The sequence below is a fragment of the Oculina patagonica genome, chromosome 4 (genome assembly GCF_052425735.1).
Source record: "Oculina patagonica isolate OP01 chromosome 4, crgOcupat, whole genome shotgun sequence".
In the NCBI taxonomy this organism is placed as follows: domain Eukaryota; kingdom Metazoa; phylum Cnidaria; class Anthozoa; order Scleractinia; family Oculinidae; genus Oculina; species Oculina patagonica.
Window position 1 is genome coordinate 22,142,800 of NC_135761.1, and position 68,685 is coordinate 22,211,484.

General features: G+C 37.9%; 2 protein-coding genes and 1 pseudogene across 2 annotated transcripts; all 3 read right to left on the reverse strand.

Annotated features, from left to right (window-relative positions):
* Window positions 1-28,996: 28,996 nt before the first annotated feature.
* LOC144648246 (uncharacterized) lies at window positions 28,997-30,883 on the reverse strand. The gene is made up of 4 exons (XM_078507865.1): window positions 30,852-30,883; window positions 29,691-29,782; window positions 29,147-29,446; window positions 28,997-29,004 (listed from the first exon to the last, which is right to left on the reverse strand). Exons 1-4 carry the CDS (start codon window positions 30,881-30,883, stop codon window positions 28,997-28,999), a joined length of 432 nt encoding a protein of 143 aa, XP_078363991.1.
* A 1,180-nt stretch (window positions 30,884-32,063) lies between these two features.
* LOC144648247 (uncharacterized) lies at window positions 32,064-34,940 on the reverse strand. The gene is made up of 2 exons (XM_078507866.1): window positions 33,265-34,940; window positions 32,064-33,153 (listed from the first exon to the last, which is right to left on the reverse strand). Exons 1-2 carry the CDS (start codon window positions 34,938-34,940, stop codon window positions 32,064-32,066), a joined length of 2,766 nt encoding a protein of 921 aa, XP_078363992.1.
* Window positions 34,941-46,677: 11,737 nt separating this feature from the next.
* On the reverse strand, window positions 46,678-60,663 carry LOC144648248 (uncharacterized; annotated as a pseudogene).
* Window positions 60,664-68,685: the final 8,022 nt, after the last annotated feature.

Consider the following 68,685-nt stretch of genomic DNA (forward strand, 5'->3'; position numbering starts at 1 on the left):
CCAGTATTCCTCAGAATACTGCGCGCGGATGATGTGACTGACTATCTTTTGGATAATAATAATAATAATAATAATAATAATAATAATAATACTGTCTTAAGTATTTTTTTTTGTTTGTTTTTGTTTTATATACTATAATTCACATAATTAGTTCTTATATCGTTTTAATACAATTTTATCTCGTTTTCATGTAAATATAAATTCTTAGATATTTTTTAAACTTTTACATCTGTAAATTTAGTTAGGATCGGGCAGGCGAAGAGCCACTCTGTGGATATACTGCCCGAAGTGCCATTATTATTATTATTATTATTATTATTATTATTATTATTATTATTATTATTATTATTATTATTATTAATCTCACCAACCAACTCTCACAATTCTGCAGTTGAGTCCCACAATATTTTATCTTTTCTCACAGCCTAGCGACAAGACCCTCAACATTTTTGGGAGGACTGGGAGAAGAAGAAGAAAGTACTTTGAAGCAAATTTCAAGTGCATGCTCACAAGAAGCTCTCGTTAAATTTTACGACTTTCTTGACGAAAGGTATGTAATTAGTTTTTACAGACATTAATTACATGGTACCTTCAAAATGACCAAGAACTCCCGAGTTCACCATATTTGATTAATTAAAATTGGTATTGCCATTGTCTAGATTAACTTGACCAAAAACCTTCACAATTCTGCAGTTGAGTCCAACGATATTTGCTCTTTTCTTACAGCCTAGCGACAAGACCCTCAACAGCTTTGGGAGGACTGGGATCATTTTAAAGTATTATCTTAAATTCAAAGAAGGAAAAAATCAATGGGAATGCTAGTGCCATGAAGTGTTCAGCTAATAAAGCAGGGAATGCTGCAGTACATTTGAATCCTGATAACTCAACCTTTCAAGGAAAATCGAGAAAGGTTCAACTTATTGGGTATAAAATTGGTAAGAAATTAAAACAACCTGGGGGGTACCAAAGAGCAATTGATTTTGCGGGAGATTTAAGTTATTTAATAACGGTTGGAATTACCAGCATTTTACTGTCCTTGCGTTAACCACTTTTTGACTATTTTGTGGACCTCTTCTTACTCATTCTGTTTAACTAAATGAAAATAACATTAAACCAAGATAAAAGATGTACTCTTTTATGATTGACTCAAATGTGGCCACGTTGTGCATATTAATCATTTTCTGTTTTACAGTTTAGTCAACAGCTGTAAAAAGATTGGCGAGGGTGCCTCGGGTGAGGATTTTTGAGGTGGAGTATAGAGATGGGCGCTGTGCCGTATTAAAGGGCATTCGTTTTAATTAATTTTTTTAAGAGGTTATACGTTGCTGTTCAAACAAGTGTGGTTTTGTTAATCATATTTTCTCAGAAACAAACAAAAATACAAATCGCATTGCGTTGACAAGTTACGTAGTCATTGCCCCCGCAGGGCTTTCGCCCAGAGGCGAAAGCCCGAGGAGGCATTCATAGTAGCTTGCGCGTATAATAGAAATGTACTTACAGTCAAAATATACAGTATGTATACCCGAAATAAATCTCCATTTGCTCGAAAAAAGGCCGCGAGGAATGTAGGGTAATGATGACATTTTGCCGCAAAGCATCCATGGGTAATGATGACGTATAAGCAGAAGATTCCCGAAGGAGTAATGGGTATTATGACGTCACAACAATAGGGGGGTAGCGGTATTGAAACCGTATAGAAAAAGCTGAAACGTGTTAGGCATTTGTCACACGTTGATTGCTTCGACATCAAACAGTTCGTCCTTCGGTTCGTTACGCGTGTTCACAGACTTCACAGATTGTTCGAGCGGTTTCACTTCTTCGGTTGTGTTTAGTGTTTAGTGATTTTTCAAGTAAAAGCAGTTATTTAGTTTAGGGCGTATTTTCGAGCGATTGGTTTCGTTATCTTGGCTACGTGTATTCCAAGAGCTGGTTCGAGTGTCAAGCGTGGCTGTGCAAGCTTATTCATTGGAAAAGCTTGGGAGTACTTGTGAAGGTAAGCAACTGAATTTTTCATTTTGATTTACATTCTAGCGGCGATCGATATAGACTACGTAACTTCTTGCGTTTTGCTTAATAGAAACGATTCAAGATAGTCGATCAAGTTCAAACAAATATTTCGACGTAAAACTGCAAGTCTCAGAGAACGATTTCAAGACAATTAAAGTTATGTACCAAAAAGAGCATGGGTCGAAGCGACAGATATTTCTTGACAAAAAAAAACATGCAGCAACCAATCAGGATGTACAACTTATCTGTTACTCCATCAGGAACAATTTTCTTCAACAATGGGGCGTCAATTCAAGATGTCCCAAGCCATTCAATGGCATTTCAATTTGTTCAAGACCAACTGTTGAAAACAACAACAGTTGCCAATTTAATGAAATCCTCATCTGGAACATTCAATGTCTGCGGCACAATCAAGTGGAAGGGAGATGCGCATGTGCCATCAGAGAAGACGAACAAGCAAGTCCGCGACGCCACACTAACAGACAGCACGGGAACAATACCCATGTAGATCTGGGGCGACCAAATTGCTGCAATTAAAGAGGAAGAGTTTTATACCTTCACTGAATGTCGACTGAGAAACTTTTATGGAAAGTGCCTGACCACAACTCCAGCAACGACTCTGTCTTCTGCAGAAAAGCAAGACATAAGTAAAGTAATGCAGCAAGATGCCCAGACATGGATTTGCTGCCCAGGCATTTTGAACGTTGCCGCAAATCCATTCCTAACATGCAACAATAACAACTGTAAAAAAAAAGATTGCTGCCACTCCTGGCTCCCAAATTGCAAAGTGCCACAATTGCACTAGGTCAATGCTCCTTAAAAACTGTTATGTGGACATGATTGTCAGCCTCACCTTGGAAAAAGATGGCAAAGAGTACCTGCTGATTGCTTTTTCCAAGGCCATCGTGACATTCCTAAACGAAGACATCTTCTCTTACAAAGACAATACAGAACCACTTGAAACCAAACTCCTTCTATTGGAAGGAGTTGACTTTCAATTATCGCAAAATGGGAAACTCGTTGTGTCAATAAAAAAGCACGAGTCCTAAAGTAGTACATATATAAAGTAGTTTTTAATTGTCAGCTTTCTATGTACTTTGAAAAATAACATAGTTTAAAAAAGTTCTTGTTCTCATATATAATTCACTAGATCAATCAGGCAGTTCATTCCTGAAGAGAATTTTTCCATATAATATCATTGTTGTTTTATATGCCTACCATTCAAAAGAAATAGAGTTTTGCTTTAAGTTCAGAAGCTCTTCTATCTCAGCATGGCATTATTTTCAAAAGAATGTATTTCTAAAGCAAAATGTTTTGCATTGTATATATGACATACAAAATAGTGAGCAGTCAATGCTTTGACATTAGGAGTAAGTTTCAGTTCATAAGCTCTTCTATAGCAGCAGAGAATAGTTTTCAAAAATGTATTTTGCAAGCAAAAACATTTGCAATATTTATTATATAATGATAAGCACTTGATGCTTTGAAATTAACAATAAGTTTCAGTTCATAAGCTCTTCTATAGCAGCAGAGAATAGTTTTCAAAAATGTATTTTGCAAGCAAAAACATTTGCAATATTTATTATATAATGATAAGCACTCGATGCTTTGAAATTCAAAAATTAAGTTTCAGTTCATAAGCTCTTCTATCTCAGCAGAGCATAATTTTCAAACAGTATTTTGCAAGCAAAAACATTTGCAATATTTATTATATAATGATAAGCACTCGATGCTTTGAAACTAACAATTTAAGTTTCAGTTCATAAGCTCTTCTATAGCAGCAGAGAATAGTTTTCAAAAATGTATTTTGCAAGCAAAAACATTGCAATATTTATAATATAGTGATAAGCACTCGATGCTTTGAAATTAAAAATTACATATGCAATGTATTATTTTAACAGATTGCATTTTTAAACATTTCAATTCATGACTTAGATATCAATTAATTTAACATCATTTCAATAAACCTTTACAATAAACAATTGAAGATTGTCCTTACTGGTCTTTATGCATGCATTGTCTACCGTAAAAAATTAAATTCCATCAAAAGTTAAACATGCCACATTTTCACAAATTTATTACATTCTTTCCAAAAAATGATTGATATTATAATCTTCAATATCACAACCATGTTACTTATTTACATGAAGTATCAACTCCTGTCAGTTCTCCCTGCTTATCTAAAATTTTGTTCACAATTACTCATGACAACTTCTACAACAATACTTCGCAATATAAAAGCATCAACACGCAGTTCCTTTGCAATTGACTACGTTTCGATTTTAGAACGGGGGCAGTTTTAGTGTCAACTATTCCTAGTTTATACTGTTGTCCAATAATTATGCTTAGCCTTTCAGTGTTTTGAAGTTTGTTTTGCAGTTTTTGTTTTTCAAAATGTGTTTTGTTGTAGCCCTGCAAGTTTGATCATGTGGGCAAGTCTCACCACGAAGTGACCTCATCCATGCGTCCGTATTCTAATGCCAGTTTAACATTTCTAACACGTACAAGGCCAAGTGGAATGGTGCATGTTGACGAAACTCTGTACGTGCTTGGTGGACGTTCGAGAACAATCGAATGCTACGACCATGAGAGAGATGAATGGAAGTGTAAGGCAATTGTTCGCCTAGTGAATGCGATGCCGATCGCACTCTTTAGATTCCAAGGATTATACTACAAATCTTGTTCACTTCGGGTTTTTAAACCCAGCGTAGGGCTTTCAACAAATTCCTTCCTTGAAAATTTTTGCGGGCAAAACTGATTTGAACCATGAACTCTAGTTACACCATGCAGTGACATCATTTGTTCCTTGAACCTGTGATCTCTGGGTCAGCCTGAACAAGTTCTTACTTTCCATAAACTTAGTGAGAAAAGTGCAAATCCACAGTATTTAATTGTCTAACATTCCGGAGGTTAATTGTTGAGAAAGAAGAGGAATTAAGCACAGAGGAAAGTCGTTCTGAATCAGAAAGTGACATATGTTCCATCTTTTTTCGAGTCTTTTTATGGCTGTCTAAGGCTATTTATCATTACACCATACACCACTACACAATAAACAATTTGGTCCATACAGTTGGTCTATTAAGTGGTTGCATGGCAAAAAACCCTTGACTTTCTTGATTATCTTGCAATGTGCTTGACAGAGAAAATGGACTCTAAATGAAACGTGTGTTGTCCAAAATATGTATCACACTATGTCTACACAATGTCTGAACAACAGAGAAAGAGCATTTGAAAAAAAATGCAACCCTCCAAGTTGCGACCATTTTAGTCGCCATGGCGCTGGCGACTAAATAAGAATACAAGTCGCCAGCTCGGCGACTAAATTTTACGTGAGGATCCGTGCTCTGGAACACGCTATCAACAAAACACAAAGATCGGGCTTATGTACCACGTCGAAAGGACCTTGTCCGAATGCTGAAAACTTCGGATGCTTTTATTGATTTCAATTTTAATGTTTTATCTGTATCAACCACGAACTTTAAACAAAAAGATTTTACCTACTTTTAGCGCTAGTTTTTAAATTAATTCAAATGTAAATAGTTTTATAAGTTTAAATATTTTTAACTTTTAATAATTTTAAAATCAAATACAAATGTAAATGGCCTAATTAATTGTAAGTAAATATTTTTAACTTTAAATACTTAATTTACACGACCCCACAAGCTGTAAGCTTTTATCCATATCGTGTTTTTAAATAAAGGCAACTACTACTACTAAACGTGAAAATCTTACCTTGAGGCGTGAGACAACGCACGCAATCTGAACATTTGCCTTCGGAAAGAAAAGGAAAAGCAAAAGCTTGGAAAGCTCGACAACAATATATTTAAGAAACATCCAGATGTATTGGAGAAACGTATTTTGTTAAAGCAAATGTAAGACAAGCACAGGAAATCTAATCAAAACATGCGCGGTAATATTTATTCTTTAAATAAAAAAACCGCGATGAAAAGCGGCTCGTAGTTCAAGTAAATAAATTTGACTTGTGTGAACGAACCTGGGTTAATTGTAGGATATTTCATCGATAAAAACTATAGTGAATGCCTTCAACCTTGTGAATTTTTTTTTTCGCATTCTGTTTTTGCATTCCATTCGCAAATTAAATTTACAAAGACAAACAAATTAAGCGTTATTTTTTCTGTCCATTTCAATACGCAGTCTTTTTAATTTCCAGATGAATGTTTATGTTGTTTGCTGACTTTGCTTATTCAAGCAGAAAACTTGGTTGAACATTTAAAATGATCATAAGCGATGTGATAAAAAATAGTTTTCACTTCACGGGCTTAGGAAAATAGGATAAACAACAGAAAACTTTCCGCCATTCAGCTGCAACTGAGGATATCTTTTATTTTAACTTGATATAATCTGGGTCGTTTGATATGTATTTATTTTGTGTGAATTACAAATTATATATAAAATATTTCTGTGCTTTGTGAAGTGACTTTTTTAATCTTAATTTTCATCAAATATTTTCGCGGGGAAAATGGCGGTAAAATGCACGTTTCATTCATACATGCTCACGCTTTTTGATGGGTTGATTTCACAACCAGCTTTGTGCGTCAGTGTTGAAGAGTCTGTCGACTAACAGGAGAGCTTGAGTTTACTCTTAGCAGTTGCTATGTCTACATTGAGCCACGGAATTAAGGAAGACCTAATTAATCTCCACAAAGAAATAACAGTTGGAGGCACAAGCCTGGCATTGCGAAAATATGTGGAAAACCTGCAATGAAGACCGTTTGAACCTTTGTTTTTTGATATTTGTGATGTAACTTGAATCTTGTAAATCAATGGAACTATTTGAAGGCATGTACATTTACATTGTTTAATTGTAAGAATTTATCGAAAGCAAAAGCCAATCAATTTAAAATGACTGAATGAGAACTGTGATCAACTCACAACACTGAGGCTAATATGTACTTTTTCATTATGATCAGAAGCTATTCTCATACGATGATCAACTGCTGCAATAAAAACATGTACTTGAATCAACATAAGGTACTTCTTTCACCTTACTCCTTCAATTTTTTAGATAATAATAAAATAATTATTAATTATTAATTAATGTGTTTATTAATTAATTAATTATTAATTAATGCATATATTTTGGCGACTAAATTTTTTTACTGGCGACCAAACCTGAACAGTCAGTGGCCAAATGGCCACTAAGGAAAAAAGTTAACTTGGAGGGTTGAAATGTGGTACGGCCTAGCCCATGTAGCTAAGTTTCTGAATTGGGTTGTGGATTGAAAACTGTGTGTCCTTTGGAGCTACAAAGAATAGGCCCTGATCTTTCATAGAGATGGCATACGACACCTAAGACAGGGTCACCTGAACATGATGACTTGTTGGATGTGCTACAATTTATAATGATAAAACTAATTTATTCAGTAGAACCCCGGTAACTCGAACACGGATAACTCGAACAACCCCGCAAACTTGAACAAACTATCATTTCCCTTAGATTTGACCTCATTTTTCAGTCATTTCTAATCGGGTAACTCGAACTCGGATAAATTTGAAAACCCCGATAACTCAAACTAAATTTTGTTTCCCTTTATCAAATTTTGGGTCAAATTTACCCCGATAACTTGAATTTCGGTTCTTGCAACCCGCACTTATGCCCATTGATTAGTGCAACGAACAGATCACGTATTTGACAGCCATTTTCCTCTTGTATCATAAGAATTTATGATTGCATTAGAGTTTCTGACGAGATAAGTTTAATTTGCACTTTTTATACTGAAGTTCTGAAAAATCAGTAACCTATCAATTATTAACTTGGCAAATTAACTATTCAATCGACCCCGATAACTCAAAACCCTGCTTACTCGAACTGTTTTTCGTTTCCCTTCAGAGTTCCGAGTTACCGGGGTTCTTCTTGCAACTCGCACTTATGCCCATTGATTAGTGCAACGAACAGATCACGTATTTGACAGCCATTTTCCTCTTGTATCATAAGAATTTATGATTGCGTTACAGTTTCTGACGAGATAAGTTTAATTTGCACTTTTTATACTGAAGTTCTGAAAAATCAGTAACCTATCAATTATTAACTTGGCAAATTAACGATTGAGTTATACAAAGATGAATAGACCATTTTACAGTTGTCTGCTTAGTGACCTGGCCTTTAAATGGAAGTGAGGCTGGAGGTGACCTTGTTTTGATACAAACCTCACTGCTTTTGTTTTGTAAATCATGTTGTTTTGATGCTAATAAGTTTACATTTACATGATAAAGCAGGGAGGTTTGTATCAATGCAAGGTCACCCTCAGCCTCACTACCATTCAAAGGCCAGGTCACTTGGCAGGAAACTGTAAAATGGACTATTGCCGCGAATATTATGCACTCCTATTCGAATAATAAATACAAATGCTGTTTAAGTTTACCAGTGCTGATAAATGTGTGAGATACAGCATAACTTTTGGTTATCTTCCACTACATGTGCACCAGTAAACAATATTGTATGAACATAGGTCGTGCGCGAAGAGGACAGCTGAATAAAATCACAAAGATGGTGTTATAACGTTTTGTGTGTCGCAGCTTGTTTATTGATCAAATTCAATAAGCGTTTTCTTCAGAATTTCCTTTAGTGTTTGTCACTTTTTTTATATTTCAGACCCTTTGTAACCCTTTGGCCAGAGACTGAGGCATTCAGAGAGGCGCTTTTGCTACCGCCGGAACCGAAGGGAGCGAATTGAGGAAAGGAACGTGGTTTTCGACCCAAATGTTTGCAGGAGTACACATGGGGTGGTCTTTTAAAGAAGGTTTATGGGGACAAAATGGAACACATATACCGTGTGCATAGGGACGAGGGACCAAATACCGTGCACCAGATGCTCTGATAGGAACTTTTGGTATGAGATTAATTTGTTATCCACTGCGTTAGGACACAGATTAGTTCCTTTCATTGCACCTGGCTGTGAGATAGGGCCTGATTATCGCACATGATTGGCATATGATTATTTGTTGAGACTGCTGGTTTCATTCTTCTCTCGCAAGCACCTTTGAAATCATTATGGAGCGTATCAGCAAAAATTATAAAAACACATAAAGGACTAGCAGCCGTTGCTTAATCTTTAAGATGGTCGTAGAATCCTTATTTTTCAATTTACTACCTTCTTTCCAAATTTCTACAAAACTGAATCACAAAAGACACGGTGTAAGAAATTCGTGAATTTTAAATTTTCCTCCAGACATCGAGTCGGCTGAACTTGGATGGATGCAAATGTGGTCGCTAAATAATATTTTTTACTTAAAGGAAAGTAACGAGTTGAGTCAGTTTGCTTAATATGTCCGCAAACAGTATTTGAAAGAAAAAAAGCATTTCATGGACTCATTTGTAATATTGTTAGACTATCAGACATTGTTGGAGGTTGGGGGTTGGGAGATTTATATTTTTTCTCCACGCCACTAAAGGGATTTGTGTTTGGTGGTCCCTAATTCAACTTCTCTACGTTGTTTTAATAGCTAACTGGCCACCCTCCTTTAATAATGGATTTAAATGAAGTTGCTGTTCGATTTACAACATTTGTTTCCTAATTTACAGTGTTCTCAATTAGCACAGTAGCTCTTAATACAGTGACGGTAAAATAAATGAAGTTTATTAATTATGTTATCATTATTATCATCATCATTATCATCATCATCATCATCATCATTATTATTATCATTATTATTTTTATTATTATTAGCAGAACAAGAAGAAGAAGAAGAAGAAAAACAACAAGAGAAAGAACAAGAAGAAGACAACACTTTGAAGAAAATATTACGTGCTTGCTCACAAGAATCGCCTGTTAAATTTTGCGACTTTCTTGACGAAAGGTATGTAATTAGTTTTTACAGACATTAATTACATGGTTATCCTTCAAAAGGACCAGGAACTCCCGAGTTCACCATTTTTGATTAATTAAAATTGGTATTGCCATTGTCTAGATTAACTTGGCCAACAACCTTCACAATTCTGCAGTTGAGTCCAACGATATTTGGTCTTTTCTTACAGCCTAGCGACAAGACCCTCAACAGCTTTGGGAGGACTGGAATCAATTATTGCCTCAAATTCAAAGAAGAAAAAAATCAATGGGAATGCTAGTGCCATGATGGGCTGAGCTAATAAAGCAGGGAATACTGCAGTTTAGTTGAATCCCGATAACTTGAGTTTTCAGGGAAAATCGAAAAAGGTTCAACTTATCGGGGATAAAATTGGTAAGAAATTAAAACAACCTGGAAGGGTACCAAAGAGGATTTGAGTTTGCGAGAGATTCGAGTTATTTAATAACAGTTCGAATTACTAGCATTTTACTGTCCTTGCATTAACCACTTTTTGACTATTTTGTGGACCTCTTCTTACTCATTCTGTTTAACCAAATGAAAATAACATTAATTACATGCTGTGTTTGGCCCATTAATCTCTACAAGTTCTTGACGTGGCAGAAAGCAATCTCCTGACTGCCCACCCCCCCCCCCCCACCCCAACAGAAAAAATGTTTGCTAAAACCAAGATAAAAGATGTACTCTTTCATGATTGACTCAAATGTGGCCACGTTGTGCATATTAATCATTTTCTGTTTTACAGTTTAGTCAACAGCTGTAAAAAGATTGGCGAGGGTGCCTCGGGTGAGGATTTTTGAGGTGGAGTATAGAGATGGGCGCTGTGCCGTATTAAAGGGCATTCGTTTTAATTAATTTTTTAAAGAGGTTATACGTTGCTGTTCAAACAAGTGTGGTTTTGTTTCTGAGAAAATATTATTTTCTCAGAAACAAACAAAAATACAAATCGCATTGCGTTGACAAGTTACGTAGTCATTTATACTGTTGTCCAATAATTATGCTTATGTTTTGAAGTTTGTTTTGCAGTTTTTGTTTTTCAAAATGTGTTTTGTTGTAGCCCTGCAAGCTTGATCATGTGGGCAAGTCTCACCACGAAGTGACCTCATCTATGCGTCCTTATTCTACTGCCAGTTTAACATTTCTAACACGTACAAGGCCAAGTGGAATGGTGCATGTTGACGAAACTCTGTACGTGCTTGGTGGACGTTCGAGAACAATCGAATGCTACAACCATGAGAGAGATGAATGGAAGTGTAAGGCAATTGTTCGCCTAGTGAATGCGATGCCGCTTGCACTCTTTAGATTCTAAGATTTTCTATTCTGCTCTATAAACCTTTTTCAAGAAAATTTGTTACTTAATTTTGAGGGTCACACTTAAAGTATAGAGTGCTTTGTTGATTTTAAAGCGTCTTTTGTATTTAATTGACAGTGATGACTGGGAACCATTTAATCCTTACACCAACGTAATATGGATCCACTACCTCGCCGACAAAATGATACGGGGGAAGACATATCCCCATAAAGAGAAAGAAGTAGTGGAAAAACTTAAAAGATTAAAACAAAAAGCAAGGCAACGTTCTTCCGCTGAGGAAATCGTCAATGACTTTTTAGACTAAGAACAACATAATGGTTGAGGTCACACTAGTGCTTTTTTTACTATAGTAAAGTCAAGTTTACTATAGTTAAGCCAATTTGTAGTGTGACCGGCTTTTTTCAGTTTACTATGGTAAATGTAATCGTAGTCTGTCGCGATAGCAACGGCGGCAGGATGAAAGCAAAGTTTACTATAGTAAAACGACCTGAAAAGGCATGGTTTATCGCGCGTTTATCTAAACTTTGTTTATTTAAGTGACAGCTTGTCTTCTTTTCGATATAAAGCATCCTTAGTTCCGGAAACTGTGTAGCACGTGTAATGAAATTGCGCCATTTCAATACTCGTGCTTTCTTGTTTAAGTCTAAAGATACAGTGCATTCGTGCAAAAGACTACGTACAAATATCAACAGAAATGGCGGAAAACAGCTTCAAATCAAAGTAAGAAAAACTCAGTTAATCAGTAGATAAAAACTTTGAGCTACAAAAGTTGAGATGTTTTTGAAACAAAATATATATATATCGTGCTTTTAACTTGCGACCTCATAACTTAAATCATAACTTAAATCATGGTTTTTAGCTTTCCACAACGACGCTTCATTATTCCACCGGCGGGTTTCACCGATGAACAACCATTGCAGCAAGGTCCCTTCCTTTTCGGAAGGCCAGACATGGCTTTTCCAGGATTCAACTTCAGCGGTGTTGAACCGCAGTTCCCGGTGAACTTTCCATTCAACGCTCAAGGTGAAGCTTCAGTTCATTCAGCGTTTCGGAGGAACACTCCAGTGGAGCAAGCCAGGGTACAAGCCAGGGAACAACCGCATCAGCCAAAGAAGTCAAGCCAAAAATCAGAGTCGACGCGTAATCGCTGGACCGAGGGAGAAGTAAAATTGCTTATTTCTATCTATGGCGAGGAGTATGGAAAACGTGACAAGGGGCGAAGCCTGGAGCTCATGTGGGAACGAATAGCGGCCAGACTTGTCACGGAAAGCAAGGAATTGAACGACCATGTTTGTGATAAGACGGCAAAGAACTGCCGTGATAAAATGAACAATCTTAACAAGAAATACAAGGCTGTTAAAGATAAGAGCAAACAAACAGGAGAGGGCAGCGAGGGGATTAAGTCTTTCCCTGAGTTCAACGACCTGGACGAAATTTGGGGGACAAGGGACTCTGTTAACCCCAAATATGTTATTGAGGCGGGAACATCATCAACATCATCAGCTGCTACTCCTGTTCCAAGCCCTAGTTTCTCCTTGGCGGATGAAAGCGCTGTTAATACCTCAAACAGCAGCATTGACGAGAGCGAACAAGAGATAGCTGAAGAAGCTCCTCTGGCCCAGGCACTTGGAAAGAAGGCGACTGAAAGCCTCAAAAAGAAAAAGGCAAAACGCGCTTTGGAAGATGCGGACGAAGCTGATGATGACTTGACAAATGAAGACGAGAGCCTGGCACAGTCTGAACGCCTGTTTTTTAAAGCAAAGAATCAGTCAAAGAAGGGAAAGTCGAAAGCTATTAAAAAGAAGAAGAAAGAAAGTTCCGATATCCAGAGTAAAGAAGACGAGCTCCTTAGCGAACTCATAAAATCTCAGGTGGAGGCTGCAAATAGGGCAGAAGAAGAGAAAAAGGAGCTTTTCGGATACCTTCGGGAATCTGATAACCGCACCCAAGAATTGGTCCTTGGTGCCATCAGAGAGTTGGGTGCAATTCTAAAAAAGTAACTGTGGCCGACGAAATGTTCTCAACTCACATTAAGCTGATTGTTTGTTTCAGTAACGTTTAATTTTTTACGGTACAATGATTACTTTATCACCCACCCCCCCCCCCCTTCTCAAACACCCCAAATAACATTTATCTCAATAATAAAATGAATTTTAATGAATATAAATCAAGAAGAACAAGTATAAAGTTTCTTTTTCAACTTTGTTCCAGTTTCAAATAGTGAAGTTATAAAAGATTATGGTAATTGTTTTATGATCTTTTACACGAACACTGAAAAACGCAAAGAATAAAGCAAACATTTACAGTGTCAATTAACAAGAACTGGTGATGTTTTGTAATTGCGAATTTTCTGAATAAAAAAGTTAATAATTTGAGTCATTCATGTTACTTGAGGCTAAGTTATGCTAATTTATATGGTCCTGGGATGGAAAATGTCCCCTTCAGTTAGCGAGATATGCAGTCAGTGCTTGCCTAACTGCCCGTCCCTGTCCTATTGCAGCAGGTTGGTCACTGTCTTCCTCGTCATCATCATCATCATAATCAGAGTAGTCGTCGTCTTCGAACTCGTCCCCTCTTAAAATGCAGATGTTGTGCAAAATACAACATGTCAGAATGGTGTGTGGAACTTTTGCGGTGCTTTCTTCAAGTGCCTTTAATAAGCATCTCCATCGACATTTCAACTTGCCGAATGCCCTTTCCACGATAACCCTGGTTTTGCTCAAAATTTTGTTAAACTTCACCTGATCTCGGCTTAGGTTACGTGAATGAGGATAAGGGCTCACTAACCAGGGTAGAGCGGGGTAAGCAGAATCACCAATCAGAAGGGGACGCACCATTACTCCATTTATAGGTTTTACCGGTTCATTCAAAATATCATTGTTTTCAGCTCTCAGGTGCAATGTGCTTAGTCGCAAAACTCTGGCATCATGAATACTACCGGGCCATCCAGTGCTCACATCTATAAGTTTTCCAGTAGCGTCTACCACACCTTGAAGATTAATAGAATAGTTTTGTTTTCTATTAAAATAGTCTTCATGGTTAACTTGAGGTGCTTTAATGGAGACATGGGAACCGTCTATTGCTCCGATTGCATTTGGAAAGCCAGCTATACTTTCCATTCTCCTCATCGCCAGTGCCACATCTGCGGGATCATCTGGAAATCGAATGAAATCGTTTTTGTGGCGTATCAATGCTTCCATGAAGTCTTCACAAATCTTGATGACCGTTGACTTCCCTTGTCCGAACGTTATTCCCGTCGTTCTGTACGAATTACCGGTTGCAATTCTCCATAAGGCAATCGCAATACGTTTATTTACAGGAACTGCATTTCGGAAGCGAGTATTTTGTCTTGAAAGATCTGGTCCAATTAACTGGCAGATATAATCAAAAGTCTCCTTTGATACTCGAAAATCGTTTTTCCACAGGGTCGAAAAGGCTGGATTTTGATAAATTTCTTCAAACCAACCTTGTGGTCTGGGATATACCCACGCTGCTCGTCTTGGCCGCTGCAAGGCTAGTCTCCTTCTCCTTCTCTGCAGAATCAGTCGTCCCAACAGGAGAGTAGTCATCCGCTCCTGCTGTCTTCTCTTACGAAGGAAATACATCTGCAATGCGATGAATCTAGATCTTCTTACTTTACGAATAGCGATTATTAAAACGAGAAGAGCAGCAATTGAAAGAATCACGCGCTCAGACTCCATGTTGAAAATATTTCCAGACGAGAGTCACGCAAGTACAAGTGGAATGTCTGGTGAATATTTGTTTTTGTCATCAAATTGCCATTTTGATTGACAGACCAAGACAAGAGGCCATCTGGCTAATGTCTAAGTCAACAAGCTCACTTTACTATAGTAAACTTTTGTTTGCTTTCTTTTACGATGGTAAAAACATTTAACTACGGTAAAAGCGTAAGTGTGACCTCAACCAATCTTGTACAAAATGGTGCACGGTACGTGTTTTTCCCTTGTGCCTACATCCACTGTATATGTGTTCCTGAGCCCTGTTTGCCGCAGCAGTAAAGTTTTTCCATTTTGCTCTATAAACCTTTTTCAAGATTTCACCCCAATTGTACTCCTTACACATATTTATTTAATTATTTTATTTATTTGTCTATTTATTAGTTTATTTATACATTTATTGTTTAAGGAAATATTGTAATATATAATAGTCACTTTAGATATATACTGGTATATTGTTAAATCTAGTAAAATAATTATTCATAAATTTATAAAGTAATTTAAACATAGGCAAATACTGTAATATATAGAGATCTATTTAGTTATTTATTGATAAATGTAGTTAAATATTGTTCGTTTAATATATTAATTTCAATATAGCCAAACAATGTAATATATAGTAATTTATTTAGCTATTTAGCAATAAATTAAGTTAAGTATAGTAAGTCAGTTATATAGTACCGTATTTATTCGATATTTATTTGTTCGTATTTAAATATAGGCAAATAATGTAATATATTGTAATATATCTAGTAAAATATTGTACATTTTATAAGAAAATATGGTAAACTAATAAAGAGATTAAACAGAAATCTGCAACCTGTTTTACTCTTTTTTTTTTAATTAGAACTGCTTTGGGCTCTACTTAACATTGTTTGACTAAGTCTAATGTCGGCAGGAATAATCATCTTGTGGCTGAACATTGAACACGATGGTGAGGAACAAATAAAACTTCTTGGCTTTGTTGGGTTGCCCTTGCTTGCCGGTACAGAGGTTAGTTTTATGATAAATAAGTTTCATTTACCTTTTCAAAGATATTGGCTATATTAAACTTCAGATCTTCCAATTAATAAATTTTTTTGTCATCATGAGTTGATTTCCTTGAGACGCGAGTTTATTTTCATTCCCGTGAGGTTAATACCTCGGTTGTTGTGGGTTTATTTTGTTTGGGCTTGAGTTTATTTTGCTGCGTAAGCTTTAAAGAAAATTTCACAGTTCAGAGCACTTGCAAGCTTTGACGTGGCCCACTCGATTTCTTCTGTAGTGTATTTCAGATATTGAGATCGGTTCATTTTTTTCCATTCTTGTCTATTTGCAGGTTTTAATTACTTAGTTGTGTTTTTCTATGGTATTACCTTGAGGTTTTCTCCAACTTGAAATTTATTTGAAAAAATATTAAACTTTATTGTTTTCAGCTTTGTGTCCCATGTGCTGGAACGTAACGTATTATCATTAGATTAAGAGTTTTTTAGGCCTGTTTACATGAAAGGCAGGTGCCCCAGCTAACCGAGTTACCCAGCCAACTGGAGTTACCCCGTCTGAGCGAACTTTTCATAAACGCATTGAAGAGTTTACAAGCTAGACAGAAACCCGCCTTGCCGGGGCACTTTGTCTACTTGCCTGGAGCTATTCCTGGACTAATGAAGACCAGAGACTATTGGCCCAGGAAGGTTAAGAAGACTAACGATTCCATGGTAGGTCAGCTTACAAAAACTTCAGGCATGAGGTGAAACCGAGATACGAATCGCTGAGCGGGAATTTGTTAACGACCAGATACAGAAAACTCAGAACAACACCAACAGCATCTGGAAGGCCATTCGCCTCTACCTTCCCAACAAATCAGCTTCTCTGAGAACTTTTAGCAGAAACGAAAAACTGTTGCCGACGAATTTAACAAATTCTTTGGTCAACATCCCGTAAGCAAAGTTAAATTGTTGACTGAGGAATGCCATTGTTGACAGAGATAGCTGGAAACCATTTAAAGCGTACACAAACGTACTATGGCTTCATTATCTTGCGAAAAAGATATTAGAAACAAAGAGATATAGAAGAAACAATAGAAATTTAAAAAAAAAATTGGAGGAGTTTAAATCAAGTGGCACGGATTTTACTTCTGCCATACAAGTTGTTGAACAGTTTTTCTCACTATGATTGGTCTAATTAGTGTTAGACGCATTGTCTTCTACAAAATGATGCACGTTATGTGTTTTTCCTTCGTGCCTATATATATATTCTTTGGTCAACATCCCGTAAGCAAAGTTAAATTGTTGACTGAGGAATGCCACATTGAACTCAATGCAAATAAGTTTACTCCGGGACAATAAACATTGTCCAAACAGTTTTTATTTTGTGTCACAGATAGCAAACATATAGCAGATATAATAATAACATCCACGCCATCTAAAAAAGCCCCTGGGACTGCCTCGCTCCAATTCTTCCTGTAATCACATCTATTGTTAACACATCTTTTGTTACTTCAACCTTCCGTTCTGGTTGGAAAGTAGGTGAAGTTACACCTATCCCTAAAGACGGAGATCACGAACAAGCAAATAATAACAGACCCATCTCCTTGTTATCTGATCTATCAAAAGTTTGTGAAAGGGTTTCTCACAATCAATTCATGTCGTATCTTCTCTCAAGGAAAGGCTAACAAAGAACCAGAGTTGAAATAAAAGATGGCACTCACCAAAAAAATCCGTAATTCAAATCACCGAGGCCATACTTAGTGCCATGGATAAAAAAGAGCTAATGGCTATGGAACTATTAGATATGAGCAAAGCCTTTGACAGCATCAGTCACGAAGTATGTCGTATCTCCATGTCATATCTTCTCTCAAGGAACGTAGGTTAAGAAACAGGAGACCGCAGATCCAAAGAAAAACTTCAGAGAGATTTTACCTGGAGTCCATCAAGTGTTTGGCTAAACTGAAATGCCCAAAAGATGTGTTGCTGCACGATGCAACAATAGAGCAGATCCTGAAAAAGGATGCACATGCACAAAATTTTCTTTTCTGATAATTTATTAATTGGTAATATTTTCAGAGACATATTTACATTTCATGTACATTACCGGTATGTACTGAACAGCCAAAAAACTGACTTTCTTTCCTCTTTTTGCATCTTATTGGCAGGATCCCCCTATCTAGATCATGATTTCAGAAGAGAACCCAAGTACATAGTGTTCCTGTCAAAACTGCTGCTGCTCTTTCAGTTCAACAAAAGAGACTGGAACTGCAGTTGTCATTAAAACTGTATGCACCAATTCCAGTTGCAGGAAGGAATTTACCTGGACCACTCAGCTTTTTTTACCAGGTACCAAGATGCTTGCCGGCAACTTCTTGATATCTATGGCTGTGCTATTTGCTGGTGGTTCTTTTACAAAATCAAGACAAATCTTCTTGCACATGGGTCTGGCCTGGACTTCATTGAGCACATTCTTCAGACACCAGCGGGTGCGTGATAGTTGTGATTTTTAGCAGAGACAGACAGTAAACAGTTGCATATCACATGAGCTGAAGGCAGCTTGAACAAGGCATTAGCTTAGTTAGAATCTGCTACTAGCTCTCTAACCAAGTCATTTATACAATTAAGTTGAAAAAGTATGGCTATGAAATAATTTACTTTCTGATTTAATTGGAATATGAAAATTTTATTGCACAACTAAATATACATTCACTTGATTTTTGTTTTAGACTATGCTGATTCCTACTGTACAGTTGTTTTGGAAAAAATACCAAACAAACCTGTTATCTCAGCTAAAGAATATGGAAGGGATTACACTATCAGGCGCCACAAAAGTATGGGTCATTGTGCAAAGTAGTGTGCTTACACAATCCATGTAAAGGTATCATTCATTTTGCACTTGTACAGGAATTTTGGCGATTTGGCCACTCTTCCGGGGGAACTTGTTGGTTTGTTCTTTAATTGGGTCGAGCCATCAGAATCATTTGACTTGGCTTGTCTGCCCTATATCAATGGCCTCACCGAACCAATGGAAAACAATGGAATTCGTGTCGTCACCAGACCCCACAGAACCCTTCACCAAGAGTTCCCTTCAACAAAATTCAGACCTCCCAGCCACCTTCAAACAAATGTGGTCTACAAGATTCCTTGTTATGACTGTAATTGGAGTTACATTGGAGAAACCAGCAGATGTCTACAGACGCGAAGAAAAGAACACATCAGAAACGTCAAACATTGTAACAAAGGATCGAACATTGCAAACCATGCATGGATGAATGACCATCAAATTGATTTCAAAAATGCAAGAGTCGTCGACAAAGGAGACTATCGCAAGCAAAAAACTCTTGAGTCATGGCACACTGCCATGACAACTGAAGCGGACAACAATGCTAGGTCATTACCTCCACAATATTCTATTCTTTTAAAATAGTTCCCTTTTATTATCACATTCTCCCTATTTTTCTTGTCACCTTTTTACGCATTTTTATTCTGTAATTTTTTTACACATTTTTACCCTATATATTTATTCATTCGCGCCATTTTTATCATTCGTTAAAGGCTGCAGTTTGGCAGCCGAAAGCTTATATTTTAACAAATTTTTAACCAGAGAACGTTTCAAAAACATTTTACTTAATTATTATTATTATTGGTGAGAGATTAAGAAGTGCAAGCCAATCCGTTTGAAAGTGATCATGGCAGTGAAGAGCCAGAGAGAGTGGAAGAGGAAGCAGAGGAAGCTATAGTTGAACAGAGTGTAGAGTGTGAAGAAGAAGCACCTGATGTGGTAGCAGAGCTGCACTAATTATTCATAGCCGAAAGTGCACTTGGACTTTCAAAGGGTGACTTTGATGCAGACTCAGATGACAGTGGCGTGGATTCTGATGGAGAACTGAGACTAATGCATGCAAAATACAATTTTATTTCTTTCTTTAATGCTGCTGTTTTAATGTAAACTGTAAACACGAAATCTTTTTTTTTTTTCAGTAGCTTAAAAAACTTCATTTCTCAACAAACAGCTTGCAATTCACTGCAAGGATCACTGGGGAGCAATGGTCGCATAAAGACGTCTTTTGTGAACGGACCCAAAACTCACATTTTTACCGGCTTTTTATAGCCGAAACTTGTTGGAAACTTATGGAAAAGAAAAGATTTATTTCCTCATCTTCAGAGGAATTGTCACCTCCACGCCTATCGCAAGAAACCAAGAAACCAAGAAAGGAGAACTTTTCATCTATTGTGTCAACCAACCATGAGGGTGAAGAGAAAAGGCTGTCAGTGTTCAAAATGTCTGAGACCTAAGACAGGAAGCTGCAAGCGATCCTGACTAAGCTTGAAAAGCTCGATGCGATAGAAAAGTCTGTAAAAATCCTCCAAGAAACGATTTCCATAATGGAAACACAAATCCAGTCACTAGAACTCGTGCAAGCCTCGGGGAACCAAGACATCAACAACCTCAAAGAAAGTTTGAATTCTGCGGAAGACCAATACAAAGAAAACCACTGAGAGCTTCATGGAGCACAAAGAGCAGACCAAAATCTTAAACAGATACTTAACCATAAAATTGGTTTGATTGCCTCACCATTATGTACATTTTGTGGATTAGAGAGCGAGTCCCTCGAGCATTTACTTATCACACGGTCGTTTACCAGTGATTTTTGGCTGGACTTCACTGACTGATGCAGAAATACAAACATTGTTTTGGAGGATTTTTCTGATATAGATAAGCTCTTTTGAGTTTGGAAAAGAAAAGAAGATTTCTTACTACTTAATCATCTTTTAATTCTAGCTAAACATCACATTTATGAATGCCGGAAGAACAACAACGGTCCATCTCTTCGAGTATTCATTAAAATTGTAACTATACATACCAACTGGAATTATATGCAATGAAATCAAAAAATCAGTAAGACAGCCAAAACCTTAATCTTAAATGGAAAAAATATACTGAGAGTTTATAAATTTCTTAATGGGTAACTCCTGTGTAGCCAAATAGTTATTCTTTAAAACAAAGTATATAAATTAAGCCATATAAATTGTTAGTAATGGTTATTTAATCCTGCGTGAATTGTATATTATTATCAGCAGCACAAAACGAAATCATATAGAAGTGGAAGTGACTGTAGACGTAGTTGTATTGTAAATGATGTAAGTAGCGATTTTAGTATTGTAATTTAAGTAAGGTAACTGTATTGTAGTGCACGTAGCTGTTGTATAAGTAGCATGTTGTAATGAACTGTATTTAGTCTCAGTGTTGTAAGCAGGGTTGGCAAATTCATTAAAAAACAAACAAACAAACAAAAAACAAAGAGCAGACCAGCTTAAAAGAAAGGTTAAAAGAAAGCTTAAAAGCTTAAATGAAGGCAGAAAGAAAGCGAGCTTATAGACAAAATTGCAGACCTGGAAAATAAGAACATTTATTTGGAAGCTTACTCCAGAAGAGAGAACATCAAGTTTGAAAATATCGAAGAGGACAAGAAGGAGACAAGAAGAAACAGTCGTTTGTAATATCCTCGAAGTAGAGCTCAGATACAAAGACGCCAAAGGGTAGAGATTCAGCGAGTTCACCGTCTTAACAGCAAGAAAGATGCAAAACCCAAACCAATTATTGCAAGCAAATAAAATCTTCCAACATATTTTCAAGAGGGACACAATACTTGAGAAAATTGCTGTTATTCATCTTAAAGGCAGAATTTTTTTCTGGTTTCTGTCTTTGCAATTTCTTCAATTGCAATTCACTGCAAGGACCATTTCTTCACTTTACATCTCAGCCACAGTTATATGAATTATTTCATGTACCGGTACTTAACATCACAGAAACATAAACCAGACTGATTTTTAGTCACCAAGCTAAGGATAAAATTTTGAGCAGATCAGTGACCAGTGAGTCACAATTTTGAGCCTTGTATTGGCTGCTTTATTGCCTGATATAAAACATTAATCTTAATGTTTACTAAAACATTACAGTGACTTTGTTTTCAGTTGGCTTATCAAAGCATGATATTTTCTACTTCTACAGAGAAAAGTAGCCAGCTACCCCACGCACCCAGCTGCTATTGAACCCTGTTGTGGAATACTTTCATATCCTATCTCAAATAAAATGAGCAAAGGTAAAAACCAATACTTCAACCTGCAAAACCATACAAGCAGCAAGGACTACTGGACCATCTGCTATACACCTACATGTAAGAAGCATCTGCTAATGAAGCCCAAATAGGAGTTGTCTTTACCAATTGCTGGGTTAACCAAGAGAATTCTCACATGTTGATTGGTCCAAAGTTAGTATGGTTAATGAGATACATTTGTACACCATGAAAGTGACATCAGATAACGTCAGGCACACATGCATGCTAGAAATGTATATGTTTGGTCTCCATGAATAAAAACAAATTTCATCATGCTTTGTTTGAATCAAGTACCAGTATGCATTTGTTTTTGGAAAACATCAGGATATATGTAGGACTTTTACTCAGATGATCTATCAAAAGAAAATTTACCAGGCTTTTGGAATTTTTGTGTAACTAAGAAGAGCAGTAGCAGCGAAGTGGTTGTGAACTCAACAGACTGCTGAGGTTCAGTGTATGAACAGTGACAAGATCTTCAGAAAGAAAACTCATCTTGCTCCCTTTTAGCAGAAGACAGTCACACTTGATGAGACAATAAAGTTGCAAGTGTCATTGTCAGAGTAAACCAGGCAATGCCAAAAGATGGGGGTCAGCCGATTTCCCTCATATTTTCAGCATTTAAAACCTATCAGATAAGATTAAGATTGGTGGCATTTAAATGATTTTCTGCCTTTTCAATCTTGAGATTGACCACCCCCTAGTTTTTGGCACAGAAAGTGCCAAAAATCCTCATAAAAAAGGCCAAATTCTCAGTACAGGAAACAGATCTTCCTTTTGCATTTCGTGCACAAAACTTTTTCTCAAGGTAAATTGACTGGTTGTTGATGTTTTACATGCTTAGAAACACCTTTCCAGTTGAACTGTAATTTTTACTATATTTTCTAAACTAGGTAGGTAGCTTGTGTCTTGCCACAGAGTGAATTTGGGGGATTTTCAAATTCAATTTTTTCAAAAGTGCGATAGTTTATTTTTTATTAAAAGCCATTTTATAACAGTCCATACCCTTCTTATTCAAAAACAAGAATTTATTGATTGGCACAATAAATTCTTTCTCCACGAATTTAGTTCAAAAATGGCTCTGATCGCTCTTATGGCTATTTTCCCGCCAAAATTAAATCACACTAAAATATCACATAACGTCTATACAATTATATTTTGAAATGAAATAGTTGTATTTTAATTCATTGAAAGGAGTAGAAACTTCAGTAAATGTTTTAATAACTGATTTCGAATTAACTATGTTAATTAACCCTCGGACGTACAAGGGGGGGAGGGTGGATGCCACCCCACATAAGGTTTTTTCTACATTTTGAAAAAACGATTTACTCTACAATGCTGAAACTTTCATTAGCTGTTCATTCATCCTTTGCGGAAATTTTGATATGTCAACGTGTGTCCGTGGTGTGTGACGTTGCCATGGCAACGTCATAAATACAAGCAGGTCTTGCGTCATTTTTACCATTTTTCTTAATTTTTTTCCAGTTTTTTAAAACAGAAGTGCAAGATGTGTTTATTTTTACATTCCGTAAGCATTCTGGCTTGATTTTGCATCAATTCCCGTTATTTTCTGACTTTCTAAGAAAATGTTGAAATCCAAGATGGCGGATCCAAGATGGCGGCTCTAATGACGTCACAGCCAATTAAAATTATGTCATCTTATAGAGTACGCTGAGGGCTTTCTTCCAAGTTCAAAATAATTTCGCTACGCCTTAATATAACGAAAACTCCATGGAAGGTTCCATCCACCCCCCCCCCCCCCTTGTACGATGGTGGGGGTGTGAGTTGGCTTGTACGTCCGAGGGTTAAAGTAATAGATACCGCAGTCCGTGCATAAATTCATGGTGTATTTCCTGCGAAAACTAAGTCGTATTACGTAAGCATTGCTTCGATTTTTATAGTTTAGTTTGGTATGTCTTAAAAGCGAGATTATAAATGTAATATATAAGGCGGTCTTTGTAGTAATGATCCAAGGTACCAAAGAAAGAAACCACGAGTCGAGACGTTATTTCTCACGTTTGACACGGAATTTTGTCAGTTTCAATTCATACTATCACGTTTCATTCGGGACAAACACTCTTATATAAAGTATGAATTGTTCGTTAGCTTCACAAGAATCACCTTGAAGTCTTCTCGAATATAGTACAACTGTTCTACCGTTAGATGCTTGTAAACAAGATGTTACAGTTCGCTTACTACTCTACTACTCGAGGTCTTGTTGTGAGTGGCAAGCGAGGATGGCGATCTCGAAGTTCAGAAATCACTGAGGGAGCTTTCTTCATTCAGTTCAGGTCACTTTGACTTATCCGTAGATAGAGTGGCAGGTATGAGCATCTGTCCAGAACACTAAAAGAGAAGTAACAGGCGACTGCATGCGACTGGCGACCTTGAAAAAATACCTGTTGTTATCACTGCACAAAGATCAATGCAAACAGATTAATGACCCACGCCGTGTTTGTATGACCTTTGTAATGTATGCAACACTGTCACGCTGGTTGTAATTCGAGCTCCTCTCTTTTTAAGTTAGTCTTTAGTTCTTTTCATACCAAAACAGACACAAACACGCATACAAGACCCAAGTAGACGTACACAGGTAGAAGTTTAGCTGAGCAATTTTTATGCTAGAATCGTTAGTAATAGGAAGCATTTTTTCCTTATACCATTGCTTATACAATCTGGCTATAGAGCAACTGTTATCGTAACACTCTTGATGAAATTGTGTGCTAATTATTTAATGTACTCTCATTTGACCAATAAATGCACAAATCTCTGTTTTGGATATATGTTGTTGAGGACTGTATTCTCGTTTTTATCACTTAAGACGACTGTAATCCCAACACCCATCTAAATTTGCACAGAAGCACAACGTTCAGCAATATGGCCCATAAAGTTCATAAATCTGAGCTTTCATTTCCTATAATAAAATAACAATCATAGATCATGGGGCACCTGTGGAGATAATGATGATAATGTTGTTGTTGTTGTTGATGATGATGATGATGATGATGATGATGATGATGATGATGATGATGATGGTGGTGGGGGTGGCGGTGGTGATGATGATGACGATGATGATTGCATTTTGAAGACGAAAAGCCTTGATTATTCAGTAAAAAGTCATATTTTTCTTCAATCATTTGGAGCTATATTGTTTTCCCACGCCGTGACACGCTTCAATGATGCTGTCTCATCTCGGGTAGAAGGGTTGTGAACGTGAGAAATAACGTCTCGACTCGTGGTTTCTTTCTTTGGTACCTTGGATCATTACTACAAAGACCGCCTTATATATTACGTTTATAATCTCGCTTTTAAGACATACCAAACTAAACTATGAAAATCGAAGCAATACTTACGTAATACGACTTAGTTTTCGCAGGAAATACACCATGAATTTATGCACGGACTGCGGTATCATTACTACAAGCCAACTCACACCCCCACCATCGTACAAGGGGGGGGGATGGAACCCCTCCACGGAGTTTTCGTTATATTAAGGCGTAGCGAAATTATTTTGAACTTGGAAGAAAGCCCTCAGCGTACTCTATAAGATGACATAATTTTAATTGGCTGTGACGTCATTAGAGCCGCCATCTTGGATCCGCCATCTTGGATTTCAACATTTTCTTAGAAAGTCAGAAAATAACGGGAATTGATGCAAAATCAAGCCAGAATGCTTACGGAATGTAAACATAAACACATCTTGCACTTCTGTTTTAAAAAACTGGAAAAAAATTAAGAAAAATGGTAAAAATGACGCAAGACCTGCTTGTATTTATGACGTTGCGTCACACACCACGGACACACGTTGACATATCAAAATTTCCGCAAAGGATGAATGAACAGCTAATGAAAGTTTAAGCATTGTAGAGTAAATCGTTTTTTCAAAATTTAGAAAAAACCTCATGGGGGGTGGCATCCACCCTCCCCCCCTTGTACGTCCGAGGGTTAATTAACATAGTTAATTCGAAATCGATTATTAACACATTTAATGAAGTTTCTACTCCTTTCAATGAATACAACTATTTGTGACCCTATTTGGGAAAAGGGGGTTTAAGGTGATAAAAACGAAAACGCGTTTTTTAGCGTTTTAAACGAAAACGAGTTTAAACACCGTTTAAACATCGTTTAAGTGCCGTTGAATTAATGTTTAAACGCCGTTTCAGTAATAATTTTAACACGTGGAAAACGCGTTTAATCCTTGAACAACCTTGAATAAGCTTCAATAGCAACGGTGTGATGAAAATGTTAATGTGAGCCTTGACGCGAAAGGGTGCGTGAATTCAAAATTTCACGCCGTGTTCTCGACTCTCTCTTTTTTGAAAAATTTTCACTCCAGGCAAAACTGAAGACCGTGAAAATTTAAAATCAAAATCGCGCCGTCCGCGCCGTGAAATACAAAAAAGTTTTAAATTGAAAGTTATTTCAGTAATGCGTGAAATTGATGCGAGTCACGTCCTGTGATTTTCCATTTCAGCCAATGTTTAAAAGTTGTGTTTCTCTTTTGCCTTCTTTGTAAATTTGCGAAAAATAATACGAATAACGTCGGGGAATGCCGCATAACTTTCCAGCAGTTACCACATTTTATAGATGCGACGATTTGAAACCGTGTGAAATGTAAATAAACAGCACGTACAGCACTCATTATGTTGCATGTTCACAGACTCATTTTCCGATCTGTACAGTTAGCCTTTTAAATAAATCGCTTTTCATGAAAGAGAAATTTGTTCTTTTTCTTCAATCTTTTAGTGGTTTTATTTATAATATTGACCACAGATTGAAACTCTTTTCGAATAAAATTCATTTCAAGCGGCTAGCGGAAAATGGAAAATTCCGGGAAATTACTGCCCCTAATTAAATATGTCGCGACATCTGGCGGGTAGCATCGCAAATGTTTCTCGTCTTGTCTTTCGCCGTGAAAGAAACGTAAACACAGCAAACACGAAGAGTTGAAAGTACCTGGTAATTTTTTAACATGAAATCTCGGAAGTTTCTATTCATTGTCTACTCACAACATCAAGCGGCGGGTTGGGCATTTGAGACGTTTCTAAAACAATGCATTCCGATAATATATAACTCCTGATATATAACTCGTTTTCGCTTTCCGCGAACAAAAACATTCTAATTACTCTGAATTACTACAGCGCTACGAGCAGATGAAGAGCAACATAATTTTACCAGTAAATTTCCTCAGGAGAAATTGTCATCCTTTGAAAGCAGAATGAATCATAGTTAGTTATATAGTGAGAGAAATAAACGAGATGAATTTTTAAAAATCACCGTCGAAGCAATGTATTGTGCGACAGCGTGAAATTTGAGAGCACGACTTTTCACGGCGTGAAATCACTTTACATCGTGGAATTTTCACGACATAAAAACTTTTCCATTTTTCAAACTCACGTACTTCTGCAAGCTAAGACTTTGCCGTACTTACTGCAGATCACTTTAAACAATTGCTGGTGTTGCTTTGTTCTGAAGAAGCGCAAACTGTTTATGATTTGATCGGATCGGAGTGATGCGATGCTTACAAGTCGAGCATATTTTCTTCTTTTGCGGTTAATGTTTAATAAACAAACAGCGTGTCACGCGCGCACTGTGTTCGTTATGAATGAAGGCCAAAATCTTCTCCTCTGCGTGTAATAGCCTGCTCGGAAAACTACGCTGGCTATGTGTGTAATGGCAACAGAATACAGTTATTATCTCTGCAGGAGACTTCCATTTTGGGATCGCTGAAAGAAGAGAAAGAGAGAATGGTATGTTGTTTATTCAGATGATTAATCTGGACGTGAATGACGGGGATTCTATTTAGTAAGATACAGCCAAATAATTTCTTATAAAAGTCTGCATCGTCGAAAGCTCTGTCTGATTTCGTTGTTAGACTTAGAAATACATTGTGCAACTGTTCTTATTGAAAAGAATGAGCTATGTAAGAGAATCAACTTTAAAGTAGAAATAAATTTACCCTGGCGGCGTTAATTTTGTATAATGATAACACTTCAACTTGACGAGTTCGCAATAAATAGCATTTTTTAAAATGACCTCTCGAATTAAACGCAGCACATTCGATTCTGGGTGTTTAATTGCAAACCTGGGTGTTTAATCGCGTTTAAAATATGTTTAAACGCCGTTTAAAACATGTTTAAACGTGTTAAAACAGTGTTTAAACGCTTTCGTTTAAACGCGTTTAAACGCCGTTTTCTTGAATCACCTTAAACCCCCTTTTCCCAAATAGGGTCACATTTCGTTTCAAAATATAATTGTATCGATGTTATGTGATATTTTAGTGTGATTTAATTTTGGCGGGAAAATAGCCATAAGAGCGATCAGAGCCATTTTTGAACTAAATTCGTGGAGAAAGAATTTATTGTGCCAATCAATAAATTCTTGTTTTCGAATAAGAAGGGTATGGACTGTTATAAAATGGCTTTTAATAAAAAATAAACTATCGCACTTTTGAAAAAATTGAATTTGAAAATCCCCCAAATTCACTCTGTGGCAAGACACAAGCTACCTACCTAGTTTAGAAAATATGGTAAAAATTACAGTTGAACTGGAAAGTTTTTTCTAAGCATGCAAAACATCAACAACCAGTTAATTTACTTTGAGAAAAAGTTTTGTGCGCGAAATGCAAAAGGAAGATCTGTTTCCTGTACTGAGAATTTGGCCTTTTTTATGAGGATTTTTGGCACTTTCTCAAGATTGAAAAGGCAGAAAATCATTTAAATGCCACCAATCTTAATCTTATCTGATAGGTTTTAAATGCTGAAAATATGAGGGAAATCGGCTGACCCCCATCTTTTGGCATTGCCTGGTTTACTCTGACAATGACACGTAATTCTTTGAATTTAAATTTTAACATCTTTTGTAACACAGGGTTTGTACCCCTTATTCACATAAACCATATTTAATATGGTGTCTCTATACTAAGTTTTGTTATATTATTATTTGTTTGGAAAGGTTTGGAAAATAACTTATAAAGGGTACAATGCACATGTATGTACGCAACTCCCACGCTAAAATTTTAAGATTGAGAAATTTTTAAAAACCTTTAGATAAAATATTAAACAACATTAAGAAAAATAACATAATGAGTGAATGGATGAAAAAAAAATTTCGAAAATCGCACTGTACAAAGAAATCCATGCTTGTTTTTTGTTTCATTTTTTACATGAGTAATTTCTACATTACCTTTCTTGATCCATGTGAAGTCTATTATCGCCACACGTACCCCATTGCTTTCCACGACCTTTTCTTCCCCAAGCAGAGTACTCGTAATGAATTTTTCTTGAGTCCTGCTAATGAGCAGAGTGCCCCAGTGGAGATGTCGGTGCTCAAATTCCATGGCATTCTCAGCCACGGCCAGTCCGACTGCGGTCTGTTCCAAAACAGTCCAGGCCTCAGCCATAGATTTCAAGTCAAAGTATTCCAAGGATTGGCCACCATTGGAATTATCAATAATAATAAAGAATTGATGTTGTGGAAATATATCTGAAAGAAATTAAAAATGGGATGCACCAGTCATGTCAACATAATAATAAACTAAAAACATATGGTCACTTACAAATAAGACCAAAACCACAGAAAATGTAGCAAGCCAATCAAAACGCAAAGTTAATACATGTAGCTGACGCAGAGCAGAGAACACCAGCAAAAGGGTGTGGTTTTATTTTGGTTGACTTAAGTCATTTTGATTGAAGTAATTTATAACATTAGTAGTACATCAGTGATTTACCGGGTCTCTTGTTAGACGATTCGTGTTCCTCTTGCCATTCATCCCATTTTGATATGAGATGACCGGGATAGGCATCTTGGCAACATCTTACCCTAAACGTATACAATTGATAATCTTATAGTTAGTACTTAAGAAGAGAATTAATACTTGATAAATCTGGGCAAACAATGCATATGTACATATTGTATTTATTTTTATAGTTGATGTGATGTCGTACCCCTCTACCAAAAAAAAAAAAAGTTCAATGGTAACTGAATATACTATGAACGTTTGCATGATGACGTTTTCTCAAAGGTGTTCCAATCAGCATGCAAAAAAACAATAAACAACCAACATAAGATCCAATTCTTAACACAAATTTGCCACTCTTTTTCTTCTGGAATTAATTTTAATAGCCCTTATGCATGTTCATGTCGGACTGGTTTGTTTCACCACAAAGCCTTGCTTTCGAAGTGTAAACTTGTAAATATTTTCATGAACGAATTCCTAAGGCAGCGAAGATGAAAAGAATACCCGTGTGAAAACTGCACGAAAGTGGAGAAAGGTTGAGAATCATTTGTGTAAACGAGGCTTGGTGGTGAATTTTTAGCTGATGACATTATCATGCATGAGGAGTGGAGAATAAAAGCTCCTTGCACACCATGTACAAGTGTTCCACACCCACCATGAGTGCATAAAATATAAACCTCAACATTTGACAGTGTGATAAATTCGCGGAGACTAAAACATTCCATTTTGCTTGCCTACAAGCTAGTTTTGACAAAAACCGTTTGAGAAAGACCGTGAATGACAAGTTGTAAGAATGAAATTCATTGATAGAAACCGAACTAAAAACTTTCGCTCACCCAAAACACTTGAAAGTATGATCCCACTGCAAGTGCATTTGATGCAGACGCAAGCAAGTTTCCGAAGCCTGAATTTCAGACATCTCTTTCTAGTCACTTCTGAAATTCAGAAAAGAGTTTCCGTAAATAAAACCGGTTCTTAAATTTGAGTTGTAAAAATTCTGCAGTCGTCAAATGAAACATTCCATGTGAAAAACATCGGAGCCATGAAGCCTTCCGTAAATAAACAAATGGCAAGGCAGACTTGTGTCGCGTCATCGCATCTAGTTTGAAACGAACGTGTTAATTTTTTTGGTGAATTTGTCATAAAATTTACCTTAATTCTTCTTGAATGAAACTTGTCTTCATTTATAACACAGATAGTGGCGTCAATTATAATTACAGCTTTAGAGAAGTTATACAAATTTTGTAGTTAAAAGTTGGCAAAATTTGCATATGTCAAAAGTAATTTGAAACCTTTCGAATAAACTCCAGTGTAAATAAATGTAACACAACGCCGCACGCAAGTATCCGATTAAGATTCTTTTATACACATGTAACTGCGTTTTTCAAAAGAAAACTAAATGACAGATTGAACTTAAGGTCGCGGGGGATACCAACTGCATGAATAAATTCATGAAGCGAAATTTTACCTGACCTGCATCTTTCAAAACGCTTATATTTCGGTTGCTATGGGTGCGATTAAGCTGAAATTTCACAGAGACCTACAGAAATGATGAAAAATTATGAATGTCATTTTTTATTTGGTAGATTGGACTTAACGGCGGTGATATAGCCTCGTAAGTGACGAATTTGGAGATACATGATTTGGTGGCAGAGTTTACAGATTGACTATAAGACAGCACACTGTAATCTTGTTAAAATATGATCAGTAAATATCTGTAGTGTGTCATAACAGAAGCGGATTTTTTAGTTTTAAGTTTGCCAGGGAGTTATGATGGTTTAAATGCAAAAATTTACATGTAATCCTTTCTTTCTCTTTTTAAAATCGCTCTTTTAAAATTCCGCTTCTGTTATGACACACTACAGTATTCCTAGTTTGCCTCTCTGGAGTGGCAGCTCATGAAGTTCTGTATCCGCGCTGTATTCTCTGCCACCAAATTGTCGGAAAAGTCCAAACTTTGAGCTTTCCGAAGGTGTTCCGACCAAAACACGAATGAAAGGAGATGTAATTATGGTAATTATGGTAATTAAATTCCACGCTTCAATGTTGAGGTCAGAAAAGGACAATGCGTTTTCAAAACAATACATGACTGCTTATGAATTTAAATGCATTTTACTGTTTTACAAAATTTAATGGCTTTCTTATCATCATAGCGCATAAAAAGAAAAAAGTAAATTGACAGTAATCTCTTACTCGCGGGGAAAAACGGTTTTCGTCTAAACTATCGATGATACAACATCAAATGTTTTCTTGCCCTTTCAGGAGCAGAACTGACGTTCTCGTTTTTGAAGGAAAAAAATTAAAAACAAAACAAAATCTCTTAGAACAGATTTTAAATTACAAACAAATGTTTGTCTACGACTTTTATTTTTTGCTCTTTTGTTGGCTGGGACCACTGGCTTTTCTCTTGCCATCGCGTACTTCCACTGTGACAGGCTCTCTAATACTCAGCCCTTGAGGATGCCTCGGTGAAGCGATTTCTGGCAGGAGGCAGTTGAAGTAGAACCACTTCAGGTTTGGAAACATCTTTTCCTGCCAAAAATCATTGTCGAAGGCAATACGCTCGATGTGAATTCCAGACGGCGTCCACACTACATAATCACACCACTCATATCCTGTGATGAACATTTGCCCTTGCACTTGATAATAATGGTCGTGATTTTTTTTAAGGGCTAACTTCCCGTTTGGCTTGATCTCTAGAGGAAAGTTTTTGATGTTTTTAGCTGCCTCCATTGGGGTGTATTTTACTCCTTTCCTTGTGGCTGAATAGGGGCATTTGACTTCGATCAGGCCTTTAACAAGGCTACCTTTAAGCACGACTATACCGTCCGGAGAGGCGCCAAGATAGCCATACTTCTGACAAATAAAAAGTCCAGCAGGGTGGACCGTATTTCCTGTTGCTTTGCAGTATTCCTGTATTGCGGTTTTTTCATGTTCATTTCCCCATTTTAAGGCATCGTTAGAGAAGGTCTTCGGATAAAGCATATCCTTCACGATCCTCGAGCAAGGGGTGGACTTGCGACGCTTACTGATTTCTCCAAATTTCGACGCCGTTAGACGATTTTTGCGCATATCGTACCAAAGTTGACATTTGCTTTGGTCTCTTGTTTTATGCTCTATGGATTTGATTTGTTCTTGAGACAATTGCATTCTCTCTGCGTTTTCTTCGCAAAGTTTTTTTAGCTCTTGACTCTCAATATCTGCCTGTTGGGCGTTAACGCCATAATCGTTTGACTGGCTAGTGTTGCACTGGCCAGCCTGAGTGCTCTTAGCTTTCCTGCGTGTTTCCTTTGATTGGGTAGATGCCTGTCTTACTCGATCCGCTGTCCTTTTCTTGTCAATATCAGCGCAATGTGCTTCCAATACTGGACCGGCCTTCTCTCCTATGCACTGCTCCCACACTTTCGAATGGAATCCTGCGCCGTGCTGAAAGCAAAGACCAGCTCCTGCGCATCTAAATGTAACATCAAAATACCACATTACACGAGAAAGATAAAAAGCAACAAAGGAAGGACGCTGATAATACACATGCACATTATCAATGGCGTTTAATATATATGATCACCTTATTTCAAACGATCCCCGTTGAATTCTGTTCACTTGTTTGCCTCCGTTAAATTTTGCGTTAATAGACATGTATGTCTCGGCAGAATTACTTGTTTTGTTGCTCACAAGCTGTGGTGCAAGGCTAACAATGCGGTCTCCTCTTTTTAATATTTGGCTCATTAATCCAGCCGGGAGCTTGTCGATTAGATAATGTCCACCCAAACGAGAATTTTCTTCATCCTCTTCACTAATGTCCTCATTCACCAAGTCAGCAATCTGATTACTGATTTCACAAAACGTGGACAAGTCATCATTTAAATCCATCGTCGGACTGGAGCTTTCGACGCTGGTTTCACTTTCTTCAGAATTTATATTCACCGAGAAAACGTCACAATCACCAGTTACAACAGCCTGCTTAGCTTTGCAAAACGAAACACTGCACTTCCTGTGGTCTCCAAAGACATGGTACGGCCCGTTTCGCAAATCGCGACGCAACGCCTCCACATCGCCAGTCTTAGAATGCATTTTTATTGCAGCCCTGGCACCAGCCGCAATTTTTTTAATTTTCATTTTTGAAAGACCATTTCTTCCCTTCCACTCAGGGTGAGCTTCCACTAAATCGTGTAACGACTTTCTGTAGCACCGAACAGCATGATTAGCACATTCGATTTTTCTCACACGACTGCCGTATGCCGGAACAGAATCGACAACAGCTTTGTGGACACTGCTGTCGCCATCTCCAATGAGGCCGATGTAGCGAACACCGTGCGTCGTCTCACTCTGCTTAAATCCTTCCACAAGAATGTCTTTTTCCATTGAAGAGGATGACTCATCCCAGTTCTTGTAACATTTGTGCGACTGTGGCGGTTTTTTGTTGCTGGCTGCAATCGCACAAATGCTACAATATTTGTTTCTCACCCCCAGATACAACAATTTTTTGGTGCGTTCTCCAATAATTACAGCCACGCCCGACTTGGCAGTGTACCGGTGCTGGTGACTTCTCATAGACCATCCTCCATCCACTACAACGTTGATCGCTGGGATTCCTTGATCCAAATTATTTGAAGCCACTGCCAGCCGTTTCTCTTCTTTTCCTGCCTCTATCATGTCGGCTGTTAAGGCCTCTTTCCATACTGCTCCAACATGCTCCTCAATTTTTGTGAAGGTCTTCTTATCCGGGGACGGAATGTTGAGGAGGGAAAGGATCTCTTCCATGTTAGAGTGCCCACCACCAGTAGCCATAAAGCCCCACACTGCTGAGATATTTATGCTAAATCTTGGCTGACCTCTTGGTCCTTTGGACTTCGGTTGAGTTTCAACACCCAAGGTAATACCGCACTCATCGCAACGAAACTGAATCACACATGCTAAACCCTTCCGTTCAATTTCCTGCTCCATGTGTGGATTTCCATTACAGGGACAAACTGATGAGTGGTTAACAACCTTTTGTAAAGATTTACTAAAGTGGGTTAAATCCACGATCCTGTTTCCTTTTAAGTTTAACCGCGGAGCTGTTTTCTTCTTGTTCTTCTTTTGCTTCTCTGCTTCGACAGGAACGCTGTTAGTGCTACTTTCTGAAACCAATTTCTTTTGTATTCGTTTAAGATCTAAAGCAGCTCTTGCAACAGAAGTTTGAGTTACTTTTTTACGATCTCCAGTTGTGCGATAGTGTTTCGCTCTAGCCGTCCTTGCCATTTTCTCACAGAAAACCCACGTGTACGGATGTTTTTGAGATTTGAATTGTGATTACTGTCAGTTGTAGAATTATTAAAATTTTTATTTATATTTCATGTAATCCAATGGACTATAAGTTACATTGTTTCAGAAGATTTTTTTAGTGGTAAATAAACGTACAAAGGTTTGTTGTATGGTATATATATTGTTTTAAATTTTTTTAAGAGTTCCCACATATTTCGTTGATTTAGAAAACAAAGAAACGAGGACGTTTTTTCAGAGCCCAATTATCACGTTGCTTTTGAGTAAACATTTTAATATTCACACTCCGTGCCACACGTGAACACTTCAAATCACGCGCTCATATTTTTGTCAGAAACCTGTTTATGTCAAGTCATGAATATTTCGTAAAGTTACGATGCTAGTCGTTGCTCTTCGTGCATACGCTTTAAATAAATGCATTATGATGAGCTAAGGTGTCCCCCGCGACCTTAAGGTTTAATATTTGTGTCTTAAATCATAACACAAACAATTGTATGCGTGAAATCGCAGGTTATGTTTCAATGTTTGTCCATGTTGCTTTGGTGGGACCACGCTAACTCCAACTCAGCAAACTCTAGTTCAATTTGCCCTGAATTCTATTGACGGTTTCGAGCTCCCGCTATTTCGAAATTTTTGTTCAACTGACGGTTTGAAATACACTGTATTAAACGATCAAGCACACGTTAACGTCGACCGTAGTCAATAACTATACTTCAACCGTGTACAACACTTGAGAGAGCAGCCCGATCGAGCAATGTATTTCTCGAGGAATCATTCGAGTGACAAGCTCATTATTTTTCTCGACTTGAGACTCAATATTGAACCTCGAAATTTTCGCCTCGAGACTCGAAGTTTTCGAGTTTCAAGGATCGAGTCTTGAGGCTAGAGGATCGAGGGACTGTCAACTTGTACCTTTGAGCAGTACTGTAATTTAATCACATTTTTCTCAACATTTTCAAGCAAACTCAGCTCCCTAGTAAAAGAAATAACAAGAAAATCAGCTTCATTTTGTTAAAATGATGTTATTGAGACTGGACAAATTAATTCATACAAATATTGCAGGGAAACATAATTGGGAATGACAATTTCTGGCAAGATTTCTTTAAACGTCTTCTGTCGACTTCCGTACACTTTGAATTCACCTTCCACAGGAATAATCTAGAATGAAAAGATATTATATATCTTACGTGTAAGGAAAAGACGAATAGCGAATTGTTCAAATTAGACTGAAAGCCCGGGCTTTCAATAAGCGAACAGTCAACAAGATGTAGACAGGTGGCCTATCGCTCATAGAAAATGAGGGCGAGTAGTCTAATTGTTTAAGAACAATTTGATGTACTTTTAAGCCACAAATATGAATCATTGTCCCTTAATAGAGCAACGGGCGTGCAGTCGTGTTTCAGAACTGGACTACTGCTTTCATTGTGATTGTTTGATTCCTGTTATCTATTAGAGTACAGACGGACAAATGACGTCACTGCGTGACTAAAGTTTATTGTCCAAATCAGTTTTAAAAAAACATGGTTTGATGATCACTGCCAATATTCCATAGCGGGACAACAAATTTCACGTCGCTCAGTAGCTTTGTTGAAAAGAAATTCTGTTCTTCCTCTCATGGTTGAACATGCTGTCTGCCAATACTGATCTTCAAAATTTAATGAAACAAACTACAAAACACTCAAAGGCTGAGCATATTGGAGAACATTATAAAGGACTGCATAACTTAATGCAATGTGATCTGTATTTTTGTTTGTTTCTGAGTTATTACCATAATCTTAGAGAAATAAACTCAAACTAGTTTAAAGTGGCCATGAAGTTAAAATATTTTTTTGCGTTTTTTGGTAGCTTATTATGTCTACTTTCTCAATAGCTAAAAAAGGGATAATGTCAAAGAGATCGAGAGAAATCACACTTTTTGCCACCTTAAGTGCCCTCGGTAAGACAAAACAGCTGGTCCAGAGACTGGACACAAATTTGGCTCAAATGACGTAGTTAGTGGTTCGACTGATCAGTTTACACTTAAGATTTTGTTGATACACAGTGAAATTCACTACTTCAGCTGAGATTATTGCTGCTTTTTCATCGATAAATCGAAATCCTGTCCGAAAAGAACGATATGTTACCATCTGCGGACTTGGCAGAGCGTGTTTCTAGCAGAAAAGAATCACACAACAAAATATCGTGAGACCAAATGGACTGAAGTAGTTAGTTGGACTGTCCACGTTGAGATAAATATAAACCCCCCAACCTCCATCAGCGCCCGATAGTCTAACAATATTACAAATGAGTCCATGGGATGCTTTTTTCTTTCAAATACTGTTTGGGGACATATTAAGCAAACTGATTCACAACTCGTTACTTTGTCACAACCACATTTGCATCCATCCAAGTTCAGCCGACCCAATGTCTTAAAATTCATCAATTTCTTACATCGTTTCTTTTGCAATTCAGTTTTGTTAAAATTTGTAAAAAAAGTTTTAAATTGAAAATCAAAGTCTCTTCGAGATATCGACGTTTTTGCATGAAGTATGAGTCTAAGGTTTATCCTGTGCATTGTTCTTCGAACTTATCATTACAGTTTCTTTGTAGTTTAGTTTAACAATTTCCTATCTTCGCGGAAATGCAGCCATATACTGTAATTTTGTCAAAAATGGCTCGTCCGCGCCGGGTATTTATACACATATTCCTTAACACAAATAAACAGTGCAAATTTCACCGAGATCTAACAATTCTATACTTTAAAATTGCAAGGACCATTCGAGGCAGTCGATTACAGCAGCGAAATTACCAAATGAAACAGCAAAATATGCGTTCGACGCTTTGTTTTTGCGACGCCATATTTGAATTGTGATAGGTAGACCGCTGTTCAATGTGGTTAAGGCCGTATCGTTACGATTGCTCCACGAAAAAGCACGAAAAAAATACGGATATTTCCGACTACTGTCGGAGAAAACATTGCGCATATAATTGCGGCGTAAACAAATCGTTACACTCAAGCTGCGTTTTGTCTAGGCTCTGCGAGGGTCGGATATCAAGACCCAGGATAAAACAAAAGCCATATATACAGTGAATGCTTTCGAATTATATTTGAAGATGAAATACGAAAGAATTTTGCTGTCTTTGACTGAAATTCCACTCGAACTGCGTAGATACGATCGCATGTTGTAAAGCCGATTCATGCAACATTGCTGTCAACGGCTCAACGCGAGGTCTCATCCCTAACAACCTAGGCTGATGATGCATGTAGCGACCAAATTTGGCCTAATTTTTAACCGCTCCTAAGCTAAAAGAAGCCCCCATCTCTTGCATTTGTTTTAACTTCAATAATATCTTTGAAAAGCAGGGTTGGAAACTAAAATTTCGGAGCACTCGCCATCTGGGCGAGTGACCTTAAAATTGTGCTCGCCCAGATAAATTTTCTCTCGCCCAGTCTCTAACAATTTTAATCACGTTCAATACTCATTGTGCCACAGAGTGGTGGTCGATCATGATACAGACTGCAATCTAATTCTTGAATGAAAAATCGCCAAAAAAGACCTTACTTTACAATTTAACCATGAGCATGCTTACTTCAAAAGTTGATACGCAGTTTTCAATTTGATACATCTTCCCAAATTCCTGTATGTTGCAAGCAAAGTGTCGAAATTGTACAGAAAAAGAGGCAGGAAAAGCAATCTTGCAGAGTTTCGTGGATCAGTGGACGCTTATTTTGAAAACTATAATCTGGATATGAAAATCGTACTCGCCAAACTGGGCGAGTGATCCGTGATTTGTACTCGCCCGACAGTTTTCACACTCGCCTGGGCGAGTGGGCGAGCGCTAATTTCCAACCCTGAAAAGAGCGAGTTTTTTGGTATGGTTTTTTTTTTTTGACGTTTGTAATTTTTAAACGATGTAAGTGCTAGTGATTATTTATTCGTGTTTTAGTTACGCAATCCATTGTTTGTGCGACGCTTTTTATAGATCGCCTTTCAGACACACGTGCGTTGAGATAAGAAAGCTGACATGTCACTTTTAATATTGTTATATAACGTTTGTAAATGTGACAAGTCACGTTTTTTCCACGAGATCGCAAGTGATCACCCACAGCTGAAAGTAATCTCTTGAGAAATTAAAACAGTCCCTTGAGAAATTAAAAAAGTCCCTTGAGAGTTTACAAATATGTGGTTCCAAATCTTGTCCACATAACCCCTATTCTACCATTTTAACTTGTAAACAAGCAAAAACGTCGAAAAAAGGATTCAACGACAATCTTAAAAAGTGAGCTTCAAGCGAAGTTAACATAACGGCTGCTGAAGTTTCATAGCGAGTTAAGGTACATTATAGACAAATTTAACTCCCGAAAAGACTTAAAGAAGGACAAGCACCGTTTAAACGGCAAAATTACTGAATGAATTGACGAGCACGAATATTCAACTAAAAGTTAGTCCACGTGTGTGATTTCGAGGCAATTCTCTGCTAAAACAAACCACTCCAGACAAGTTTTTTAATCACTAAATACTGTATGTGGCCAATTATCAAGTATTCTCTGGCAATTTTGTCGTTGTTCTGGACGGCCTCTGCCTCGGCAACAACTTTCAATTTGAAGGTTTAGTTGTTTGGAATTGAGCAGCTTTTGGCATGATGATCGATAACCGCTTAATTCTTCTGAGCTAACCAGTCAGCAGTTATATTTATTATTCAGCACAAATTTGTTAATTTGTTAAAATGTAAATGTGTACAGTCTATACACAAACAGTTTGTCTGGGCTCCCTGTAGCCTTATCTCACATGGAAAGATATCACACCTTTCACGCGCGCACTGCCAGCGGCTCGTTAAAATGACGATTACACGGAATATATTGCTTATATCTGACTCGTTCTGTTCTTCATGGATTATAACAACAACAGTCGAATGTTACCTTACATAAGTATCCCTCACTGAGTAACAGCTGTGAGCACTGACCACTTTACGTCGACTCGTGGAACATCTTGCAGAAGAACTCAGCTGTATGTGAGCTTTTGTCTTGCCTTAGACTGTATTATTAGCCAGAAATGAGCCAAACGTCCATTAAATAGACCAAGAAAAGCGCCATTTCCAAAAGAAGAACGCTTTGGAACGGCTTCACGCGTCCACATGGTGTAAATACAGGAATCCAGCGAACGAGAGCGAACGAGCAGGCCCTCCGAGCCTTTCCAAGGGGAACCGCTGACATGGACAGTACGGAACAATGTCCACTGATGTCCACTGTGATTCGTCAACCGCGCCAGACAATAGTGTGACGTAGCAACATGGCGGTTGGGCAACCACGTGAATAGTGATCTAATCGGTTCAACCAGGAGCCATAATAATCTTTGATCTCGTGTGACATGAAACACCGAACTGAAAATTCACGAGCTAAGAACGAGTGAAGGATAACAGCTCAGGGGTCTTGCGATTCTGGGTTTTACAACTTCGAGGACGCTATGTGAGAGCAAAAAATTTTACTTTGAGGTGCAAGCTCTTAGAAATTTACTGCGTCCATTTTTGAGGGAATTCAATCGAAATTTAACAGTCTTTGGCCGCCAAATTGAAATTTTTATTTGTTACTTTGCGAATTAGGATAATCATTCGGGGGCGTAGCTAGTCTATAGGCCCGTAGGCCCGGGCTTACAGATTTTTTAGCCCACTCATGTTTTTAAAATGCGCAATACAAAGTAGCCTCTGACTCGTCACACTGCAGAGATTCCAACCCTCCCGATTTGATGCGTTGCCTCCCGCTCTCCCGATCTCCCGATTTATATCAGATTCTCCCGATTTATCATGAAATTCTGAAAACAAGAGAAAAATTGCTAATTTTTACCACTTTAATTTTTGCGATCTGAGTGTAGCAAAAGTAAAGAAAAGTACCAAAAATGTTTGTGAAAAGAATAAAGACCTTATAGAATAACTCAGAAATGATGTCAAAATGCCGGAAATGGCACTTGAGAGAACGTAAATTTGCAAAATTTCCCGGTGGAACATGCTTCCAGACTCCCCTAGAAGCGCACACCTTCAGCGCTAAAAATACTCCCTTTTTTCCTTCAAAAAGGGTTGGAATCTCTGCACACTCAGGGGCTCGGATGAAGTAGAATTCAGTTATAGGTACAACTTGTTGTCTGTCACTTAAGTAGCTGCAGAACCATTGTAGACAGGGATAAGAGGCACCAACGTACAGCAACTTTGATATTAGGTTTTCGTGACTGATGCTGAAAACTGTTCGGACAATGGGTATTGAGTTCAAAGTTGCATTCATTAGCCAACGATTTAACTTTGTTTATGGGATTTTGACCAACTGAGACGAAGAATTTGTTAAATTCGTCGGCAACAGATTTTTCGTCTCTGCTAAAAGTTCTCCGAGAAGGTGATTTGTTGGGAAGGCAGAGGCGAATGGCCTTCCAGATGCTGTTGGTGTTGTCTGGATTTTTCTGTATCTGGTCCTTAACAAATTCTCGCTCAGCGATTCGTATCTCCCGTTTCACCTCACGCCTGAAGTTTTTGTAAGCTGACCAAGCCATGGGATCGTTAGTCTTCTTAGCCTTCCTGCGCCAATGGTCTCTGGTCTTCATTAGTCCACGAATTGCTCCGGGCAAGTAGACAAAGTGCCCCGGCAAGGCGGGTTTCCGTCTAGCATGTAAACCCTTCAATGCGTTTATGAAAAGTTGGCTCACCCAGGGTAACTCAGTTGGCTGGGTAACTCGGTAAGCCGGGGTACCTGCCTTCCATTTAAACAGGCCTAAAAAAAACTCTTAATCTAATGATAATTCGCTATGTTCCAGCGAACGGAACATAAAGCTGAAAACAATTAAGTTTAATAATTTTTCAACTAAATTTCAAGTTGAAGGAAACCTCAAGGTAATAGCTTTATAACGTAGAAAACACAACGAAGTAAATAAAACCCAAAAATAAACAAAAATGGAAAAAATGTACCGATCTGTACTGAATATCTGAAATACACTACAGAAAAAATCGAGTGGGCCACGTCAAAGCTTGCGAGTGTGCCGAACTGTGAAATTCTTTTTAAAGCTTACTTAGGAAAATAATCAACTCAAGCCCAAACAAATAAACCCACGGCAACGAAGGTATTTAAAACCCTTTCAGTGCTAAATTCCTCCAAAAACAGGGTTTTTTTACCGTTAAACTGAATTTTTGATGCTAAGATCCTGAATTTCCCTCAACTTTGCTTAAAAAGCACTTTTCCACAATGCAGCAAGATTTTGATGAAGATTCCATGGAAAAATGTACAAAATTGTACTTGGGCGCATGCGCATAATTTCGACCTTTTATGGCGAAATCGTTTCCATTTTCTCCCTTTCGTTTTTCTCGGCTTTGTTATTTCCACTTCTTTCTTCTGTATCCGTCCTTCCTTTAGACCAAAAAAGTTTTGATTAAAACATTGGTAAACTGAAAAGAGGACCTCGATCTATTACAGGTGTTTTGGCCTGTTTAAGCACCGATTTTTCACCAAAAAGTGATTGACTTTTTCTCGATTAGCTCTGTCAGGATGCGCCCGATACGCAAAATGAACAGTTCTTGGAAAAGGTCAAACCTACCTCTATCAGATGCTTTTCACCAAAATCTGCTGACTTTCAAATTGATGACGGCACAAGTGGTTCATTGACTGCTCCTCCAAATGTCGACGAAAGTCGACTTTAGCAGTGAAAGAGTTAACCTCACGGGAATGAAAATAAACTCGCGTCTCAAGGAAATCGACTCGTGATGACAAAAAAATTTATTCATTGGAAGATCGTAAGTTTAATATAGCCAATTTCTTTGAAAAGGTAAATCAAACTTATTTATCATAACACTAAGCTCCGTACGGGCGAGCGAGGGCAACCTAACAAAGCAAAGAAGTTTTAGTTGTTCCTCACCATTGTGTTCAATGTTCAGCCACAAGATGATAATATCCCGCAGTTTAGAAAGCTCGCCAATGACGCTAGACTTTAAGTGCAGCCCAAAGCAGTTCGGATTAAAAAATACGAGTAAAACAGGTTGCAGTTTTTCTATGTTAAATCTCTTGATTAGTTTACCATATTTTCTTATAAAATGTACAATATTTTACTAGATATATTACAATATATTACATTATTTGCCTATATTTAAATACTATATAACTGACTTACTATATTTAACTACATTTATCGCTAAATAACTAAATAAATTACTACATATAAAATATATCTGTCTTGATTTACTAAAAGGTGGCTACAGTCTGGCTGTTAAGAAAATGAATGGGGTTGAGAATTTTCTTTTTTTAAGGACGTGGGAGATTATTTGGCTTACTTTCAATGGAAATGAAGTGCTTTCAGTTTTATACTCATGGCTTTTATCCCTTCTACCTCCCCCCCCCCCCCCTTCCATTTACTTTTGGTAAGTTTACCCAGGCTCCAACTCGCCATATCTACCGAACTTTGAATTCTAATGGCGCGCGCTGACTTGTAGAATAGAGGTGATCTAGTGTTTTTTTTTTTATTTTGCTGTCTAAAGGAAGTTTGCCGGAGGACATTGTTAAGTCCTATGAAGGTGGAAGTCTAACGATTTGCAAGTTTTGCGTCGGCTGTTATTGTACCTTAGAACAAAGCTTTAACGGGTTGAACACTTGACTCGGTACAGTTTTGCAAGGTACAAATAACGTTGTGCTTGCTTTAGACGGCAAAGGTCTTCAGCCACATCAACTAGGACTCGGAACTAGACTTTAGGGCTGATTTGAAGGCGGTCATGGCGATATTCGGGTTGAACTCTTCCTTGGCTGGAGACTTTTGTAATTCCCGGAGGTATTGCTTCCCTTTTTAACGATTTTTTCCACATCCGGGGTATAACATTGTGCATAAGATGGAAAGGTTGCAAAGAGCGCAGCTGATGGTCGAAAGGAAATCACTTCAGACACTTATGTGAGTAGAAAAATTCTATTCATTTGATGATTATTTTGCCGTTTGGCTGAGCTAGCAATCAGAGCGCCCTGTGATTCGAGAATGAGCAGCAATTCGATATGCGGGGTTTCCGGCCGTGAATTGATATGAGCTATGACCGAATGGTCTCGCTGAGTCATGAATTATTTAGTTATTTTAATCCCGAATTCCTTGAAAATGAAGCGATCGTCGATGTAAAATGCTTTCTGATAGTTCATTTTAGACCATGCATGGATTTAGAAAGCTTCAGTCCATCTCTCGCTCTGGCGCTTTAAAAATGTGTTTTCATTTGATGTTATTTCATCTGTTTCATGTTGTAAACAAGTTAATTAAATTGGTAGAATTCATGATTTGAACAAAATGCCGTAAATGCAGTCTTTTTGGTTCATAAAGAGATTTATTAGAGTAATTCACGTTGAACATGAGCTATAACTAGTCGATTCATTCAAAGCTCCTTGCAAAAATATGTCTTTAGAACTAGAGCTGTGTCAAAATCTTTAGACACCTTTTATTAAATCAAGACAGATATACAAAACGAACAATATTTAACTACATTTATCAATTAATAACTAAATAGATCTCTATAATTATATTACATAATTTGCCTATATTTAAATTACTTCATAAATGAATAACTATTTTACTAGATTTATCGATATACATCTGAAGTAACTATTATATATTACAATATTTCCTTAACCAATAAATGTATAAATAAACTAATATATAGACAAATAATTACACAAACAAGATATAAAATAAATAAAATTAAATAATTAAGTCGATTAAATAATTCTACGGCTCGAATATTACACCTTTCGGTCTAAAATTTGGCATGAAGTATCTCTGTATGACTCTTTATAACCCTACCTTTTTGTTTTGGATGAAAATTTTTCGAGTGCCGAGAAATTAGCAATTCTGTTCAACGTGCCCATACATTGCTCTGTAAAAATTAAATAAATGCCATTAAATAATTCTACGGCTCGAATATTGCACCTTTCAGTCTTAAATTTGGCATGAAGTATCTCTGTATGACTCTTTATAACCCTACATTTTTGTTTTGGATGAAAATGTTTCGAGTGCCGAGAAATTAGCAATTCTGTTCAACGTGCCCATACATTGCTCTGTAAAAATTAAATAAATGCCATTAAATAATTCTACGGCTCGAATATTACACCTTTCAGTCTTAAATTTGGCATGAAGTATCTCTGTACGACTCTTAATAACCCTACATTTTTGTTTTTGATAAAAATCTTTCAAGAGTTGAGAAATTTGCGATTCTATGATGTTCCTATACATTGCTCTGTAATTATGTAAATCATCTTTGTGATTAAATAATTCTACGGATCGAATATTGCACCTTTCAGTCTAAAATCTGGCATGAAGTATCTCTGTACGACTCTTAATAACCCTACATTTTTGTTTTTGATAAAAATCTTTCAAGAGTTGAGAAATTTGCGATTCTATGATGTTCCTATACATTGCTCTGTAATTATGTAAATCATCTTTGTGATTAAATAATTCTACGGATCGAATATTGCACCTTTCAGTCTAAAATCTGGCATGAAGTTTCTCTGTACGACTCTTAATATCCCTACATTTTGGTTTTTGGTATGGGTCTTTCAAGAGTCAAGAAATTAGCAATTCTGTGCAACGTGCCCATACATTGCTCTGTAATTGCATATATTTCAACCATTGGCTGCGCTTGAATATTATTGCGACATGCAGAGCAGAAATTGGGAGGAAATTCTTTCTGTACGACAAGCTAAAACAAAGCGATTTTTTCGGGTTTTGTTTAATCATAACCGAGTAGTTAAACATGTTTTTTTTTTCCAAGCGCGTCCAATATAATATTCAAATATACAAAATAAAATATTCTGTACCATGCAAAGTTACGATAGCTCAGTTGGTAGAGAAAACGTCTACAGAAGTTGTGTATGCCTTGGTCGTTGGTTCAAATCCAAACGGAAGCTATAATTATTCTTTTTTTTTCTCATTTGTCAGTTTTTTTTAAAAAGTCAGTATGCCGTTTTATTTAAAGTTTAAAGGTTGAACAAACGCAACAGTAAATTTTGATATTTCAGTATGTTGAGATCGAACGCCGGCTATTTCAGTGAGACTTCAACCGCTGATGTCAATAGAATTGGAACGCTTGTAGTGTAGAAAAAAAACACCACCGAGAAATCAAGCTATGCGAGCGAAATTTTCGTTCGTATATCTTTATCTTAATTTTGTTGGGCAAAAGTCCCAAGTGTGTGCGTCCAGCAAAAATTGTAGACAATTTGATTCCTTTGCTTACTAGAAAGCCAGGAGCTACGTTGTTTGATATATAAGTGGTGTAGGGCCACTATCGTGCATGTTTAGAAAGTTAAAGATTATCGACTATCAAAAAATATAAGCGAAATTTTTTCAAAGTATGAGCGAAATTAAACACTTGGAAAAATAAACACATTTCTAAATTTCAAAGAGTGACATGTTTCGGACACTCCGTATCCATTATCAGTGTGAAGATGTTTCTTTCAAAATATGACATTTACACGGGCACACGTCTCAAAGAGGATATCCCCCTCTGTATTGTCTCTGTGACACTCCCCGAAGAAGTAGTACCGCTCTACTTTTCCTCTTTCATGGATGTGGCGTTCATGGTATTTTCTAACTACATGTAAACGGATGATCTCGGAGAGTCAATAAAAGTGAAATAATGTTAAATGTTATAACCGACCACGAAAATCACAAAAATGATTGTCACTATCTTGTTTGTGCGGTTGCCCCTAGATAAATAAATAAATAAATAAAAAGATTTTAAAGGCCTTATCTTACTAGGCCAGAGACTGAAGCGTACAGCGAGGCACTGATGCGACCTCCAGGACCACGGGGAGTGAATCAAGCAAAGGAATGTGGTTTACCCTTTGTCTAAGGAGTACACTTGGGGTGGAATCTTGAAAAAGGTTTACAGAGCAAAATGGAAGAACGTTACTGCTGCAGTAAACAGGGCTCAGGAACACATATACAGTGGATATACATGTAGGCAAGAGGGAAAAACACAAACCGTACACCACTATTTTGTACATGATTAAATGTAGTGTCACACTAATGAGACCAATCATTGTCATTCTGGTGAGAAAAACTCTTTAATAATTTCCATGGCAGAAGAAGAGTCTGTGGCACTTGATATAAACTCCTCGAACTTTTTTTTAAGTTTCTATTTTTTCTTCGATACTTCTTTTTTCAAATAACTTTTTGGCAAGATAATGAAGCCATAGCACGTTTGTGTGATGTTCAAATGGTTTCCAGTTTTTTCTGTCAACAAAATACAAAAAAGCCGTTTTAAAATAAATAGAGCACTCCATACTTTACAGCATAACTAACGGTAGTATGATACGTTTAAATAACGTGTTTGGGAAAATACCGCCACAATATTTGATTCTTTGTAATAACAGTCTTCTAAATGTGTTTTATAAAAGGAGCTTAGTTTGTTACCATGGCAACATACCTCCAAATGCTAATAGCTTTCTGCTAATTTTCGAGTTTTGGAGTTTTTGATTTCAATTCTGAACATGGGCTTCTTTCTGGGCCTCTTTTCAAAGTTTTAATCTCCCAAAAGCATAGCCTGTGTAGTTGGCACGCGGGGAATTCGAGATCGAGTACGCATGCTTTGCTTGACCACTTTTTTCTTGCACCGTGCTAATCCCACAAGCTATGCAGGCTTCCAAAAGTGAAGTAAACACATCATTTTCAAAGACAAATGACGTTATGCTTATAACACAATCACACTTACTTGGACTCTCTCATCAGACGATGCACTTCAAACTCGTAATCACCACAACCTGTAAACAGATCTTCGTCCTCTGACAAGTTATTAAACAAAGTCACACCAACTAAAGTGAAAGTAATAGAAAAAGAAAACAGAATCAAAAATTGCACGGTTAGAAAGAGTGAGCTTGATATGTTTTTTGTCTTGCAAGTGAAGATTTCACAAGAAGGAGGAACGGGTATTGCGAAGTTCCATTTACGCATTTACGCATTGCAGAAATAAATAATTGGTCATTGACTAAAGGAAAGAAGGAATTAAGTAACCAACGAAAGAATAGACGGACAGTCGGATGAATGATTAGAAGTAAAAGAAATAAAAAAATGAATATAAATTATTTTTTTTTATTTTATTTTATTTTTTATTTCTTTCACTCCTCGGTGGCATATGAAACAGTTCTGTATTAAACATCCCATGCACTCAAAATTTGACTACAGTAGTTCCACTTCTGGTATTTTAAATCGCTCCTTCACTACAAGCTAGTTTTTGAGTATTATAATGTATTATAGTGGGTTTAAAACAAAGTTCCTTAGACTTTTTCAGATAAAATATACTGCAATTTTTGAAAAAGCATAAAATCTTAAAGATTATGAAAAATTTAAAATCTATTAAATATACAGTAACATCACAAAGAATAAAAATATGAGTGAATGGACAAAAATATTTTTCTCGAAAATCGCACTGTATAAAAACAACCCATGCTTGTCTCTATTTTCATTTTCCACATGAATAATTTCAATGTTACCTTTCTTAATCCGTGAGAAAGTGAAGTCTATAATAATTATTGACACATGGACGCCATGGCTCTCCACCACTTTTCTTCTCCCATCCAAAATGCTTTTGATAAACTGTTCCTCGGTCCTTCTAACCAGAACATTCCCCCAGTGAAGATCACGATGTTCAAGTTCAAGTGCTTTTTCGGCCACAGCCAGGCCAATTGCTGTCTGGTGCAACACACTCCAAGCTTCCGACATTGATTGAAATTCAAATTTCAATAAATGTCAGGTCAGTTCCACCATTTGTGAACTCGAAAACGATGAAGAATTGGTTACTTTGAAAAATATCTGAAAGAAATTAAATGAGATGCACCAGTCATGTCATCATAATAATGGATTTACAACATACGATTTGGGCCAATCGCAAAAACACAGACAATGCAGTAAGCCAATCAAACTCAAAGTTAATCAATTTAGTTTACGCAGAGCATGAGAACACAGTTGATGAATGCCAATGTAGCGTGCAAGTTTTAAATTATTTTGATTGAAGTAATTTATAGAATTATTAGTAATTTACCTGGTCTATTGTTATACGATTTGTGCTCTTCCTTCCATCTGTCCCATTCTGACAAGAGATGGCCCGGATAACAGTCCTGGCAACATCTTAGCCTAAACGTATACAATTGAAAATCTTATAGTTAGTACTTAAGAAGGGAATTAATACTTGATAAAACTGGACAAACCACTTAGTTGCAGCGCTTGTAATACATCTCTACTAAATGGGGGTATAAATCCGTCCGAAGTTTGTCTAGATCCCATTTTACTCTTTCTGGCTCCTCTAGTAGCCAAAGAAAGCAAAGTTACATGGTAATATACAAGGGAAGAAAAACTAGAAAGTAAGCAATTATGAACGTTCGTATGATGACATTTTATCAAAGTGGTGTTCACACTCTGTATGCAAAAAACAATAAACAAGCAAAATTAAGATCCTCTTCTTAGCACAAATTGACCACTCCTTCTTTTCTGGAATTTAATTTAAAAAAGGACGAGCCACCAACTGGATCTGGTTATTAAAAAAACCCATCATCGTAATCGTCATCATCATTATAATTATTTTTTTACTGCAACGAACCTGTGCAGGGTAATAAAGGTTTTCAATATGTTTTCCTTTGGTGTTTTCCTATAAAATGTAAAAAACTAAAGTAAGTCAAAACTGAAATAATTACTTTGATTTTAAATGACAGAATAGACACAACGGTTATACTGACTAATTTCGGTGGGAGAGTTGAAAACACTGACCCCGATCCGCGGACTACCCACTGAACCCCCACTCCGCGGATCACCTACAGACTACTCCGCGGACTACCCTTACGGAGTACCCTATAAAATTAAACAAATTTATGTTTACGGGGAAAAGAGACAAGAGAAACCTACCTGTGCCACTTGCACGATCGATCGAAACAGCCGCCATCTTGTTTACCTTGATCCAGTCCTTCTTGTTACAAACTCAAACGGGACTTCATCGGCTAGTACTAAAACCAGGAACGCCGGAATACTAAAACCCGGAACAGATGTATATCGTGTAACCCTTACAAATATAAAGAGCTAACCGTAAACAGGCTAACCGAAGTTCATAGTAGGCTAACCGATGAATAGTAGGCTAACCGAGGTGAATAATAGGCTAACCGCAGTGCATAGTAGGCTTGCTATTCACTCCGGTTAGCATACTATTCACCTCGGTTAGCCTACTATGAACTTCGGTTAGCCTACTATTCATCGGTAAACCTACTATGAACTTCGGTTAGCCTGTTTACGGTTAGCTCTTTATATTTGTAAGGGTTACACGATATATTTTATCTGTTCCGGGTTTTAGTATTCCGGCGTTCCGGCGTTCCCGATTTTAGTACTAGGCTAGTCCCGTTAGGACTGGATCGAGGTAAACAAGACGGCGGCTGTTTCGATCGAGTGCAAGTGGCACAGGTAGGTTTCTCCTGTTTTTTTTCCCGTAAACATAAATTCGTTTCATTTTATAGGGTACTCCGTAGGGGTACTCCGTAAGGGTAGTCCGCGGAGTAGTCCGTAGGTGATCCGCGGAGTGGGGGGTCAGTGGGTAGTCCGCGGATCGGGGGTCAGTGTTTTCAACTCTCCCAATTTCGGTTGAAATTATAGTGAGATATACTGACTGATTGTCTGACTTACTGACTGATTGACAGAATGCTTCACTTAAATTGACTACCTGTATCTTTGTCAACCGACTGACTGATACAGTGACTGACTTTGTACATTAGTGAATAAAAGGGTTGGCCTAGCTGGCCATATACCTGGCCATATACATGTATAGTACCCGAATGATAGATTGACAAACTGCATGTTTGAGCAGCTGAATGACTGTTTGGGTGTTCGTCTGATGCACTTTTTGACTAATGTTGACTGTCTGATGACCAGCCAACTACCTACTGCCACTCAGGAATTGACTGTGTTCAGAACATATTCTATTAAATATGCATGTGACTTAATGACTGGTTGATTGACAAAGAACATGGCACCTGAATAAAACTTTGCTGGATACCCCCTTAATTGGTTTTCAAAGTTATCAATGGTTAAATGCTAAATGCATCCCCAACGCGATATTACGTATTGTCCTTAAAACCAATGACAAAACAAGGAAAAGGCAAAATGATCTTGGAATAATTTACTCACATTTTTCTCAACATTTCCGAGCAAACTCAGCTCCCTGGTAAAAAGGAATAACGAGAAAATCAGCTTCATTTTGTTAAAATGATACTGGTGTTATTGAGACTGGACAAATTAATATACAAATACAAATACTGCAGGGAAACATACTTGGAAATGATGATCTCTGGTAAGATTTCCTCAAATGACTTCTGTCGACTGTCATTCACTTTAATGTCACCCTCTACTGGGATAATCTAGAAGGAAAAGATATCAATCTTAAGTGTGTGGAAAACATGAATAGCAAATACAGGGCTCGAAAAAAACTTGTATTCCAGCTTGCCCATGGGCCAAGTAACTCTCACATTTTGCTTGCCCAGACACTCTACCCCCTTGCCCAGGTTCTCAAACTTATTAATAATTAATGATGATGGTTCGCCAGGGCCCTTGCCCATCGGGCAAGAGAGTATGAAAAGTTACTTGTCCGGCAGGAAAATCCACTTGTCCCGGACGACCAGACGGAGGTTTTGTCGAGCCCTGAAATAGTTAAAAATTAGACTTGGAGCCCGAGATTGCTATGAGCGAATAGTTAACGGAGCGTAAACGGGTTGACTCAGTATTACTCATAGAAAAAGATGGTGAGTAGTCTCATTGAGACAGGGGTTTGTTGGGATTTTTCAGACCAAGGGGGGTGGGGGTGGAAAGTTAATGAAAAGTACTCAAAATCCATAAAACAGGGCAATAAAACTCTAAAAAGGGGACAATAATTGCATTAAGGTAAATTTTTCATTAATAGGAACACAAGAATTAGAAATTTGGGAAAACATGCCTGTCAAAATGCCGTTGCCATGGTAACATCAAGCTCCCAATACAACAATATATCCCACCAAATTATTTCCAGATCAATTTAAGATAAGTGAAATAAATGAAATAAATTTAAACAAATACCTTCAATACCGCAGAGCGCCCATCTCTAAATTCCACTGTGAAAACTTCACCGTAGGCACCCTCTCCGAGTTTTTTTAAACTGTTTATTACACTGTAAAACAGAAAGTGCGTTATATGAACAATGTGGCCACATGGAGACAGTATAGGTCATGAAAGAATAAATCTTTTATCCTGGGTTAAACAAACCAGCCAATCGCTTCCTCCCCCTGTAAATAAACTTGTAGAGATTAACGGACCAAACACAGCATGCAATGTTATTTGTTAAACTGAACGAGTAAGCAGAGGCCCACGAAATAGTCAAAAAGTGGTAAACGCAAGGACAGTGAAATCCCGATAATTCGAACCCTTAATAACTCAAACCTTCCGCAAACTCAAACCCTTTCAGTACCCTGCAGGTTATTTTAATTTATTTTTAATTTTATCCCCAATAACTCGAACCTTTTTCGATTCCCCTTGAGAGTTCGAGTTATCAGGATTCAACTGTACTGCAGTATTCCCTGCTTTATTAGCTCAACACTTCATGGCACTAGCATTATTCCCATTGATTTTTTCCTACTTTGAACTAAGGTAATACTTCATTTCAGAATGATCCCAGTCCTCCCAAAAACGTTGAGGGTCTTGTCGCTAGGCTGTGAGAAAAGATAAAATATTGTGGGACTCAACTGCAGAAATGTGAGAGTTGGTTGGTCAGATTAAACTAGACAGTGGCAATACCAATTTTAACTAATCAAATATGGTGAACTGGTCTTTTTGAAGGATAGCCATGTAATAAATGTCCGTAAAAACTAGTTACATACCTTTCGTCAAGAAAGGCGTTAAATTTAACGAGAGCTTCTTGTGAGCATGCACTTAAAATTTGCTTCAAAGCACTTTCTTCTCCTTGTTCTTGTTCTTTCTCTTCTCCTTCTTCTTCTTCTTCTTGTTCTGCTAATAATAATAATAATAATAATAATAATAATAATAATAATTTTATTTTTTTTAATAATAATTTTTTTATTTCACATAATTATTAAAAAATGTACACACATCGATAAAAAAGATACAGAATTAAAAATCAGCTGTAAAAAGTCAATAAAATGTCTTTGCAATAATATTAATAATAAATAATAATAAAAATAATAATAATACTGATGATAATAATTATAATAACAATAATAATGATGATGATGATGATGATGATGACATAATTGATAAACTTGCATTAATTTAACCGTCACTGTATTAAGAGCTACTGTGCTAATTGAGGGACACTGTAAATTGGGAAACAAATGTTGTAAATTGAACACCAACTTATTTGAAATCCCTTAAATCAGGAGGTTGACCAGTTAGCTTCAGAGAAGTTGAATTTGGGACCATGTTGATAAAAATATAAGCCCCCCAACCTCCATCAGCGTCTGATAGTTTAACAATATTACAATTAACTCCCGAGTAGACTTAACCAAGGTCAAGCACAGTTTACAAGGCAAAATTACTGAATGAATTGATGAGCACTGACATTCAACTTAAAATTTAGTCCCCATGTGAGATTTCGAGGCAATTCTCTGCAAAAACAAACCACTCCAGACGAGTTTTTAAAGTTATTGGATCCAGGATATACTTTTTATGACATTTAAACTTCACCTTGCTTGCTTGATTTGTTCTCTGGCAAATTTGCAATGAACTGAGGAATCACTAAATACTGTATGTGACCAATCATCAAGTATTCTCTGGTGATTTTGCCGTTGTTCTGGACGGCCTCTACCTCGGCAAAAACTTTCAATTTGAAGGTTTAGTTGTTTGGAATTGAGCAGCTTTTGGCATGATGATCGTTTAACCGCTTAATTCTTCTGAGCTAACCAGTCAGCGGTTATATTTATTATTCAGCACAAATTTGTCAATGTTTTGCACCATTATATGCAATTCTACAAACTTTTGGGTAAATTCCATACATTCTCTATAAAAATGTAAATGTGCACAGTCTATACACAAACAGTTTGTCTGGGCTCCCTGTAGCCTTATCTCACATGGAAAGATATCACACGTTTCACGCGCGCACTGCCAGCGGCTCGTTAAAATGACGATTACACGGAATATCTTGCTTATATCTGACTTGTTCTGTTCTTCATGGATTATAACAACAGTTTTATACAACAACAGTCGAACCTTACCTTACATGAGTATCCCTCACTGTGTAACAGCTGTATGCGAGCTTTTGTCCTGCCTTAGACTGTATTAATAGCCAGAAATGAGCCAAACGTCCATTAAAGAGACCAAGAAAAGCGCCATTTGCAAAGGAGAATGCCTGAACCATGTATAAAGTCGCTTTGGAACGGCTTCACGCGTCCACATGGTGTACATGTAAATACAGAAATCCAGCGACGAATTCGCGACGAATCCAGCTAGCCTTTCCAAGGGGAACCGCTGACATCATAGACAGACCACCCTATGGATGTGTTCGTGACATAAGACGAACAAAACAAATTTTGAAATCTATAAGGCAGAATAAGGGCTACTGAAATAAAGCTTTAGAAATTAAATATCTAAACTACATTTCGCTCTATATATCTCAATAAAGTATCCGGATGTTTAGCCCTCAAGCACATTAGCCCTCAGCAGATTAGCCCCCAACTCAAGTCGATTAGCCCTCAACCCGAAGTTTCACAGGGCACAGAGGAGTCAAGTTTGTCCGCAATTCAAAATCTCTACTGTGCAAAACGACCTTCAAAGCAAAGCGATCGTGCATGTAAGCGTACGTGATAAACACCGTCATGCGATACTTGTTTGCAGATCGTCTGGTGATGTCGTATTCTGACAATGGTCGCCTGGATTTTTTTTTTCGGAAAGCGAAGCTTTCCGACGAGGCACGAAGTGCCGAGAAGAAAAAAGGACACTTGCTCTCTTTCTTACTGCTGGTCTCTCTGGTAACGCCCACAAACATTGCTGTCTGCGGATGTCGCATGAGGGTACGAATACGATATCACCAGACCAGACCATCTGTAAACAAGTCTCGCATGACGGCGCTGTATCACGTACGGCTTACGCGATCGCTTTGAAAGGCTTTTAAAGGTCATTTTGCACGGTAGAGATTTTGAACTGCGGACAAACTTGACTCCTCTGTGCCCTGTGGAAGTTTAAAGAAACACAACACGAGTCGATAAACGTTTCATTAAACTTTATTGAGATATTTAGAGCGAAATGTAGTTTAGATATTTAATTTCTAGAGTTTTATTTCAGTTGCCCTTATAGATTTCAAAATTCGTTTTGTTCGTCTCATGTCACCAACAATAATTAACCACGAACATATAGGGTGGTCTGCCTGTGCTGACATGGACACAAAACGCCAGACAATATGTTTGAACACCGAGGCGGCTTATTGTTACTCATGTAGTAATGAAACTATTTTGAGGAAGATGCATGACAATTATGAATTCATACTTTACTGAAACCATTGAAAAGTACATTTTAAAGGGAGCGTTGAGAAATAATAAAAAACGCGTAAGGTTGACAAGGTAATTGAAAATATCATGACTTTTTTAAAAATAAACCTTTTTCAGATCAGGAATACTACATTTAGAACAGCTGTTAATTTACAAGAATAACTGTCGTCAGTTGGGTTAGTTGTGTGCGATATGGTTACTTCTCAGCTTCCTGTCGCTTCAACATATGCAACAGACCCCGCAGTGATGTCAGTACTGTAAAATCAACCCCCCGTCACCCCCCACAATTGGGCTACTGTATTTATTCTAATCTCTATTAATTTCGACGGTTTGCTTCGTTTGAAACACCTGTGACTTTTTCTTCGCCTGAAATTACAGCATAGTCGCAGAACATATTCAGGACTTAGTTTGTCTCGAGGTATTTTGATGACAAAGGAACGTAGTGCAAATGGATGGCACACGTTGCATGCCAACACTTAGTTAGTCAAAAATGAGAAAAACAAACAAACAAAAACAAAAACAAAAAACAGAATTAAATACAAAAAGCTCCCTAGCATTAATGTGGCTTTTAAAATTATCTTTGTTTGGCCAAAATATGTCAATAGAGCTACAACAAACCCCGCAGTGATTTCGGTGCTGTAAAATCAACCCCCCGTCATCCCCCACAATTGGACTATTTCAATCTTTCGACGGTTTGCTTCGTTTGCAACACCTGCGACTTTTTTTGCCTGAATTTACAGCCTACTCGCAGCACACATTCAGTAACCAGCGTTTGATGACAACGGTAGACAGTGTAAGTCGATGGCACATCTTGTATACCAACACTGAATCAGTCAAAAATGAAATGAAAACAAAAACAAACAACAAGACAAACCAACACAATTAAAAATACTCCCTCCCTGTGATAATAACAATAACAAACAACAGATTCTAACAAACCTGCGATATTTAAAGTATCTTCACTGTTTTGAAAGTCATTATTGCTGCAAAGTACTCCCATGCGTGTCTCAACTTTTACACATGGCCACGCCGATACCTCTTTCTCGTCTTCAGGTTTGTCAAACAATATATTTCTTTTTTATCTTCTTCTTGTCTTGAGCGCATGCAAAAGTTTTTATTAAGTTTCAGCTTGCGTCGTTCCTTGGCGTACTTGAACTTGTTTTGGTTTTGAGTAATGCAGCGGGTAAGTCGTGTTACGTAACTTAAAAACAACTCCCTTCTGTGATGGTAACAATGACAAACAACAGATTCTAACAACCCTGAGATATTTAAAGTATCTTCACTGTTGTGAAAGTTGTTATTGCTGCAAAGTACTCCCATGCGTGTCTCAACTTTTACACATGGCCACGCCGATACCTCTTTCTCGTCTTCAGGTTTGTCAAACAATATATTTCTTTTTTATCTTCTTCTTGTCTTGAGCACATGCAAACGTTTTTATTATGTTTCAGTTTGCGTCGTTCCTTGGCGTACTTGAACTTGTTTTGGTTTTGAGTAATGCAGCGGGTAAGTCGTGTTACGTAACTCTTAATTTGACAATTAGAGAGCAACCAAATAACAAAGATATTTCTACTACAGTATCGTTTTCTCATTTTTGGTCCCCGTTTTTACCTTCTAAGACCAGATTGTACAGCAGACAAAGCGACCCGGAAACTTCTGTTGGGAATTTCTTATCGGGAAGAAAGTGTTCTAGTTAACGTTTCCCCGAAACCCGTCATTTCGGTTGAACTCCGAAAGTTATCAAAAGCAAAGAGGCCTAGCAGTCAAAGCTGAAATGCTTGTATATGGTGCTAAAGATACAAAATGTTAATGGATTTTCCAAACCAATTTCCAATCGAAAAGAGGTGACTCCTTTTCAGACGTTCCATTGCTCCCTAAAATGTTCCATTGGAATGAACCAACGAAGTCTTGTCCTATTTTGTACTCCAAACGGAAATTCTCTGTTTTGTTCTTGTTGTTGTTGGTGTTGTTTTTTTTTTCTTCATGAATAAAAAAAATGTTAAAACAAGGTAAAAACCAAACCGAGTAACTGTGACTAACTTGGCTTAACTGACTAGTTGACAAACTTATTCTATATTGCGATGTACGTAGCAGATGGTTTACAAAGCTACAACACTTGACTGTGGATACGATACCCAGTTTACAAAATTTGCGTTTATATCCGTAGCCTTCCTTTGGAGGCTGTCACTGAACGGCTTTAAGCTTGTGAAAGATTTCGCTTTGGAAATAAAGCCAGACAAAAACTTGATGTCTAGTTAAAAGCATTTCTCTGAGAAAGTTATGCAAAGTTGGAAATGAAATTTTTAATCCGCCTTCAGTTTGTTGTCAGAAGATAGGTTGCCAAGGGGATGAACAAAAATAACCATATCTGGGTTAGCAGATATAACTTTGCCATGGTAATTTAATTCCTTAAAACAACCTGAAAACAAATGTAACAAATTAACCCCTGACAAATAGTTACGAATAGCGGAAGGACTAAGAGTACGGCTAAGAAATTGCACATAAAGACAAATAGTATCCAACGTAGCTGGCGTCGGGGTAAATCGGAAATATGTACAAAATAACAAAAAGGCTCTAAATTGAGTCCTTAAATTACTAAATGTTCCAGCACTATAAGCCGAACGAAGTGTGTACTGCCAATCCTTTCTCAATGCAGATAATGCTAAGAAATCTACAATAAAAGCAAACAAAAACGGTCCATTAGAAAGGACTTTCTAACTGGAAGAAATTAATTGGCACAGAAACTGAAATAAGTTGATCACGTTGAACACGGTACAGAAATTGTTCTTTATTGTTGTTTGTTCATTAATCTCAATTCAGAATTGAGATTAATGTGATGATGATTAAATTTCACCGACCGTAATAAACGAAGAATACGCGCAATGAAGACCCGACTTTGGCGAACACACTTCGATACAAATACCAACTTGCCTACCAGCGACTGAAGGGATGATTTCGTTGTGGTACGTTTATGTAACCAGGTGTGTAACAACTCTCAATTTCGGCTAATCGGTCAGAGTCAACAGATAAGGTAAAGTCAAGAGTATTGAGCTCGACACCCAAACAAGTCATTACTGGAGAAAGAGGACATGATTTATCAATAGATTCTTCTAATCTAAGACGATGCAGCAAAACTCCAACCTCATTAAAATAAGACGTTGCCAAAGTCGGTGGCCACCAATAAAGTCATCGAGATAATTAAATGTACTTAGTCCGCGCCGGTTGAGAATCCAAGTAACTGCGGAAGTGGAGCGTTGAAATGCCATCGCAGCAGAACGGAGACCCATCGTTAAAACTGTGTCAAAGTAAAATTGTCTTTTCCAGGTATATCCAAGTAAATGATAGTCATGGGGATCGACGGGGAATTGACGGTAGGCTTTTCGGAGATCGCGCTTGCATAACATGCAACCCCGACCGAGTGAAACAATCGCCGAGACGATAGCATCAATAGTAAGATAACTCAATTCGAGTTGCGCTCCAAGAAAAGAACCAGAAGGAATACTGACCGTCATTAACTGAGGAGCCACAAGGCCAGCTTAAATCCACGATCACTCTTCGTTCCTGAGAGTCGCGCTTGGCCACCGTGTTGAGAGGAGAAACCACAAAACCGTCAGGAAAGGGCGGTGCATCGAAGGGTCCTACAACTCGACCAAGTAAAATCTCGTTACCAATATAGTCTTGCACTGCGGAAGGAAAATCCAACGCGCCACGGTGGGTACGAAGGTCGAACACTGAAAGGGTCTGGTTAGTGTAGCCAAGTGGCCAACCAAATTCCAAAAAGTCACAAATGACACTATCCTCATAGTCTTGAAGCAAGGCACGCCACACTGGAATATTCATTCGAGAAGGAACAGAAATTCGAATTCCTGTATAATTAAAGTGTCCAGAAGAAAAAACAGCACAATGAGCGTCGACAAAGGAACTCGTGACAGGACGTGTTGCGTAATCAAGAACTGAATGTCTCGATTGTGCAAACTCAATAAACGTATTTTCTTGCGTGGAAAAAATAGAACTAGAACACGGAAATTCTGACCGTCCAGAATCGAAATGTCTCAACAGGAGAAAAGTCTTGCACTAAAAAGTCTCGAGGAAACTGGCTAGAACCACAACCAAAATCCAAAACGGGCACGCCCCCAGCTTCGGCTCTGTAAAGACTAGGAGGCAAAAAATAGTCTAGTTTTTTGACGTCGCCGGCGAATCTTTCGCAGAATTATTTAGAGGACAATCAGAAGAATGCTCACGATGTGACTCCTGCTTTCGAAGACGAGTCCAGCATGCTGCGCAGATATTTTTCAACCATTTGCGTTCGCCACGGATAAAACCAAAGTAGTCTTTAACGCTGATGCATTGTTCTCACTGATAATCGCGACAAAATAAAACTGGCGCCGACGAAGTGGGCGATTTCTCCTTCAATGGGTGTCCGTAAAGTCTTCTACTTTCCAAATGAAGATAGGAGTATCCCCATTTAACAAGTCCACGATCAATTTCGAGCAACACGGAACCATGAAAATTTAGAACGACCGACCATTCGTACTGTTGTGCGAAGTACAGCAAGGATACCAGATGTTTTTCACGCTCCGTGCGCTCTAAAGGAGTGTTATCCTTACATAACAAAATTTGAGCGTATCCAGCCACGAACTCCGCCAACGTTAACTCCTCGTATTTGACCTCGCGCTGCGCTCGTGTGATACTGTGAGGCCATCTTTGAGGATACAAAACCTCACTGGTAGCTTTTGCCTCCCGGCCCGATTTCAACTTACCAGGACGCGAGGAAGGTGCAGAAGTAGCTCCTGATTGCTGAATAGGGTCGGTCTCATTCTCAGACTCGCTATCATCAGAACCACCAACGCCAAGCTGCTCTACCCGTCGATCCTCGGTCTTAGCTAAATCGGCCATAGCGCGAAGCTCTGGCAATGTAACAAGGGGCGGGACTGCTGGCGCTTGCTGCTGTTGTGAAGAGGCAAGACGCACTAACGCACGCAACTGGTTAGTCTCCTGTCTAAGAGATTTCAATTCGGTGGATAACAGCTGCACCGATGCTGTCAAAGATTGCAATACGTCAGGGTTTGAAGAAGCGGTAGCGCCAACCTCGTCGGTATGCTCTAGCTCATCAGCCGCCTCGCGATCCTGTTCGGTATCGTTGTGAACTGGACCCGTACAATCCTTTCCAGGACGACCAAACTCATGTGCGGACTTGAACTCTTTGCAACCTGGGCACCTGCTTTGACGACCCATTAGGATAAAACGAATGAAGAAGAAACAAAACCGTACGACACAAATTTAAGTCTGGTACGCTCGAAGTGAAAACTGACTCGAACTAAAAAACGAAACTCCTATCGCCTGATACTAAGGGTGTGCGTTGCGCAATTAATCCCTTTGAACACGTGCTTGTCCAAGGGGGGTAAATTTTCATGTTCATGTGCAGACATTTCACCAGAATGTATTTACCACAAGTACAGTGAACTTGATACTGCCGATAGACATGTCACTGCTCCTCATGGAACCATTGAGTGTGATAAGAATATTGATACGGAATTTCATCGCTTCACTGTTGATGCTGGAATCGCTAGGCTCTTGTGGCACTAATGCTCCTGGCTGGTTGGACGGAACGCAACAACCTTTTTGGTTTTCCAGTAAATTACTTGAATTCCAACCTAAACGCCGTAAATTTCTTTCAGATATTAAATAAATTGTTTTCAAGTGAAGTTGCCTTAACTACTTAATGTTACACAAAACAAGAGATAACCAAGTTTAAATTTATTCAACCAACTTGTTTAGAAACAAGACTTTGCCATCGAGCTAGCACGCGCTGTAAATTTTTAAATTTAAAAAATTTACAATTTACAATTAAAATTTACAATTTTGATTGGCTATTTTTCTCTCGTGATTTTCCGATCCAAATATGGCCCTTATGAAAACAATTGTACAAACGCTTTCTACAATACGAATCAAAGGGAGTTACACGTTTCAACCCTTATGGGTTTCTGAAGCTTTTTATTGTAATAAAAGGTTTGTCGTTTTACTGGTATCATAGAATCTCTACCATGTCAAAAATCTCTTGGAATGGAAGACGGTGGAGTCTCTGATGGACAAATCAGTGCCTCTTCAGAATTCAGTCCGAACCATGCTGCCGTCCAGGGAAGACTGAACTTTTTGAAAACCGGAGTCAAAGAGGGAGCGTGGGTAGCGGGTTCTAATAATGGCAATCAATGGCTGCAGGTTAATCTTGGTAATCAATCACGGATAACGGGCGTTGCAACACAGGGTAGAAATGGGGCAGATCATTGGGTTACCAAATATAATCTCGAGTACAGTGACTACGGAGTGAACTTCCCTTACTACACGGAACAAGGACAAAGCTCAAAAAAGGTAAAATGAACTCGCAGCTCATTTTTTGTCTTGTTTGGTTTATTCTTGTTTGACCAAAATCAATAAGGGTATTATTTAACAATTGCTCGCCGAAGGAGAAGTGATTCTCGTCGAATACCTAATTAGAGAATATTAACGCTCCATTAGATTTAAGTGTTTGAGATTAACGCGACTTAAATTGTAACATTCTGAGTCCACAAAACATCGCAAGAAGGACAACAACACCCACAACGCCAACAATAAAAAAACAACAAGAAGTGAGCCACATACATCGTTATCACTGGATAATTTCTCATACTAGTCATCAATGAGTTTGAGGATTTATATTTGATAATAATTCCTTTGTAATAACTTACTACTGATAACGCGTAATATATACGGTTATTAATTTTCCTCTAATTTTTTCTCATCATTAATTTAGGAATTTGCTGGAAACACAGACCAGGAGACTGTTGTTTATCATGAACTTAACCCACCAATCAGGGCACGTTACATCCGCTTTCGACCACTTTCTTGGTATGGGGACATATCAATGAGGGTGGAGCTCTACGGATGTTTTCAAGGTATTTTAAAAAAGGTTTTTCGTGCATGTGCAAACGAGAAAGAGAAATATTTATATGTTGTCACTTCAGGCATTTTGTTTTCGTATGAAGCGCACGATCTCAATTTGGCGACCTTCCTAGATTTAACAACGGTATGACTTCGTAGGGAACAATCAAATTTACATGATGATGATGATAATCAATTTATATAGCGCATTTTTCATATGAAATGTTCAAATGCGCTGTACATATACTGTACTCTCAATGCACAGGTTGAACTTTATTATGTCTACTTATCAATAGGGTACGAGGGATCAACTGATTTATGTCCCTTTACTTTTCTAGGGAAGTGCAAGTGTAGCCGATGTTTCTGATATCTAACAAGAAAAGTAATGCCTGCCTCGCTTACTGTACACCAGGCACTGTATAGACTGTTTAGAGGAGAGGTGAAATCACATTTTATTTTGTATCTACATTTAGAATGTATACGGCCACTCGGCATGGAAGACGGTGCACTTTCAGACGATAAAATTACTGCATCTACCGACTATAACGGTCACCGCGCCATCCAAGGCAGACTGCACTTTCCAGCAAGCAACCTAGCAGGAGCTTGGGCAGCAGCCAGAAATGATATAAATCAATGGCTGCAGATATATCTGGGTAACAGATTCGCCAATATAACAGGAGTAGCGACCCAAGGAAGAGACCAGGTTGCTTATTGGGTAAAAACGTACAATCTGCAGTACGGTAAAGATGAATTGAGCTTGCAATACTACAGTGAACAGGGACAAAGTGCTATCAAGGTGAAGTAAGCTCAGAATGAACCAAAGCAGTATTTTTATTATTGGTGTTTTCCTTCATGGCGATACCAGGTGTTCCCAAGTCACTTTTTTTCTCACCTCTAAATGTTCTGAATGTTTTTGTATAAATGAAGATATTTCGAATAGATTCAAATTACTTACTGATTGCCCAAATGGTTTAAAAAAATGGTAACATGCTTTATCCTTTAAGTGTGCTTTGTGTTTATATCTCTATCAACCGGATAAATCACTATCCCCATCAGTGGGTAGCGCAGTATGTTTTGTTAACACTTATCCACTGGAAAGTGATTAATCCGGTATATAATGTTGTCCACCCCTGGAACAACTGGACCTAGGTCTCATATATGGGTAAGTTGACGGCCAATAATACTCATCCATGATATAAGGGGCTTCCCACTCTCTGGTTTTCTAACCTCTAGATTGCCAAGCTTCGTTACCGATTTTCTCTCGATCTCGAGTGAAAGGGCTGCTGTTTTGCAATTGTGTAACTGTTACATTTTTCCAACGTTAAATAAAGTTAAATTATTTACACAGACGTTCGATGGCAACACAGACTGGAAAAGTATTGTTTACCATGAACTTCAACCACCAGTCATAGCACGCTTTATCCGTATTCGACCAGTAAGTTGGTATGGACAGATACAAATGAGAGCGGAGGTGTATGGCTGTATTAAAGGTAATGTAGAATAAATTTCCTTTTATGAAAAGTATGCAAGAACTTTTTTTGTTAGCTATAGTTTAATTTGCAACTAAATTAAAGAGGTCATGAAACAAGCTTGGTTGAGTTTCAATACTTTCTTATCCCCTTTTACCCCTCATGGACTGGATACAGCCGAGAAGAAGCCTACCGTCGTACCTAAAAACATGACACAGTATGAATTTGAAACCTCCACGTAGCATATTTCTAGTTTTTGTTTTAGCTCAATTGCTCTGTTTTAACTGTAGATCCTTGAGAAGATCGACTGCTGAGGCTGTGCAACCATTTCTTGACGGTAGTCGTCAACGATTTAATTTTAATGCGACTCTTCTGTGTTAACAATTGTTTATTGGTTTTAATACAGATGACGATGAATGCCAAAATGGAGCACACAACTGCAGCGTGAACGAGCAATGCATAAACACGTTTGGCTCATATAATTGTACTTGTCTTCAAGGTTACTCGGAAGATGGTGTGCAGTGTTCCGGTACGTAGAAGGCAAACTGATAATTTGCGGTTAGCCACTACCTCTCGAGGGCCTCAATTTCCATAAACCCGTTGTAAACATCACCACTTTTGTTTTTCTAGGGCTTGGGGAATTGCTGTGACCTGTTATTGTTTCAGTTCGAGTTAATACGGTTTAGTTAATACACCGATAAGGGAAAATGACGAATGCATTTCATTTTAGTTGCTGTAAAGATATGATAAGCTTCGTGACTAGAACCACTTTATACACGAAGGGACTAAGGAGGCTAGTCGGTCAACAAAAGTTGAGTGCCACACATCTTATGTATTGTTTATTTCGAAGCTATATATTGTAAGGTCTGTCGTTTTACTGGTAACATAGAGCCTCTACCATGTCATAAATCTCTTGGAATGGAAGACGGTGGAGTCTCTGATGGACAAATCAGTGCCTCTTCGGAATTGAGTCCGAACCATGCTGCTGTCCAGGGAAGACTGAACTTTTTGAAATCCGGAGTCAAAGAGGGAGCGTGGACAGCGGGTTCTAATAATGGCAATCAATGACTGCAGATTCACCTTGGGAATCAAACTCTGATAACGGGCGTTGCAACACAGGGTAGAAGTGGTGCATGCCATTGGGTTACCAAATATAATCTCCAGTACAGTGACTACGGAGTGAACTTCGCTTACTACACGGAACGAGATCGAAGCTCAATAAAGGTAAAGTGACCTCGCTCTACGCTCATTTTTTGTCATGTTAGACGGACAATACCAAGATTTAGTGACAGGTGTCAAGTATTTGACTTGACAATTATTCGCAGAAGGAAAAGTGATTCTCGGCGAAAACCTTGTTATAGGAAATAAACGCTCCAGTAAATTAAGGTCTTTGAAATTAACGCGACTTACATTGTACGTAACATTCTGTATTCCACAAAACATCACAAGGATGAACAACAACAACGCCAACAATAATAAACAACAACAACAACAACAAGTGAACCACATACATCGCTATCATTGGATAATTTCTCATACTACATGTAGTCAGCAATGGGTTTGAGCCTTTAAATTTGATAAAATTTTCTTTTGTAATAACTTAGTCCTTATAACACGTAAAGCGGATATTAATTTTCCTCAATTTTTTTCTCATCATTAATTTAGGAATTTGTTGGAAACACAGACCAGAACACTATCGTTTATCATGAACTTAAGCCACCAATCACGGCACGTTACATCCGTTTCCGACCAGTTGCTTGGTATGTTGGCGTATCAATGAGGGTAGAGCTCTATGGATGTTTCCAAGGTATTCTAAAAAGGTTTTTCGTGCATGTGCAAACGAGAAAGCAAATATTTCCATGTCGTCACTTCAAGCATTTTGTTTTCGCATGAAGCGCACGGTCTTAATTTGGCCACCTTCCTGGATTTAACAACGGTATGACTTCGTAGGGAACAATCGAATTTACATGAAGGTCGGTCCATGTGCTCTCAATGCACAGGTTCAACTTAATTATGTCTACTTATCAATAGGGTACGAGGGATCAACTGATTGATGTCCCTTTACTTTTCTAGGGAAGTGCAAGTGTAGCCCGGATGTTTCTGATATCTAACAAGAAAAATAATGCCTGCCTCGCTTACTGTACACCAGGCACTGTATAGACTGTATAGAAGAGGTGAAATCACATTTTATTTTGTATCTACATTTAGAATGTATACGGCCACTCGGCATGGAAGACGGTGCACTTTCAGACGATAAAATTACTGCATCTACCGACTATAACGGTCACCACGCCATCCAAGGCAGACTGCACTTTCCAGCAAGCAACCTAGCAGGAGCTTGGGCAGCAGCCAGAAATGATATAAATCAATGGCTGCAGATATATCTGGGTAGCAGATTCGCCAATATAACAGGAGTAGCGACCCAAGGAAGAGACCAGGTTGCTTATTGGGTAAAAACGTACAATCTGCAGTACGGTAAAGATGAATTGAGCTTGCAATACTACAGTGAACAGGGACAAAGTGCTATCAAGGTGAAGTAAGCTCAGAATGAACCAAAGCAGTATTTTTATTATTGGTGTTTTCCTTCATGGCAATACCAGGTGTTCCCAAGTCACTTTTTTGCTCACCTCTAAATGTTCTGAATGTTTTTGTATAAATGAAGATATTTCGAATAGATTCAAATTACTTACTGATTGCCCAAATGGTTTAAAAAAATGGTAACATGCTTTATCCTTTAAGTGCTGCTTTCCAGCAGTGGTATAACTAGTAAATAATTCAAAATTTTTTTAATTTTTTTTTTTTTTTTTTTTTTTTTTTTTTTTTTTTTTTTTTTTTGGGGTTTTTTTTTTTTTTTTTTTTTTTTTTTTTTTTTCTTTTTTTTTTTTTTTTTTTTCCCATATCTCTATCAACCGGATAAATCACTATCCCCATCAGTGGGTAGCGCAGTATGTTTTGTTAGCACTTATCCACTGGAAAGTGATTAATTCCGTAGATAATGTTGTCCACCCCTGAAACAACTGGGCCTAGGTCTGATATATGGGTAAATTGGCGGCCAATAGTACTCATCCATGATATAAGGGGCTTCCCACTCTCTGCTTTTCTTACCTCTAGAATGCCAAGTTTCGTTACCGATTTTCTCTCGATCTCGAGTGAAAGGGCTACTGGTTTGCCATTGTGTAACTGTTACATTTTCCCAACGTTAAATAAAGTTAAAATATTTACACAGACGTTCGATGGCAACACAGACTGGAAAAGTATTGTTTACCATGAACTTCAACCACCAGTCATAGCACGCTTTATCCGTATTCGACCAGTAAGTTGGTATGGACAGATACAAATGAGAGCGGAGGTGTATGGCTGTATTAAAGGTAATGTAGAATAACTTTCCTTTTATGAAAAATATGCAAGAACTTTATTTGTTAGCTATAGTTTAATTTGCAACTAAATAAAAGAGGTCATGAAAAAATCTTGGATGAGTTTCAATACTTTCTTTTCCACTTTTACCCCTCGTGGACTAAATACAGGCGAGAGGAAGCCTATCTATGTGATTTGCGCGATGCAGTCGTTGTGTCACTCACAAATGACCACTGCTTACCATTAGAGTTCTCAATAGCTCAGTGGTTAGAGCGTCCGACTAGTGTATGGAAGGTCGTGGGTTCGAGTCCCATCTGTGAACTCAGAATTTTTTTCTGAGTTCTTTCTCTCCACACATCAATTCATTATTAAGAAGCCTACCGCCGTACCCTAAAACATGACACAGTATGGCAATTTGAAACCTCCACGTAGCACATTTATGGTTTGTTTTAGCTCAATTACTCTCTTTTAACTGTAGATCCTTGCGAAGACCGCTGAGGCTGTGCAACCATTTCTTGACGGTAGTGGTCTACGATTTAATTTTAACACGACTCTTCTGTGTTGAAAATTAATTGTTTATTGGTTTTAATACAGATGAAGATGAATGCCAAAATGGAGCACACAACTGCAGCGTGAACGAGCAATGCATAAACACGTTTGGCTCATTTAACTGTACTTGTCTTCAAGGTTACTCGGAAGATGGTGTGCAATGTTCCGGTACGTAGAAGGCAAACTGATAATTTGCGGTTAGCCACTACCTCTCGAGGGCCTCAATTTCCATAAACCCGTTGTAAACACTACCACTTTTGTTTTTCTAGGGCTTGGGGAATTGTTGTGACCTGTTACTGTTTCAGTTCGAGTAAATACGGTAGTTAACACCGATAAGGGAAAATGACGAATGCATTTCATTTTAGTTGCTTTAAAGATATGATAAGCTTCGTGACTATACCCCCTTTATACACGAAGGGACTAAGGAGGCTAGTCGGTCAACACAAGTTGAGTGCCACACTTTGTATTGTTTATTTCGAAGCTATATATTGTAAGGTCTGTCGTTTTACTGTTAACATAGAGCCTCTACCATGTCATAAATCTCTTGGAATGGAAGACGGTGGAGTCTCTGGTGGACAAATCAGTGCCTCTTCGGAATTGAGTCCGAACCATGCTGCTGTCCAGGGAAGACTGAACTTTTTGAAATCCGGAGTCAAAGAGGGAGCGTGGACAGCGGGTTCTAATAATGGCAATCAATGGCTCCAGATTTACCTTGGGAATCAAACTCTGATAACGGGCGTTGCAACACAGGGTAGAAGTGATGCATGCCATTGGGTTACCAAATATAATCTCCAGTACAGTGACTACGGAGTGAACTTCGCTTACTACACGGAACAAGATCGAAGTTCAAAAAAGGTAAAGTGAGCTCTACGCTCATTTTTTGTCATGTTAGACGGACAATACCAAGATCTAGTGACACGTGTCAAGTATTTGTCTTAACAATTATTCGCAGAAGGAAAAGTGAATC

What these genes read in the sequence shown, in the direction of transcription:
- LOC144648246 (XM_078507865.1), bottom strand. Translation starts at nt 30,883, where the DNA reads ATGAAGACAAGTTTCATTCAAGAAGAATTAAG. An exon ending in TTCATTCAAGAAGAATTAAG is followed by an intron (nt 29,783 to 30,851) that starts GTAAATTTTATG and finishes GTATACGTTTAG; the next exon opens with GGTAAGATGTTGCCAAGATG. An exon ending in ATCGTCTAACAAGAGACCCG is followed by an intron (nt 29,447 to 29,690) that starts GTAAATCACTGA and finishes AATTTCTTTCAG; the next exon opens with ATATATTTCCACAACATCAA.
- LOC144648247 (XM_078507866.1), bottom strand. Translation starts at nt 34,940, where the DNA reads ATGGCAAGGACGGCTAGAGCGAAACACTATCGCACAACTGGAGATCGT. An exon ending in CGGGGATCGTTTGAAATAAG is followed by an intron (nt 33,154 to 33,264) that starts GTGATCATATAT and finishes TGTTACATTTAG; the next exon opens with ATGCGCAGGAGCTGGTCTTT.